The sequence below is a fragment of the Choloepus didactylus genome, chromosome 5, assembly GCF_015220235.1.
Source record: "Choloepus didactylus isolate mChoDid1 chromosome 5, mChoDid1.pri, whole genome shotgun sequence".
NCBI classification, from domain to species: domain Eukaryota; kingdom Metazoa; phylum Chordata; class Mammalia; order Pilosa; family Megalonychidae; genus Choloepus; species Choloepus didactylus.
Window position 1 is genome coordinate 96,939,419 of NC_051311.1, and position 72,089 is coordinate 97,011,507.

Consider the following 72,089-nt stretch of genomic DNA (forward strand, 5'->3'; position numbering starts at 1 on the left):
GATGGGATAAGGCTCTTGTAAAGTCTTTTTCCCTGTAAGATAGGTCTTCATTATGAATAAAGCTCTGGTATATTTCATAATAATTAATTGTCCCATTCTCCCACCAAAGCTACCAGGGGATCGTTCTTGGTTCTTCAACAGGGGAACTTAATTGGGTTCCTGAAGGTAAAACCCATGAAAATGTAGAAGACTCCTAGGAATACATCTCCCAGAAATTTCTCACTCTCATTCTAGTCCCAATTTAGCCGCCAGAAATTTATCAAAATTACCATTTAAATGCTCCTACCAATATATAGCTCCATCAGTTTCTGTCCCAGGTAAGCAGATCTTGGCTGAAACTCTCTGGATTTGCCTATCTCCCCAGAGAGTAGTGTAATTTTTTGCCTTGCAACCTCACCTCTCTGATGGGTCCAAGAAAAGTAGTTCTTTTTCAGTTTGTGAAGCTTCTTCTTGTCATGAGGAAGGGAGTGATAACTTCCAAACTCTTTACATGTCTGAGCTGAAACTAAAGGTGCCCATGAGGTTTGTATTTCTCCTCAACATAGAAGGTCCTGAAGAAAATTAACAAGCATTTTATTAAATGTCTACTATGTGCAGCATACTCTTCTAGGTTCTGGCTCTGAAGTATTGAAAGAAACTGGATTAAATTCAGGTACAGCATCTCTATAACTTTCACTAATTGGTCCTGATTGCTACACAGAGCTTTAAAAAAGAAAAATCATATATTGTACATAACTTAATAACTGTTTCTAAATGGGGCCTCCTTAGAGTTTAAGGGCAGGATGTAATGGAGAGAGTGTGGAGTGCCTTTATTCTGTACCAGTAGTATTTGGATTTAAGCCCATACATAATTTCTGCATTTCACACACTGCCTACACCTATTTCCATTTCCACTTCTGCTTTCAATCATGAGTCATCCCAAAGGAGATATACAACTATTTGCATCAGAAGATGAATTATATTAGCAGATAAGGAGTGAAAACTTCTGCCAAAGTTTCACATATATGGAAATCTGTAATAATAATCTTTTAGGACAGCAGATATTTTGCTTTCCCATTGAATTGTTTACTCATCCGCCCCTTAAACACTTGTAAATAACAGCTTTTTGTCAAGGTCTGTTTTAGTTACAGCAATGAATAAAACATATTCCTTATTGTAAAGGAGTTCAAATTCTATTGGTTGAGATGTACATATAAACAAATAAATATAATACATGATTCTAAGTTGGATCTAAGTGAATTCTTAGTTGGATTCATGCATCAAAAGAGCAAGCATTTGCAAGAATTACATACAATAATCAAATATTAATATTTAAATTTAATTTAAACCAAATTGTCCATTTGTATTATTATGAAAGTTCACTAATAAAAATATTTCCAATGTTTTAAAAAATACATATTTTCACTTGATTCTTTCCAATTTTACTTAAATGTTTACTAAAACATAACCTCAGTAAGCACAAACTAACATTATTTCTGAAAGTCATGTCAGCCCTTGAGGGATGAAAAGAAGATAGGAAAATTTATTTAATTATGTTCATGAATGATATCCTACATTGTAATTTATTCAACTACCTGGCTAATTCTAATGCTAGAAAGAGCCAATATTCTGGGACTCATAAACAGAGTTATTTTTTTCCAGATGGCAACAATGTATGTAACTAATGTGTGTTTATGAGCTTGCATATGGACATGTTGGGGGGAATAAAAATTGGCAAATGAAGAGAAGAAAGTAGATGTCATTTCCATGAGTCAAATTTCTATTCCTTTGTTGATTCTGTGTTTTCAAACATTGTGTCTTGTCTTTGATGATATTAATGAAAAGAAAAAAAGAGAGACTTGTAGCAAAATAAAGTTGCATATGTTTAAAATCTCAACATACATCTGGAAATTTTAATTATGTATTAATAACTTACTGTTTTGCTCTAAAAAGCATGAAATGATATACTTTGAAAAAAACTAAGTATTTTTAGTGGCTCACAAATAAAAAAAAGATACAAATAAATACCATAATGTAGGTCAAACATTTGCAATTTGGTTCAGATATTTGTTGTCCAGAATATTATTTTGCTATTATGTAAAATAACATGAGAAAAAGAGTTCCGTGTTTAGTTGGTTTCAAAAAAGAAAATGCCAAAAATATAAAAATAAATATATGCTATTGTAGGGGCTGAGGGATGAAAATCATTATGGCAAGAAAGTTTGGAAAACCTTTAACAATTTCACAGGGAAGAGATAATGAGAATCAGAATTATAGTAGCGATAATGGAACTTGAGTGAGTGACACATTGCACTTGGAGTCACATATGGAATAGAGTGAAATGAAAAATAATCTTAATAATGGTGTGATGGTTTGAAGTTGTGTGTACCCCAGAAAAACAAGTTCTTAAACCTAATCCATTCCTGTGGCATGAACCCATTGTAAGTAAGACCTTCTGATGAGGCTACTTCTGTTAAGTTATGGCCCACGCCAATCAGGATGGGTCTTAATTCTATTACTGGAGTCCTTTATAAATGGAATGAAATTCAGGCATAGGGAGAGAAAGCCACAGGAAGCAAGAAACGGCACATCAACAGACTCTGGAAGTGAAGGAAAAGTCCAGGAGACACCACCATGTGCCTTGCCATGTGACAAGCTAAGGACCAAGGATCACTAAAAACCAGCCCCCAAAGCACCAGTTTCAGGAAGAAAACTGGCCTTGATGACACATTGACTTGAAATTTTTCCCAGCTTCAAACCATGAGTGAATAAATTTTAGTTATTTAACTAGACCCATTTCATGGTTTTTGCTTGAGCAGTCAAGGAAACGAAAACAAATAGCTGCTGTTGAGCATATACATGCCAGGCATTGTGCTAAAATATTTTCAAACATAATTTTAATTAATGCTAACAAAAAACAATGAAATAAATGTTATCATTTTTTTTTTATTTTTGAAAATTTTTATTTCCCATTCTAACCACTTTCATGTTAAAATTCCATGATTTTTAAAAGATATGGATATTGATTATAAACATTAACTGATTTGCTCAAGATTGAACAGCTCTCAAGTGTGAAGCAGTATTGCTGGGTCTAACTCTACAGATTCACAAATAATGGTTGTCCCTATTGCTATTGCTCTATGTCAAGCCTAGATGACAGTAACGCTACTAACTTAGGCAAGTGGTAAAGGAGGAATAGCATGTCTAGAGGGGTTGATAGTAAGTTTTGTCCTATGCACATTTGAGCTTGAGAAGCCTATAGGATGGATACTTAGTTGGAAAATTTTCATAAATGATTAGAAATCCTATGTGTTCTAATAGGAGGGTTGTTTCTACAATGCAAATTAGCTTGTACTCTATTGCTTAAATAAGGTATAAGCCATTATAATGTGGAATTTGCTTTGGTTCATAAGCAGATTTTCCCAGCACATTAAGTTACGCCACCACAAAGGAAATGCAACTGAATATAACATGCACTGCTAAATACAGTACTGTACATGGTGCACATTCACTCCATGCTTCTTTTGACTACATGTTCTTTCTTAGAAGTGATTATATGTAGAGTTCTTTCCTGTCTTTGCATATTTTGTCATGTCTTTGTAATTCAACAGACTCAATCCTTTCTTACACTAGCATAAAATCACCTTTATAGTTTTTAAGGCCAAAATCTATATTACCTGTAATATTTCTTTATTTATCGGGAATTTTACATCTCTTTTAAACTGCTAGCTATTTTTATTGGAATTATTCTTGTTTTGTTAGAGTTCTGGTACAAAGTAACATAGGCTTTAAGTGGTCCACACAAATTACAGTTTCCCCTAAGTCATGTTATTTTTAGTTCATTGTATTGTGGAATAGGAAGTTTGTTCAGTAACACATATATTTTGTTATAGCTGAAACATACAAATGAGTTAGACATGTAAGAGAAATGTCAAGATTAATACATAAATTTGGGAGAAATTACCATGTTAGAGGGAGATGAAGTAATGGAAATAAATGAAATCATTCATGGAAAGAACTAGGAGAAAAGATCTGACGATAGAACCCTTGATACCCTTTTCAGGAGGGAGTGAAGACAGGGATCAGTGAGAGAGAACTGGCTCTTCTGGTTTCCATTGCTTCTTGTGTTTTTTTTAGTCATTTGTTCAATAAATATTTACTGTGCTAGACTCTCTGGGAAGAAAATATTGTGAAAATGATCTAATTTATGCCTGAAGCAGTTTTAACTTTAAAAATAAAAATATATTGCATAAAGACTAACATTAAATCATAGTATTCTGAGTTTTTCACCATCCCTTGTGAAGTCCATCTCTTACTTAAGAGGAACCAGAAGCCCTGCCTTTGATATCCTGTAGGAATTGGAAGGGAAGTTTGCCTGGCTCCAAGTTGGCCTGAATTTTATTAGTTGCATGGGCAGAAACTGGTATACTTTTCTTGGCTGATTCAGTTTCCAGTCTGTGTTTACCAGGTATAAACACCTTAAGGTGAGTCATCAGTCATTCTTGAATTAGCCAAGAGACACAACAGGGCAGCAGTAGCCACTTAATTCCATTTCCTTCCTGATTTTGTTTAAGGTAGCAACAAATCATTAAAGCAAACGTGTTTCACTCCCATTGGTTTTGAGCTTGATATGGTTGTATTGTTCAGCAACTGTATATTTGTTTGTATTACTTTTTTAGTCAACCATTTATAGTTCTTAACATTGTTTCCAACCATTACCAATGTAGTTCTGTAACAGGGAAGATCCCCGCTTCAGTCAGGCTGGTTTCTGCACATAGATTTGTCAGGATATGCGGCTTCTACTTTAAGGTTATCATGTATCTTCTTTAATTTTAATTTTTAACTAAAGATATTGGAGGGTAGTGATGACAGATGCAAGTACACAAAGTTAATTGGTGATAAAGATATGCTATTTGAAAGTTCTTAATTTTGGTTTTGAATTTATAGTGTCAATATGTTATTTTTTTTTTCTATATTTTTATCCTCAAATCACCCCTCTCTCAACACCCATCTATTATAAATCTGGTATAAGTTCATTCCCAGTGGTAGCATTGAAACTGATTTCTTGGAATTATTAATAGCAAAAACAAAAACAAAAAACAACAACAAAAATACTCACAAGTACTAATAGTGTAAGGGAAATAACTTAGTCAACCTAAAAGAGCTTCATTTGATTTATCACAGAATAAGTAAAAAGAAAATTGCACCAATTGATGAGAAATATACAGTTATATATAAAGAGGAAGATTTACCTAATTGAAAGATGTACTTATTTGCTGTATCTTATCAATCATCAAAACTAAGAACTTAAATAGAATAAAAAATTGCACGGATTATATGACTGTGAAAGTAGTATTATCCATGCCTAATACATTCAGAAGATTTTGCATTTGATTTACATTAAATCACAATGCTCAACTTTGTATTGAGTATCACTGATGACAGTCTTTGTTAGTACAAACACCATCCTCCACACTGCCCCCCCCCCCCACCATGGGGTTCCAGGTCTTTTAATTTTCCCTGCTTGTTTTTTTTTTTTTTTTTTTTTTTTTTAAATAATCAAATTGGCAGAAAAATGGCTGGGGCTGTTGGGCATTGGGGGTCCACTGAAAAATCCCCAAAATTCATGCTGAGGTTTCAGGTCATGGTTGCTGAGGCGGCAGGTGAGATTAAGGTTCATGGAGATTTCCCACCTAGAACTTTTTTTACAAATGGTTCAGGAAGAGGTCACAATAGATCCCCATTACTGTAGCTGAGGTGAAGAGACATTTCCCCTCCCTTCTCCACCCCTGGAGTTCTTCAGAGATGTGGGGATAGAAGGCTGTGGTTTCTAATTGCCTACAATCTTCTCCTAAAAATATAAAACACATGCATTTGGCTTTGGTACCCAAAACAAAACATTCTGGTCCCTGTGGGTTTTTTCCTCCCCTCTCCCCACCAACAAACCAGGAAATCTCTAGATTTCCTAGAGAAACTGTAATCTGTAAGAATGACATTTCATTTAGTTTGAAATTAGTCCACTTAGTGAGTGATTTTGTTTACATTCACATATCAAGGAATAAATTTCAACTTTACTCTAGCCTTATTCAAATAGACAACTCTACAAGAATGGTCATGTCTAATAACATCTGTACTAAATTTGTCATTAAAAAATTGTGTGAGAAAAATACTGAAATATTTCATAGACAGAATCCAGTGAAGTGTGGTTTCCTTTATAATAAGCAAAATCAGGATATAGAAAATAGCTGAGTCGTTTCACGTTTTCCTTAGTAAAAACTAATGGGTGCTACCTTTAAGTCAGGAACCGCAAAGAAAATCTATTGTCATGTTCTATATCACAGTTAACTTCTTAAAGGATTTTTAAAACTCAAGAATAATTTAACTTTTTAAAACACTGAGGGCTCCATATTCAGAGACCATAGCAATTAGAGATTTTAAAAAGATTTACTAAATAATTGAAGCCCTGTTCATCAGAGAGAAAAGAAGCTGTCACTGCTTATTATCTCTTTTGCATAAAAGAGCAAAGCAACTTTCTATGTGGTTAATTTGTCTAGGTATCCTAAATAAATTTTCACCAACATATTAGTAAAGCAGAAATAAATTTATAAATAAGTTTATAAGTATATATTATCATGCTTATAAAAACAATGTGATTGAGTAATTGCAATATTTAATGGAGCGGGTTTAGAGTTGAATTGTGTAAAAAATGAAATAAGTATGGTTAATGTTGCAGCATATATTCGAATAAAGTAAAGTTAGTCACAGAATTGGGGCAGTGATATAAAATTGGGAGGCATTTCAATATATACACCATTTATGGACTTAATCAGCATGTTATTAACTTAATTATTTGGATTTCAGATATTAAACATATAAAAATGTACTTGCATGCAGTGTTTTATGCTAAATAAAAATATATGGAGAAATCAAATAGTGAAATTACACTCCTTTTGGGTACTAGGCTGATATGCTTAAATACCTTGAATGCTACTAGTTAAAAGAAAATTGTTAGATTTATAACAGCTATAGGAATACATATTGGAGTGATTTGATGTTGGGTATAGACTATCATCACACTTTCCCCCTAACTTTTTCACCTACTCATGTGGTGTGCACATGTGGAGAAAAAGCAATATCTTTAGATCCCATTCAAATGGATATTTGTGTCTGATCCAATATTAAACATACTATGTAACTTATTTCTTCTGTATAATGCCACAGTTTGACATACAGTAGCTCTTTCACTGCTGTTCACATAACTTCTGCAGTTATTTTTATTATGATATGCAGCTAATATCAAAATGGGCTTCAACATTTCATTTTTTGAAATAAATGGTTTAAAAAATGTAAAATGTTCATCAGAAATATAAGTAAAAATTATTTAGAATATTTTAAAGCATTCAAATGTATCGACACTGTAAAATATAAACTATTTTCACATATATATGTTAAAAATGGCATCATTTAATTTCATTGTTTCTTATTAATAAACTTTATGATATATCAGTTTTAACTAAGCAGGCTATTAAGTAAAAATTTCAAGTGTGAAATCATGAAAGACAACATTTTTACTTTTTTCTGTACATATATTTATATTTTTCCTTTACTTAACATACAGATTATTATAAAATAAAAATATTCAGACATGGGGAATCATTCTACACTCAAGCCATGTTTCTTATTTGTCATTTATGAGTGTGCTCTTGGGGATAATAAGTATAGAAGAACTAATATTTTTATTAAGTATCATTGTGATATTAAGTCTCCTTATTGTGTGATAGTTCATATTATATCCAGATGTTAACAAACAATTCCTTTCTTGCAATCTTTTCTTAGTCAGTAATATTAAATTGCCTAGGTGCTCATAACATTTGATGTAGTAAATAGTCATTCTCAATAAGGTGCATCACCTACTTCAGAGGCTTTTTAAAACATATGGGTTGTTTCGGGTGGATAATGTGAACAGGGGAATTAACATGTACTGAAAGATAGGATAGGCCAGGTTTGTTAATCTTCCAAAATGCTTGGCTCAGTCCCAGCCAACTGTCATTATAATATTTAGGTTAGAAAAACACCTATTTATAACTATATGAGCCTAGATCCTTTTTTCCCCTTTTAAACATAAAATATGTTTGGCATAGCTTGAATAAACACTGAAATTTCCAGAAATATAAGTACCATGTAAAATGAAAGAAAGATTGTTTTGTTGGGAACTTTTCCAGAATTTACCGTTTCAGAAATCACAGTCCTAGAGGCCAAGTCACTTCTGGTATTTGCCTGTTGGCACAAATAAATCAGTTTGCATTGATAGTTTCTGCATTTATGGTGACTAGAGTTAAACATTAAAGCATGTGACTACTCTGTTATGTCTTCTAGTCAATTATCCCCAAATATTAATATTTTGAAATATGGTAGTTTAGTTTTTTTTAAGTTAGAATTAGGTTGGTATTTTTCTGAGTTTTGGGTTTTAGCCATATTATCTATGAATTTCATTACAAGATAGTAATTTTTTGTTATAAAAAGTGGATGTTGTTTTTGATAAGGTTGTGGGTAACAGTGGAATGTTATAATATAGTTTACATTTGAAGTCCTTTTGGTAAATTCAGAATTGGGTTATAATATAGTGTCTTAGTTTTTAGGCTGCTATGACAAATAACACACAAGTTGGCTTAAATGGGAATTTATTATCTCACAGCTGTGAAGGCTAGAAGGCTTTCTTCCTCCTGGAGCTGGTAGCATTCTGGCTGGTCAGCAATCCTGGGGTTCCTCAGCTTTCTTTTCATGTAGCAATGTCCTCTTCTTTCTCTTCCAGGTCTCAGTTGACTTCCTGCTTCTGGATCCTACCCATGGCTTTCTCTTTCTCTGTCTGATTTATTTTGATTATAAAGGACTCCAATAATCTCTATTAATACTCAACCTCATTCAGCTGGGCCACACCTTACTAAAAATACCCAGAAGAATGTGGATCAAGACCAAGAACATGTTTAAACTAGTGTATATAACTCAATCCAACACATATATATATATATATACAGTAATGTATACAAATCCTAAGTGTGTAGCTTGATGTATTTTTACATATGTATACATCTGTGTAATCAATTGTTAGACTAAGACATATTTAGGACTTATTTAATTAAAACATAAGAATATTTCCAGCTCCCAAGCAGTATAACCTCTTAAAAGATAACTCTTTTTCTTAATTCCATCACAACTGATTAGTACTGCCTGTTCTTGAACTTCTTAGAAATGGACTCATATAGTATATGTGTTGATGTGGCTTCTTTAACTTACCATATGTTGTGAGATTCACCCACAATATTTATTACTGTTTAGTAATCCATTGTGTGAATGAACTATTCATTGATCCACTCAACTATTAAAGGGCATTTAGATTACTTGGTGGTTTTGGCTATTGGAATAAAAGATGATATGAGCATTTCTATACACGTACTTTTGTAGGCATATGTAGTTATTTATAGTGGAATAAACTGAGGAGTGCAATTTCAGGGTCATAGGGTATGTATATGTTCAGCTGTCGTAGGTACAACCAGTTTTCCAAAGCAGCTGTACCATTTTACATTATTGCCAGCAATGTATGAGCTTTCACGTTGTTACACATCCTCAGCAACACTTGGTATTGTCATTTCTTTAAGTTTTATCCATTCTGTTTGCTATGCAATGGTATTGCATGATGATTTTTAATGTGTATATTTCTGATGAGGAGCACATGTTCACATATTGATTGGATATTTGGATATCCTTTTTTTCTGAAGTTTCTGTATGAGGATTTTGCCCATTTTTAAATTTTAACCAAGTGGACTTTAGCAATCAATTATTTTATTGTTAGTTCTTTTTGTCCTGTTTAAGAATTGATTGCCTACCCCAACATCATGAAATTAACTTCCTATATTTTCTTCACTAATTCTTATGGTTTTAACTTTCACTTTAAGGAAAAATAGCATTGATCCGGAATGCTATTGCAAGATCTTGTGAAGGTGTATATGTTCTGTAGCACCTGACTTTTTCTGTACTATCTCATTTGATAAATGTTAATTGGATACCCTGTTGTACAAAATGTAGGAGAAATTAAAAATTCACTCAGTCTCTTCCTATTCTCAAGGAGCATGTGACATAATGTGAAATGTAGAAGTGAGACTGAAACAATATAATGTAAGGTAAAATAAAATGACTCCTTAATTCAATTAACTTCTTGAATATAGAGGAAGGAATAATAAATGTTGATTCTAAGAACAGTGAAAGCTTCAAAGAGGTGAGGTATTAGAGCTGGGAATTGAAGGATGATACCTAATGGCAAAAAGGCTTAATAATTAAATATACTTAAAGCCAGGGAGTTGTTTTGGCATGCTTTGGGAAATGTAAGTTGTAGGAGGACATGGGGGAATTAAGATCAAAAGATAATTTGAACAATCCACAAAGCCCATGTAAAAATCTTTGGCATTTATTCTCTCTGGGAGTAACAGAAGTTTTGCATGCTAGAGAGAGAAATGATTTGACCTATGTTTTAAAAAATGTAACACAAGGGTGAGAATGGAAGTATAACTATGGAAGTCATTTACTTTACAAGCTTGTTGAGTTATCTGAACCATGACAGAAGCAATTGGAATGGAAAGCAGAGACAGAGGAACCTTGATTCAACCCACAAATATTGTTTAAGTAAAAGTTGAACTTCCCTGACTTTGGGAATGAACTTTGGACTGTAGTAAGAAAGATAATTATTTGGGGAGTATTTTCCAAAAATGAAATATATGTTTTAAATTAAAGAGGTAAAAAGATGGTTTGCTCTGACAAATTAAAGCAAAGCAAAAATAAAGAGGTAAAAAGATGGTTTGCTCTGACAAATTAAAGCAAAGCAATGAAAAGTATTTTAATGTAAATCAGAAACAAAGTCAGATATATTGAGTTCAAAACTCAAGGTTGGTGCTATTGGTAATAATAACTTTATTTATAAACAGCCTGTTTTATTATAAACAGCCTGCTTTGTGCTTGACACAAATCTCTTTTAGACCTCTCAAAATATTAGAAAGAGATTACTATTCATATTTGATGGATAAGAAAGCTGTGTCTTGAAGAAGTTATGTACAGAAGTTACCTAGTTAATAAGTTACAGAATTAGGAGTCAATCCCTTTTCTCTCTGATTCTACATTCCATGCTTTTTCTGCTATTTACTTTCTATTCTCAAAGTGACTGGCAATTGCTAAATGAATGTCCAACTTAACTGATACTTCACTATATCAATGAAAGGGGAAGGAATGAAGAGTAGCTTAAATAACCACCATAACCCACTCACTACATTTCTTCCAGTTAAGACTGCAGAACTGTGGAAAGACCACAGATTCCTTTCATTTCCCACATCTAGGGCCACGGGAACCCCCGATGGACTTTGCCTACCGTTGTCCTCACTACTGGGTAACTTCAGTACTTCAGGTAACATGAATGAAATCCATCATGCCTTCAGTTCAACCCTGAGCTTAGACCTCACTTCTAGGAACAGGGTTTTGAGACTGATTTTCCTGTGATGTGGTGCCTTCCTATATATAAAATGAGGGTCTTAGCCTCCTTCTCTGCATACATCAATTCTTTACTTCCTGGCTTAGCAACTGACTCTTCCCCCTAGTTCATCTAAAATTGGAGCCGTGACTTATTTTCCCAGAGCTTTAAAGGTCTGAAATTCCAGTTTTGCCTCCTGTTCCTCACGATGGATACTGACTACTTTCTGTTTTGTCACATATGATCTCCTCTTGGACTTTCTATTACTAGTCACAGTCCATCTGCAAAGAAATCCAAATATTACTATGCTCTGAGAAAGTTTTCTACCTGACTAGACCACCACATATCATAGGTCCCACTTTTCCATCTGCTTATTTTGATCTTCCTTCCGTCATCTTTGGGTACATAGAACATATGTTCCGTATATATTTTTTAGTTTTCTATTTTTCCATATAAAGTACTAGGCATGTATTTTGTTCAGAACTATTTGATACTTTGATTTGTATAATTTTGCCTGATGGTAGGAAAATGATAATAACTATCCCAATCTCCCACTCAAATCCTAAGTGGGTCAAATTGAATTACCTAGTCTACTTAATATAGGACTGAAACGCCATTTTGCAAGCCAAGCACAAAATACATACTGAGAGTGAATTCACTTAGTTTATTCAATGAACAATTACAAAAAATCAAATGTTAATTTTCTCATCTGTATTATTGGAAAAATTAGTCCCTACCACACAGTGTTATTTGAAAGTTACATGAGATAAAACTGTACCAAAACACTACCTGGTAAATATTGAATGTTCAATAAAGGTCACCTCTATTAATTACTGTGATTCAAATGTGGATAACAAGTCTTGCACAGCACTGGACACATTGTAGATATTCAATGAAAAATTTTAGTCAACCATTTTAAAAACAAAATTAACTTCAGTTTCTACTTTTTATTGAATATTTAAATCATTATTTTAAAAGTCCTAATAAAAGAAAAGTAGTTCTGACTCATTTTTTTTTATATTGGAACTGTGTATATGCCACGAGATATATAAGGAAAATTTCAAGTCAAAGAGTTTAAATAGAAACAGTATTTGCATATTTATTATATATATTATGTATAATGTTTTCTCTAGATTTAAAAGAAGGTTTATTTTTTTGTCATTTAATGCCAGTATTCTAACATCAACCTATAAAGCATTATTATGATAAATGGTAATAAATTCCACCGTGGTTTATAGTGCACAAAGTGAAGTAATAGCAAATCTTTGACATTCTATTTTGTACACCACAAATTTAATGTTCCTTTTACTTTATTTTCAATTTTATAGGAATATGGCTTTTTATAATTCTTCACTTAGATAGTTTAAATAAATTATAATAAAAGAATATTTGATTTTGCCCTGTAAAATGTTTTTCAATGGTTAAGAGTAGTGAAATCCTATATCAAGGCTTTCTATTTATATGGAATATAAAAACTCAGTAAAGTAGCTAATGCATTTGTATTTTATATATCATTATAAAATTGGGAATACATGCAAGACGTTTTAAATTTTCTCCTCAAAGGATTTGGTCAGACCTTAAAGTTTTGATTTTTAAGGCATTTTTTTTTTTCTCCTTTAGCTTAGGTAGTCTAGAACTTGAAATAGATCTATAATAATCATGACAGAATCTGGAAGACATTTTTTACGAACATGCCAAAAGTCAATGGAATGTAACATGGATAAAATATTATAACTTTAGCTAAGTGGTTAGGTGTTTAAGTGCCCTTTGGCTGTTGATGCCTTTCTTTTGATATATGACATTAGAATGTTAATGCTTATTCTGTACTGATGGAAACATCAGTACAGTTAACATGTTTTGAAATCTATCATCTAATGTCATTACTTTGCCTAACACCTCAACTAAACTGTATTAGCAGTTCCTTCATTTGCTTTAAATTTTATTATCTTTCACCAATTAAAACTCTTGAATAGCCACAAATTATATGGTATTAGTTAAAGAGTTGTGGGTAAAAAATTCAGGAAATATATTTATTATATGTTATGAAAGTTAAATTCAGAGTATCAGAGTAAATTCAAAGCACCAGACCATGAGGAAATAAGGAAATGCAAATACTCTGCTCCACTCTGCCTTTTGAATATGTGAAACATTCTCAGGCTGCCCCGGGAGGCAATGGGGAGGTAAAGAAAGGGATACGATGTAACACTAGGAACCCCATTTCTTGTATAACTCTGAAACACCTAATCTTTGGTCTTTTATTTAATTTTCGTTTGAGATTTTAAAGTCCCATCACAGTCCTCTCCTCTTACATCTCTTTTTAACTTTTTGATTTTTCTACCTTCTCTCTGTGTATACGTGTGTTCATACATATGTATAATCTATCATCTATCTATCTATCTATCTATCTATCTATCTATCTATCTATATCTTTCTATCTGGGCTGTGTACGTAAAACACATTGAAATGGAATATGAAACAACCAGACTACACATAATTATAAGAAGAGTTCTATGTTTCTGAAGGGAAAATAAAATCCTTATTTTAACTTTTCCCTCCTCACTAAAACAATCAATTCTAAGAAATTGTTTAAGTTTCTATTTAACTTTGCTCACCTCAGAAATGCTTTTTCTCTTCTGTTCCATCCTTTCCCTCCTTCTCCTTCAACTTCAGTCTTAGTGTTCTATCAATATGGCTGAGCTCTTCCAGACAGGGCCTTCAGACAGCCTTATAGCTTAAGAATATCATGAAGGCTAAGAATAACTAGACTCTTGCCTTTCATTATCCTTCATTTCTAAAGTTCTGAACAATACTGTGAACCCAGCAGTGGATCATTTTAGATCTCTTCATTGGACCACTGTGTAGCATACACAGCATAACACTCAATTCTTAGTTTAGGAAATATTTCTCAATCCTCTGGTTCTTACCTCCAGCTCTGGTAATGTGCCAAGAGCATGACTGTAATCATATAGCAGATTTTCTCTCACTTGACTTTCATGATCTTTCAAATACAGACAGACTGATCTTTTGAATGATGTTGTAAATGATGAGACTGATCTATTCTTTTTCTTTTGTCTACATTTTATAGTGGTTTTCAACAATATGCCTTTTCTTCATCCCTAAGTTAATGAAAATTGGCTTGGTGAGTTTTGAATGATTATACTTTTTGAAGTATAATCATTCAAAAACCATGGATGATATTACTGTAGAGAATATACAAAAAGTGTTTTCATCTAAGTTAGGTAAAATGAGGGCCCACTGTATTTTGCCTATAGTTTCATATTTTTTCTTACTTTTTGTTAAAACTATTAATTGCCCATTTTTTCAATTTGTCTGCAAATTTGGCATGATTACTTTCAAAAGCCTGGCATCTTAGAAGTAAAAAATTGATCAACTTATTAATATATGGAGAACATGCAATTAGTACTTTTGAAAGTTATTTAAGAATAGGTAGGGCCTATTGCATTCTGACAATGTTTTGTATCTTAATTACTAACTATTCAAAATATTAATTTTCTAATTCTTTTAAACTTGTCTAAAACTTGGATAATGACCCCCCAAAAAGGAAAGCTGTCACCTAAAAAGTAATAACATAATTAACAATATTTTAGAATAAGCAATGAATGTTAAGCTACACTCGGCTGAAACAATGCATTAAAAATCATATATTAATATAGTCTACATTTGTTCTACATTTCAGATTTCAGACATTTCTTTGCGGTGTGATTTGGAATGCATTTCTGAGGAATTTTAATTTTAAAAATAATTACAATTTCATTTTGCTCAGAAGGGCCATATTTAAATTAAATTTGACACTTACTAAAATTGCTTCACATTTTTTACCTTTAAAAGAACAATTTCAATTTGGTGTGAAGTTTCCTGCTTCTATCGCCTTTAGATGTAGAGCAGTATCTTAAGCCAAAGATTGTTTCTGTGGTATAGGATCACAATTTTTAATGGCATTCTTGATGTACATATTACTTCCAGGTAGCATCTAAAATGTATTGCGTTAGAGAAACAATAGCATTGTGAAAGGAATTACAATATTATATGGTTAATATCTGGTGGACATTTTTATGAATTTCTGTAATGAAATAGAAAACCTTACATGGGCTTCTCTTTTTGATTTGCTAAGAGCTAAAGCTACAGTAACACTATTCCAAGAAACTTAGTTTCATTTAAATAAAAATGTATATGAGAAAACAGAATGTGACTTCCTTTTTGGTCAGTGTAATAGAATAGAAACCCTCTCCTGAAAACAGCTAAAACCCTGGATAAAATACTTTTAAAGCATAAACTGAAGGAAAAGAAAGGAATACTCAAAAGCCTGCACCTAATTGCTAAGGGCAATTGTACATGTTCCTGAACTTTTTTTAAGCCTCCCAAGTTTGCTGACATTGAGCTTGTGTTTTCCAAAACCACCATGTTAGGACATAGGGGAAAAGAGACAAATCCTAGGTAAAGAATCATATACGAGAACTTCTTCCATGAGGATTAGAGTATAAAAGGTTATATAACCTCTTTGTAAAGAAAAACGAGAACTACATATACCCCACCCTACTCCCTACCTACTACGAAGGTAATAAGGAGGATTATATTATCAAATATTTCTGTTGCTTGGAAAGACAATAAAATATCCATGGAGAATTTGTGACCGTGAGCAAATCTTCACCTACTATTTCAGTCAGAATTGGCAGAAAATCTTTAAGCCAATAATTTAGTTTAAATCACTCCCAGTCTGATAATTTTCCCAGACGCTAGGCAGAAGAAGAAGCAATTCTTTGAAAGAATTCATCCTCAATCCAGAAATATTTGTGTAGAGAAAGTTCTATGTTTAAGAATATTTTTAAAGGGATTAAAATATCATTAAAGTGTGAGAGACCATAAAATATGAAAAAATATAGATATTAAAATTTTAAAAATAAAAACTAGTATTTAGTATTAACAATCAAAATCCATGATTAGCAGAAGATTAGACAAAGCTGAAGAGATAATTTAGTGAGCTGAAATAAAGCTGGGAAGGAATTCTCCAGATAGAAACATACAGAGATGAAGTAGGGTGGGTAATGTATTAGATTTCTATTATTGACTAAAACAAATTTAGTGGCATAAACTGAAGCCCATTTTAAAGCTCAGAGTTCTGTAAGTCAGAAGTCTAGTGTTGCATATCAGGGTGCTTTGCTCAGGGTCTTGCTAGGCTGAAATCAAAGTGTTGGCTGGCTGCTTTCTCATCTGAAGCTCAGGTTCCTCTTTCAAGCTCATTAGGATGCTGGTAAATTCAGTTCCTTATGGTTGTAGGATTGAAGTCCCCATTTTCTTGCTGGCTTTTGGCCTTGGGTTTTTCTCGGGTGCTAGAGGTCACCTGCATACCTTGTTATGTGGCCCCCATCTTCTTTAAAGACAGCAGCAAAGAATCTCTCTTGAATTCTATCCCTCTCAAGCTTCCTATCTCTTCCTCAGGTACAGTACAGTTCCTTTCAAAGGCTTATCTGATTAAATCAGATGCACCCAGGACAATCACTCTTTCATAAAGTTAATTGTGTCAAATAGCATAACCTAACCATGGAGTGACTATTTTATGGGATTATATAAAATGTATATAATTCCTTGACGGCAAAGAGCTTGGTGGGGTGTATCATGGAGTCATAGGTTTCTGCCTACCAGAGGTAATAGGAAAGAGAAATTAACATACATGGAGAATAGAGTTAAGGTTTTAAATATCTAATCAGATCCCTGTAACTAGAGAGATGGAATGATGGAGAGTCAACATTTAAGGAGGTATTTTGATAATTTCAAGGAATTAATCAAAGACTTCAATGTTCTGATACAAGAAGCCAAATAACACCCAAGCAGAATAATCATACCACATATATAAACATCTGTAGGTAAAACATAGTATTTTACAAAATCCCAAAGGAAAAGATAATACCTTAAGATTTTAAACCACCAATGAGAAGAGATTTATTGGATAAAAAAAGTGTATGAATGGAAATTATTAATTTCTCAACAACAATGGAACATAGAAATGGGGGAAAATCTTACAAATGATAAAATATAATATCCATTATCTAGCATTGATTACATTGTAAAATTCAATTTCCAGATGAAGGAAAAAATTATTTCAGGAAAACAAACCAAAAAGAGGTTGCCACCATCAGGCCTTCAATAAAGGAAATACTAAAGGCTAAAATTTCAAAAGAAGGAAAAGAATCTCAGTTGGAAGATATGAGGTAAAAGATGCCGAGGAAACAATGAGCATGGAAAGGGGTAAGCATGGAGGCATACATAGATAATATTTTCTATATAAAACAACTTTACAAGTTTTATAAGATTAAAAAGCAGGAAAGAACTAAAATTCTTGAGAAAAATAGAATGTGGTTTGAAGTGGGATGATCATAGTTTCATGTGTTCTAATGTTCTTATAGTGATGTGATGAAGGATAAAATTGATTAATTTTAAACATTGATGAGTGAAGGATGCAGGTTAAATTTTTTAGGATAACCAAGAAATTGATAGAAATAGAGTGCCTAACATCTAAACTAGAAGAGGGAAAAGTAAAATGAGAATAATTATTTAATCAAACACAAAGAAACTAGGGGACAATAGAGAAAAGAAACAGAAAAGGGGGGCAAATATAAAAAGTACACCAGACTTTTCAAGTAAATGCAAATAAATGTGTATTAGTATCGATCCAGAGATCCAGAAAAACAAATATTTTAGCCTGGAATTAAAAAGAACAAAAAAACCAATGCTGTATGGTGCTTATAAGAAATATATCTATGAAAGTAAACTAAGTTTTAGAGTAAAATAATTATACATACACATACATAGAAATACACATAGAAACATGCATGCATACACACATAGATACATATATTCAATAATTACCAGGTAACACTAACCATAAAAGAGATGGGGTGGCTATATTATTTGTAGACAAATTTCAGACTTTAAATCAGGAAATAAAAATAAAGAGGGCCTCTGTACTGCTAAAAGCTTCAATTCACCAATGAAATGAGTCTCTTAAGGTCTCTTAAGCTTGACTGGTGGTTCCTTGGCAGTACAGCTCCCAAAAACTTAGTAAATTTATCTCTCTGATTCTTGTCAGATTCACGTGCAGTAACCATATCCATGATTCTTTTCATAAAATAACTCTTGAATCTGCTATATATATTTCTCTTCTTCCTCAGGTCTCCTGTCTCTGTATTTAAGATTGTACCTATCAGGCTTTAGGAAGGGTTGACTTTTAGTCCTCTCTGCCCCCGAAGTCATTTTGTCCAGTGGGAAAGCTTCTACTGGGTACCACCTTGATCCATTCAGATATTTTAACAAGGAGTGTGGTTCTTTTTACACATGAGGAAGTAAAAAGTTTAAGTAATTTGCCTAGGTCATAATGATAAGTGATAGATTGAGACAGTAGTTCCAGAGCCTGTACCATTAAACACTGTGCTCCATGGCTTCCTTAATATTGATGTGATCATTTGCTTTTCCTAGAGCAGGACAGATCTGAGCTATGTGGATGTCTTTACACTAGGTACAGTTAAGCACCACAATCTATCAAGGAGATTACTCAAAAGCTTTTCCTTGAGCTCATTATATTGTAAATTATTTCAGTTATGCTTCTGCTGGAAGGTAACTGTCATTTTTCATCTTATTTTTTTTTCAAATCCAAGGAATAAAATTTAGTTAAAAAAAAGGTTAACTCTGTACAAGCTAGGGTTTAAAAATGCTTAGTCAAGACACGAAAATGATCTTCTTTCACTGGATTGCCATAAAGATCAAAGAAAGTGCAAGTTGATTAAGAAAAAGCAGTTTTGTTTCTGATCTGTTCACAAGGTGATAAAAGATGTGTTCAAGTGTTAAACTATATTTGAGGACACCATAACCCCTACATGCAAACTTTTGGATGTGAACATTTAAGACTATACTTCTGCTTTCCCACTTGTCTGCAAAAGCATCTGCCATCACAGAAGAAATATTTTGTTACTAACAAAAATTACACTATCATGCAAGCAGCTTGTTTCTGATGTTCAGCACTGGCCTTCCCTTAGATGGACAATTCCAGGTGCTTGTCATCTAATCCTCCAAAATAATAAGTCAATTATACTTCATTTTGTTCTTCTACTCAGCACTATGCATTAGTCTTATTTTCTAGCTTTGTTCTCTTCTAGGTTATAATTAGGAAATGTATTATTAATTTATCCATACCTAATGGGTAATAATGGCTAAATATGTTCAAGTGTTCTATTTTAACAGGGATATTCTAATTTTATAGGGTTTCTAATACCACAATCCAAGGCAGGGAGATTAAAGCAGTAAGAGTTTCAGTCAGTCTTCAAGATAATAGGACAAATAATTTCAGAAAATTAGACTGTTATCCAAATCATCCAATACATGGAGACTTCAATTCAAAATATTCAGTCATTATTAGGTTTAATTAGGTAGTTCTAGAACTCCATCAGCTTAAATATATTTGATAGAATAAACTAATGTAGCCTTTAAACAAATAAAGGATATCATATGTGCCAGTTTGAATGTATTATGTCCCCCAAAATGCCATTATCTTTGTTGCAATCTTGTGTGGGCAGAGGTATTGGTGTTGATTAGATTGTAATTCTTTGATTGGTTCCATGGAGATGCGACCGACCCAACTGTAGGTGACAACTCTGATTAGATAATTTCCATGGAGGTGTGGCCCTGCCCATTCAGCTTGGGCCTTGATTATTTTGCTCGAACACTATATAAGCTCAGACAGAGGAGCAAGCTTGCTACAGTCAAGAGGGACACTTTGAAGAATGCACAGGAGTTGAGAGAGGAGCTGCAGCTTACAGAGACATTTTGGAGATGGCCTTTGAAAGCAGACTTTTCCTCTGGAGAAGCTAAGAGAGGACAAATGCCCCAAGAGCAACTAAGAGTGACATTTTTGAGGAGCTACAGCCTAGAGTGGAATGTCCTGGGAGACAGCCATTTTGAAACCAGAACTCTGGAGCAGACACCAGCCACATGCCTTCACAGCTAACAGAGGTTTTCTGGATACCATTGGCCATTCTTCAGTGAAGGTACCCTATGGTTGATGCCTTACCTTGGACACTTTATGGCCTTAAGACTGTAACTTTGTAACCAAACAAACCCCCTTTATAAAAGCCAATCCATTTTTGGTATTTTGCTTAATGGCAGCATTAGCAAACCAGAACACCATACATGTATAAAAGGTTGAAATAAATTCATCATTAATTTGTGACTCACTTTCTATTTTCTTTAAACTTTAATGAGGATATTCAATTTCATTGAATGACTAACTTTTGCTTTCTACTCTTTTCAAGAGTACCTGTGCAATATATGTATCATGAAATAAAGCAGATATTTAGAATTTAAAAAAAACAAGCTTTGGGGGGCTGTGTGGGTGTGGGTGTGATTGAGATATTGTGAGAATTTGGGTTAACAGGAAAATATCCTGAAGATGTTATTATTGAAATTTGATTTATCAAAATAAGGAAGAGAGTGTGTCTGCTGGCAAGATGGAAGTCACAATCTTATACAACCTGATAAAGAAGTGAGACCTCATCAACTGTACTGGTTTGTATATATTATGTCCTCCCAGAAAAAGCCATGTTCTTCGATCCAGTCTTGTGGGGGTGGACATATTAGTGTTGATTAGGTTGAACCTATTGGTTCAGTGTTTTCTTGGAGATGAGGCTCAATCAACTGTGTGAAAGACCTTCCACTGGATTGCTTCTATGGGGGTGTTGCCCCACCCATTCAGGGTGGGTCTTTATTGGATCACTGAAGTACTTTTAAAAGAGACACATAGGCCCACACAGAAAAGCTAAGAGTGACATTTTGGAGAGCAACTGAGAGGAACTGCAGCTAACAGAGGACAAAACACCCCAAGAGCAACATTTTGGAGAACGCCATTTTGAAACGCAACCTGGGAGCAAGCAGATGCCAGCCACATGCGTTCCAAGCTAACAGAGGTTTGCAGGACACCATTGGCCATCCTTCAGTGAAGGTACCCTATTTTTGATGTCTTACCTTGGACACTTTATGGCCTTAAGACTGTAACTTTGTAACCAAATAACCCCCCTTTATAAAAGCCAAATCATTTCTAGTGTTTTGCCAAAAAGGCAGCATTAGCAAACTGGAACATCAACTTTGCTGTATTCTATTCATTAGAAGTGAGTTACTAGGCTCAGTCCACACTCAAGGTGAGGAGATTACACAAGGGGATAAATACCAGGAGGTGGGGATCAAAGGAGGCCATCTTAAAGTCTGCTTACCATACCTGACTCACAGAGTATTTAAGGTAAATTAGTTATATACATATATATGCAGGTATTAACAGACACATATACACATACACATACAAATTTATTAAAGGCAATCAATGTTTTATATTTTTACACATAAAGCTTTTTATTAGAAACTGCTTTTTTTTACTCTCTCCTCCATCTCTCTTCTCACTCTCCCATGAGACCCACAAAGTTTTGGGAGGGGACTGTGTCCTGAAATGGAGCAGAGTGGCTATCAATCCATGAAGTACATATCACAAGCTAGTAATCCACTGAGATTGTTGGAGTTCTTTGTTACTACAGCATAAACTTGCCTATGCTGTCTGATACAGGTTAGTAACTCCTTTAAAAAAAACATTTTTATTGATGTATAAGATAGAGAGATAGATAAATAGATAGCTATAGAGTTGTCAGCATTGCCATCTTTCAGTCATTATGTTCCTTCCTCAAAATTAATCACTTATCTGAATTCTATCACTATAGATTATTTTCACCTCTTTTTCTTTTTTGTGTGAGTGAAATCGTATAGTAAGGATTTGTATTTATAGTTTCTTTTATTCAATATTTTTTCTATTGTGGTTTTCTGTCCAGCAGTAACCACGGTGATGCAATAAATTACTTGAGACAAAAGTCAAGAGAGGCAAGAGTGAGAACAACTCAAGGGAGAGTGTCCTACCCAGCAATTCTCATCTCGGTTTTTATTGAGATTTTCAGGGTAGGGAGACGTGCTGGCACTCAAGGCTGTTTAGGGAGACAAGAGGGGAGGCAGGACGTTTTGACTTTTATGACAAAAGATAGACAGGCAAGTAGATAACAGATAAGCCTGGCCGTGAGAGTGGAATAGACTACGTGCAAGAACATAGCAGAGCAGAGCAAGACATTTTAGTTTACAATATTTTATCAACAAAATTCCCACATTCTATGAGATCAATGTACATTTTGTGTATAGCATCAATGTAATCTTTTTCATTGTTGTGGAGTATTTTACTCGATGAATATATCATGATTTATTAATCTATTATATTGTGTCTCAATTAAAGAATAAATGTTATAATGAAACATCTTACATCATAAGCTTTTTTGTTAACAAATCAATAATTTTCAATTTTATTTTGTTACCAAGTAACTCTTTACAAAACTACCAAAGTATAACAACAACCAAAGGTTCTCTAGTACTGAATATGGAAAGTAGCATCTATTTTTAAATTGTTTTATCTTTTAAATGCAGTTTCATTGAGATACATTTATACATCATAGAAACTATCTGACGTATACAATCACTGGATCACAGTATCATTGCATAGTTGGGCAGACATTCCTGTGATCAAATTTAGGACATTTCCACTATTCCAGAAAAGAAATAAAAATAAAAAAGAAAACCCTAGTCCTCCCATACTCCTCCCCCTATTATTGACTCATACTATTGGTGTGGTACATTTGTTACTGTTGATGGAAGAGTATGGAAGAGTATTAAAATATTACAGTTAACTATATTCCACAGTTTGCAATAGGTACATTTTTCCCATATACCCCTCTATTATTAACTCCTTATTAGTGTCACACATTTGCTCTAATTGATAAAATAACTTTTTTATATTTGTACAGTTAATCATGGACATTTTCCTCCACAAGACTTACTGTGTATACATTCCCAGGCTTCACCTCCAACTTTCCTTCTGGGGACATGCATGACTCTAAACTTCCCCTTTCCACCACTCTCACACTCCATTCAGAACTGTTAATTATAACATGCCACTGTCACTTCTGTCCATGTCTAAACATTTAAGTTCAACTTAAACATTCTGCACATATTAAGCAACAACTCACCATTATTTAGCCTCATTCTATATCCTGGTAAACTATATTCTATATTTTATGTCTATGAGCTTACATATTCTAATTATATCAGTGAGATCATATAATATTTGTCCTTTTGTGTCTGACTTACTTCACTTAACATAATATCCTCAATGTTCATCCATGTTGTTGCGTGCTTCAGGACTTCATTCTTCCTATTGTTGAATAATATTTGATTGTATTGATTTACCGCATTTTGTTTATCCACTCATCTGTTGATGGACACTTGGATTGTTTCCATCTTTTGGCAATTGTGAATAATGCCACTATGAACATCAGTTTGCAAATGTCTGTTCACCTCCCTGCTTTCAGATCTTCTGGGTATACCCTGAGTAACGGGATTGCTGGGTTGAAAGGCAACTCTATACTTCTTAAGGAACCGCCACACCATTATCCACAGCAGCTGTACCATTTTACATTCCAACCAGCAGTGAATAAGTGTTCCAATTTCTCCACATCCTCTCCAAACTTGTAGTTTCCTGTTTGTTTAATAGCGGCCATTTTAGTAGGTCAGAGCTGATCTCTCATTGTGGTTTCGATTTGCATTTCCCTAATAGCTAGTGAAGCTGAGCATCTTTTTATGTGCTTTTTAGCCATCTGTATTTCCTCTTTGGAAAATGTCTACTCATGTCTTTTGCCCATTTTTTTAATTGGGTTGTCTTTTAATTGTTGAGTTGTAGGATTTCTTTATATATACTGGATATCAAACTATTATTAGATATGTGGTTTCCAAATATTTTATCCCATTGAGTCAGTTACATTTTCATCTTTTTGACAAAGTATTTTGAAGCACTGAAGTATTTGATTTTGAGGAGTTTCCATTTATCTATTTTTTTTTTCTTCTCTTGCTTGTGCTTTGGGTATAAAGTCTAAGAGAATACCACCTATCACTAGATCTTGAAGCTATTTCCCTACTCTTCTTTTTTTTTTTTAGGAGTTTTATGGTACTGGTTCTTAAATTTAGGTCTTTGTTCCATTTTTAGTTAACTTTTGAACAGGGTGTGATATAGGGGTCCTCCTTCATTCTTCAGGTTATGGGTTTCCAGTTCTCACAGTGCCATTTATTGAAGAGACTGTTCTGTCCAAGTTGAGTGGACTTGGGAGCTTTATCAAAAATCAACAGACCATGGATGTGAGGATCTATTTCTGAACTCTAAATTCAATTCCATTCATCCATATGTCTATATTTATGCCAGTAGCATGCTCTTTTGACCACTGTGGCTTTATAATATGCTTAAAAGTCAGGAAGCATGATACCTCCTACTTCATTCTTCTTTTTCAAGATGTTTTTGGCTATTTGAGAGTCCTTACTTCCAAATAAAATTGATAACTAGCTTTTCCAGTTCTGCAATGTAGTCTGTTGGAATTTTGATTAGTATTGCAGTGAAACTGTAGATCATTTTGGGTAGAATTGTCATCTTAATGATATTTAGCCTTCCAATCCATTAACATGGAATGTCTTTCCATTTATTCAGGTATTCTTTGATTTCTTTTAGCAATGTTTTGTACTTTTCTGTGTACAAGTCCTTTACAACCTTGGTTAGGTTTATTCCTAGATATTTATTCTTTCAGGTGCTATTGTAAACAGAATTCTTTTTCTAGATTACTTCCTTGGATAGCTCATTACTAGTGCATAGAAACACTACTGATTTTTGTGCATTGATCTTGTATCCTGCCACTTTGCTGAAAGTGATTACTAGTTTAAGTAGCCTTGCTCTCTTTTTCTGGATTTTCTAAAAATAGGATCATGCCATTTGCAAATAGTGAAAATTTCATTTCTTCCTTTCCAAATTCAATGCCTTTTATTTCTTTTTCTTGCCTTATTGCTCTAGCTAGAACTTCTAGCACAAAGTTGAATAGCAGTGGTGGCAGTGGGCATCCTTGTCTTGTTCCTAATCTTAGAGTGAAAGCTTTCAGTCTCTCACCACTGAATACAATGTGAGCTGTGGGTTTTTAAGATGCATCCTTTATCATGATGAGGGAGTTTCCTTCAATTACTACATTTTAAAGTGTTTTATAATGAAAGGATGGTGAATTTTGACAAATTCCTTTTCTGCATCAATTGAGATAACCATTTGCTTTCTCCCTTTAATTTGTTAATCTGGTGTGCAGTTTTGGAGCTGTTATATTGCAGAAAATGCCATGTTCTTTTAATCCATTCTTGTGGGTGCATACCTACTGTGGGTGGGACCTTTTGAATAGGTTGTTTCTATTGAGATGTGACACAGCCCACTCAAGGTTGGTCTTAATCCTTTCCTGGAGCCCTTTATGAAAGGATAAAAAACAGAGACATTTGGAGAGAGTGGAGAGAGAGAAATGCCCTGAAGATGCTAACAGAGGACCCATAGATGCTTAGAGAGAAAGCCACTGGAATCGGAAGCTGAAAGCAAGGGAATCTATGAGCGAAGGTCTAGCAGATGCCAGCCATGTGCCTTCTCATGTGACAGAGGAATACGATACCAGCAGCTTTTCTTCAAGAAGTTATCCTCTTATTGATTCTTTAATTTGGACCTTTTCATGGCCTAAAAACTGTAAATTGTAACTTAATAAAGCTCTATTGTAAAAGCCAATCCATTTCTGGTATATTGCATTCTGGCAGCTTTAGCAAACTGAAACATAGTGTATTACATGAATTGATTTTCTTGTGTTGAACCATCCTTGCATACCTGGGATAAAACCCACTTTGTCATGGTGAATAATTCTTTTAATGTGTTGTTGTTGGATTCAATTTGCAAGCATTTTCTGGAGGATTTTTGCATGTACCTTCATTAGAGAGATTGGTCTGAAGTTTTATTTTTTGATAGTACCTTTATCCAGTTTTGGTAATAAGGTAATGTTGGCTTCATAGAATGAGTTAGGCAATTTTTTGGAAGAGTTTGAGCAGGAATAGTATTATTTTTTCTTGGAATGCTTGGTAAAACTCACCTGTGAAGTTGTCTGCTCCTGAGCTTTTCTTTCATGGTAACTTTTTGGTGACTGACTTGATCCATTTACTTATGATTGGTTTTTTGAAGGCTTCTATTTCTTCTCTAGTCAGTGTAGGTTGTTTGTGTTTTTCTAGGAAGTTGTCCATTTCATCTAAGTTTTATTCATCTAAGTTAGCTTGTTGGCATAGAATTGTTCATAGTAATCACATATGATCTTTTTTATTTCTTTGGGGTCTGTGGTAAAGTCCTCTCATTTCTGATTTTATTTATTTGCAATATCTCTCTTTTTGCCTTTGTCAGTGTAGCTAAGGGTTTGTTGATTTTACTGATCTTCTCAAAGAATCAATTTTTGGTTTTATTAATTCTCTCTAATGTTTTTTTATTCTCCATTTCATTAATTTCTTCTCTAATATTTGTTATTTCTTTCCTTATGCTTGCTTTGGGGTTAGTTTGCTGTTCTTTCTCCAGTTTCTCCACTTCAGTTAGGTCATTGATTTTAGCTCTTTCTTTCTTTTTAATATAGGCATTCAGGGTGATAAATTTCCCTTTCAGCAGTGCTTTCACTGCACCCCATAAATTTTGATATGTTGTATGCTCATTTTCATTCATCCTGAGATATTTGCTGATTTCTCTTGCAGTTTCTTCTTTGACCCACTGATTGTTTAAGAGCATGTTGTTTAACCTCCATATATTTGTGTATTTTCTGGTCCTCAATTTGTTATTGATTTCCAGCTTCATTCCATTATTATCAGAGAAAGTGCTTTGTGTAATTTCAGTCTTGTAAAAATTTACTAAGACCTTTTTCGGTAGCCCAGCATATGGTCTGTCCTGGAGAATGTTCCATGAGCACTTGAAAAGAATGCATTCCTGCTCTTGGGGGTGCAATGTACTATATATGTCTGTTAGCTCTAGTTCATTTATCTTATTATTTAGGTTCTCTGTTTATTGATTCTCTGTTTAGGTGTTCTATCTGCTGGAGAGAGTGGTGTGTTGAAATCCTCTACTATTACAATAGACTTATCTATTACTCCCTTCAGTTTTGCTAGTGTTTGCCTCACTTACTTTGGGGCACCTTGATTAAGAGTGTAGATATTTATGATTGTTATTTCTTCTTGGTGAATTGCACCCTTTTATTAATATATAGTGCCCTTCTTTATCTCTTATAACATTTTTGCATTTAAAGTCTATTTCATCTGATATTTGTATAGCTACCCTGGCTTTCTTTTGGTTACTACTTGCATGGAATATTTTTTTCTATCCTTTCACTTTCAACCTATTTGTATCTTTGGGTCTAAGATGAGTCTCTTGTAAACAGCATTTAGGTGGATCATATTCTTTAATTCATTCTACCAATCTGCATCTTTTGATTGGGGAGTTTAATCCATTAACATTCAAAGTTTTTACTGTAAAGGCAGTTCTTGATTCAACCATCTTATCCTTTGCTTTATAGTCATCAGATCTATTTTTTCTCTCTTTTTATCCTTTAATTTACCTTTATTAATATTCTTCAATTCTGTACTCTCCTCCAGCCTCTCTTCTCTGTCTTATTTTCATCTAGTGGGACTTCCTTTAGCAGTTCTCATAGAGCTTGTCTCTTATTAATGAACTCTCTCAGCTTATGTTTATCTGTGAATATTTTAAACTCATCCTCATTTCTCAAGTACAGCTCTGCTGGATAGGGAATTTTGGGCTGGCAATTTTTCTCTTTCATTATCTTAAATATATCATACCACTGCCTTCTTGTCTTCATGGTGCCTGAAAAGGAATAAGCACTTAGTCTTATTTGACTTCCTTTGTGTGTTTGAATAACTTTTCACTTGCTGCTATCATAATTTTCTCCTCTTTGGCATTTGAGAGTATGATTAGTATGCATCTTAGAGTGGGTCTATTTGGATTTATCCTGTTTGGAATATGCTGGGCTGCTTGGATTTGCATATTTATGTCTTTTGTAAGGGTTGGGAAATTTTCAACCATTATTTCTTTGAATATTTTTCCTGGTCCTTTTCCCTTCTTTTCCCCTTCTGAGACACCTGTCATGCATATATTTGTGCACTTTGTGTTGTTAATTATTTCCCTGAGACTCTTCTCAAATTTTTCCATTTTTTCTCCATTTGTTCTTCTGTCTGTTCAAATTCAGTTGATCTGTCTTCTAGCTCACTGATTTTCTTCTGCCTCTTTAAATATGATGTTGTATGTCTCTAGTATATTTCAATTTCATCTACAGTGTCTTTTATTTCCATAACGCCTATAATTTTTTATGTATTCTTTCAAATTCTTCTTTATGCTCTTCTAATGTCTTCTTAATATCCTTTATCTCTTTGTACTCATTTCCTTCATTTCTTTGAATTGATTCATGATGTTTGTTTGCACATTTTTGATTAGTTGTTCCAGACTCTGTATCTCCTCTGATTTTTTGATATGTTCCTTTGAGTGGACCATTTCTTCTTGAGTTTTAGTATGCCTTGTGAGTTTTTGCTAATATCTGGTCATTTAATTATCTTGATGGGTCTATTCTGAATGTTGATTTCTGTCTCCTGTTTAAAATTTAATTGTTTCCTGGGCTTGTATTAGGGCACTACTTTGACAGTTGGGTCATCCATATTTCTCAGTCAAAACAGGACTGGATACCCATGCAGGGGATGTAAACCAGCTCCAGTGGGCCTGGGATAGGGTCTGGAGAGGCTCTGAAAAGCCCTGCAGTTCCCCTGCACTTTATGTTCTGCCCAGCAGATGATGGTCTTCAGTGATTTAAATGTCCCCAGAAGCTGTTTACCTCCTGGAGCCTGGCAGTTTCTCTCTGGAAGGGGCTGAAACTCTGGGGTTCCTGTGCACTCATTTCATTGGCCAAAATCTGGTTTAATGTGGGCTGTGTTCTCCACAGTACATTTAGCAGAGGATTCCCTCAGCTGTACCAGTCTGCAACAATCCCCCAGGCAAGAATTGGGCTACTCACTGTTGTTTTCCTCAAGGTGGGGATTGGGCACCAGGACCCACAGCTGGGATTACAGTCTCTGTCCACATTTTCTCAGATTCTTTGCCTGTCACTGACCTGGGATTTGAGATGTCCTCTCCTATCCCTTTGGTTCCCAAATAGTTGATTTGGGCAGTTTCTGCCTGGCTATTTGCTGCTTTGGGGAAAGATTCTGCCATTTGGGAAAGATTCTCCTTAATGCTCCACTTTGGAAACTCTTCCTTATTGTCTTTTTATATGCCACCCTCCCCAGCAGCTTTAGTCCTGCCATGGGTCCTTGTGGGCTTGGGGGTCTGTGTCTGGGTATGTGGGTATTTGTCTCACTGCTGTGAGAGACTTTATAGTTTGTGTCCCCAGTGGGAGTTGGGAGGGATCCCAGCTGCTGCCTCTGTGCACTTCCTGAGCTGTGTGAGACTGAGTAGGGGGGAGGGGAGAGGACTAGGAGGGAAGTTTCCTAGCTAATATTTTTCTCTTTCTTCAATTCAGCATTTGTGGGATCCTTCTCCTCTCTTTACCTTCCTCCAGAGTTCTGAACAAGTGAGAAGTGTCCCTTTTTTTCTGAATCTCTGGGGAGAAGTTTCCACTAACTGTCTTATGTCACCATGTTGATGATGTCACCCATCATAAGCTTTCATATTTCAATTTCCTTTACTAAACCCTTTCCCCACTTCACTGCTCCTTCTCATGGCTCTTTCCTGTCTTCTAGTGCCCTGGCCTTACCTCAAAGAGGGAGATTCTTATACACTTATTCTCACATGGTGTCCCTGATTTAATGCTACCATCTTTACAGGTATGGCATTTCATTATCTCATTCTCTAAAGTGAAAATGGAATCTTTGGAATAATCTCTGATATTTCAACACAAGACACTTTCTAATTTAGTGATGGAGGGATCTATCTGACAAAACATGCCAAACAGGTAATACTCACTCATTCCATCCACATAAAGATAGGTTTAGACATTTAAGATTTTAGCATGCAGTAGTTACAGTTAAGAAACAATTTTTTTCACAGAATACTAAACAAATTGTGATTTGAAGTAACAATGTAATTTCAAGTCCTTATCAAAAACTTTCTTGAGAAATATGTCTATTCCCTAATACTATTGAGATGGTATTGAGATATGAAAGCAATGAAGCACAAGTACATACATTATGTTGGAAAGGAAATGTGCTTGCATCGTGGAGGGCATTGAGGGAAAAAAACAAATTACCTACAAATTTCCAGAGGGTTATTTGAAACATGTTCTAAAAAATTTTAGCCCTTTAATTAAATCCCTCCAAAGCTTATTAGCATTTAAAGATATTACTCACAGGAACTTCAAAATTATTTTTCTAAAAACCATGCATATTTTCCAAGTTCTCCCATTTAGGATTTGTAATTCTGAGTAAGACTAATTGCACCAACTTTCAGCATTTCTCATTCATGTTTGTGGGGCTATATCCACTTTAATTGTAAAACTCAGATGAATGTGTGCTTATTTAAAAAAAAAAAAAACTTGAGTATTCATTTGTGGGTGTGGTAACTTTCATATTTACACACTTGGAATTCCCCAAGTGTTGAAATCTTTGCTGTGTTTTTAGTTTTGGGTAAGTATCAAATCTTCTGAATAATCTTAAAAAACATGATGTGCTAAGGAGGGGAAGGAGGCACTCCCTTAAAGTTCTATGCCATGAGGAAACTTCAGCACTTTCACAATCAAGCTCATTTCAAGTAAACAAAAACTGGAATTGATTCATCCATCATAAATTCCTGCTGGGCTCTGCTGTGTTTTCCTGACTAATTTTTTTTACTAACCACAGCTTCACAGCCTATGACCTTAAAACAGCAGGCATTCTTTATAAAAACATGGGCTTACTGTTAGGGTTGTACCTTTCTTCATTCATGAACTCCCTAGTGACTTGTTAACTGTCCAAATGTAAACATCTTCAAATGCCTTATGGAAAATGTATTTTTAAGATTTTTTTTCAGAATCATGTAAGAAACCTCTATATTATAAAACCAAAGACTAAAGTAACAATAAAGAGTAAGTTGTTACTATAAGAACTGACTTCACAAATTTAATTTTTCTTCAAAGAAAGGGTAGTTCTAGTAGAGACACTGAAGTATTATCTTATCATTTCCTCACCCTTGAGTAGAGTGGCAAACCAACCCAGCTATCTCAGATTTTTAAGTGATTTACCCAACACTAACAGGGACTTTTGAAGTTGCTCCTAGAACCTGGCTCTTGTTCTACTCCATGTCTGTTTATTGGCTCCAGATCTTTTTGTCAGGGACACTTGTCTACCATTCTCTATCAGCTCCATTTTCTGTTAGCTCTACCAGGTATGAATGTTGCTTGAGTTTGTTCTTATATGAAATTATGATTGTTTCAGATGAAATATACTTATATAGATAACAATGAGGTTCCTAAAATAACCAGGGATATTTCCCACTGAGCTTCTCTGACTAAATATTTATTCCAAAAACAAAGCCTTCTCAAAGGCTGAGAATACCCTCAGGTGTTTGATTTTGCAAGTGGGTAACAGAATAGAACTTCAGTACTCATTTAATAAGTAATGAATATGAAAGTCTGAAGTATCTATACAGAGAGACAAATCAAGCAAGTGGCTTAAGTTCATTTGCTTCCTTGTCCCTTCTCTTTATCATTGATGGATAATATATATAATTACTGTTTTCAGCATTAGTATTCTTAGGGTTTGCCTGGCTCAAACTCCTTGGTGGGAGAAATGCACACCTATCCAGGGTCTCATTTTGCATCCAGGCTATTTTGTGGAATTTCTCCTTTTCCCAAACACAGTTAATTGAAGCATGGTTGAATAGGGATATCCAATCCCTTGACTTACTGGAGACAATCTTTCTGCTTTGACTGGGTGTTTGGCATAGGGATGACAATTTTTGGCATAGGGATGACAATTTCATGGCTAGTTGTGCCAGAGCTAAGACAAAGGTCACATAAGTCTAGCTAAGCATCATTCATCATATGAATGAAGAATCAGAGAAACATATTTGGATAAAGGGAAAGGGAGAGGGAGAAGAATTATGTGTAGAAAAAGAAGTCAGAATCCACAAATCTCAAAAAAGAGGAACAAACAAACAATATGAAAGGCTGGTTGCTAACAGACCCAGTCCTTCTGAGGATATAACTGCACTTCCTACCTTTGAATTCAGTGTGATAATCTTAACTTATTATGAATTTCCTTTTATTTAAGTTCAATCAAGCCAATTTATATTAAAGGAATGAAAAGAAATTTGGCACCTACTATATCTGGATGAGCTTCCATATTCTTAACACAGAATTATGTTTACTACAAACAAATCTGAGTTAGTTCTTGAGATAAAATTTGTCATTCTCACTATAACAGGAAACCACTAAGTTATATAAAAGGAAAATTACATAACTCCTTGCCCCACTTTTTATTTTTGTAAGTTTTGATTCTGTTCAACTATTATCTATTTGAAAAATTATCTCCCATTAGGAGTCTGAAATTTAAAATGCAACTACTTTCCTTTTGATGTTTATTTTTTCCCTCAGCATTTTCTTTTGGCATAGATGTTTTTTAATTAAGTGAATCACCCTTAGTGTTCCAACAGTCTCAACATATTGAATACTCTATTAAGCAGCAAAAAAGGCATATGAAAACATAGGCAGGCTTTCTAGGCTGCAACATGGAGGTGACTAGTAGAATTGATGATCTGTTGAGGTGCTGCGCTGAGGCCAGTCTGATATTGAGATAGCCTGGGCTGTGAGAGTAATGCAGCATGTTGAAGTCTAATACAAGCTGATTTTGTCAGTTGACCCACAATTTCTTAAACAGTCCACAACTCATGACCAAATCTACTCTGAATTCCAGGAAAATTTTTAGAAACTCAGGGTAGATGTTTTGAAGCCAGATGAGCTCAAGTCAGAATCTGCTAAAGAGAAGTAGAGGCCATTCTGCTTGAAGTTTGATGGGATTCTAGAATTCTTCAACTATGGTACTTTGCTGCAACTAGATAGCTCTCAGGGCCACACTGAAGAAAACAACATTTTTGCCCCCAGAGCACAATTTCTTGCCACTGAAATTGCTCAAAACCGGGAATGCTATAACAAAGCAATTTACACCAGTGTTCAGAACACCAAGAAGGAGAGAAAAGAGCAGAAAACAGAGGAACTAAAAGAGCTGACATAAAAGGAGAAAAAGAGAAAGCCAACAGAAGAGGAGGAAAAAGGAAGCTAACAAAGAAACCAACAAAGATGGTGAAACAACTGTGTTGGGTAGACGGGGACAGCACTCTAGAAGCTGTGATTCACCTGAGCCTACAAGAGCCGCAGACCCCTTGGGTTAAATGTATTTCTTCGTGCAATTGAAGAATGTGCAGAAGGACATCCTTCTAGCCTAATGATTAGGAGCTGTTCTGGTCATTCCCTTGTATGAACTGCCTTAAAGACTATTACTGGGGTTTCAGTTGATTGTTTCTTGGTATCTTGTTTCTTGGTTTTCATCACTGGTTAAGTAAAAAGTTTTATAAATACATTTCTTTTCAGTTCATACGATTATCTATGTCCGTTCTTGACAACAAAAGGTATTTAAAATTATTTGATACTTTTAGCCATGTATTATATAAAATGATTTATACCTGTTTTTTAATTCTTGTCTCTCTTTACTATAATGAAGTTCCCTTATACCTCATGTATCTGTTAGTTTCCTCCAGAGAAAAAGAACCAAAAGGATGTGTGTGTGTATGTGTGTGTGTGTGTGTGTGTGTGTGTGTATTAATAAGAGATTTATTTTAAGGAATTGGCTCATGTGATTGTGGAGGTTGTTAAGGCCAAATTCTGTAGGTTAGACTGGAGGCTGGAAATTCCAGGAAGAGTGATGCTGAAGTCTTGATTATGAAATCTGTATGGGAGGACACCTGGCTAGAGCTCAGAGAGGAATAAGGGTGTAGTTTTTTGTTTGTTTGTTTAAAGGGTGAAAATATTTTATTTTGTCATTACCAGTAACTAGTACATTACCAAGTACACAGTAGGTGTTCAATAAATATTTTTAAAATAAATAAATAAATAAACCATTCTAATTCCCTGTTTTGTTCCTGTGTAGCTTGGAGTATTCCAAAAATGTCTAGCCATGAATTAATCTTCTCATTAATAACTATTTTCCCACTGTGTTCCTATTGCTTATGTGTCTCTATTTCAGCATGCCATCATCTTATGCATTTTGCATTTTGTTTTGTTCTTTATGTCTGCCCTCTTGCACTGGAAAAGAAATTCTTGAGGGCAGGCCCCATGTTGCATTAATTTTCTATCCCATTCAGTGTCTAGAAAAGTGCCTAAAAATATTAGAGAACAGATTAAACAATTTTGCTGCTTTTGTTGAATTACATTTCTAGTCTCTTTTGCTCAGTTCATTTCCTTTCTCAGATGTATTTACACTGAACTTGTTGTAATTTAATTCCATTACATTTATTTTTGATCCTTTTCCAGAAAACCAATACTAATTTGAATTTTGAACCTTTTTTCTGCCAACAGTTGCTCATACCTCTGAAACATGAATATGTATTGTGTCAAATATATCATTGATTAAAATATGAAAAAGCCTCTGTGAAATATTATGTATGACCTCAGGTTGTGGCATTGATTTATTGGTATTTACATTTTGGTATGTCCCTATAGCATACTGTATACCAATCTAATTTTTATAGTTTACATATTGTTTATATAAGTTGAGGACTAAGATGCAATGTGAGATAAAATAAATATCTTTCTAAAGTCCAAGTGAAGCAGAAATAAAAAGCTGTAATCTACCATCTCAGTCTGTCTCATAAAAAAACATAAACATACTATATGAGTTGAGAAACATATTTACTTAAAAATCAACATATTTAGATGACGCTTTTAAGATTATTTACCCAAATGGATCCTTGGTAGGATAGTTATTTCATATGAAAATGAATTAGGAAATGAACCTTTTAATTCATTCAACAAATACTTAATGATCCTCTACTATGAGGCAAGTGATCTTCCAAGCTCTGGGCAAGAACATGCCCTCATAGAATTGCATAGTCTTGAGCAGGAAGAAAATGAATATATAAATATGGTGTTAATTGCTCTGAAGAAAAATTAAAGCAAAATGGAAGATGTAGCTTGTTAGTGCCATATGGTATGGCAATTTCAAATAGGGAGTTCGGAGAGGTCTCATGAAGAGGACAGGATCTATGTAACCACCTGTGGAATTGCATTCTAAGGTTCAGCAAATCAAGTAAAAAGCAGTAAAACCATGAGCCTGGAGAGTTGATAGTTCAATGAGTCCACAGGGGAGAGAGTTATGTAGATAACAGGCAAACCAGGAGGCAGGCTATTCTGAGATGATGGTTGTTCTAGTTTGCTAATGCTGCAGAGTGCAAAACACCAGAGAATGGACTGGCTTTTATAAAAAGGGGGTTTATTTGGCTATACAGTTACAGTCTTAAAGCCATAAAGTGTCCAAGGTAACACATCAGTAATCGGGTACCTTCACTGGAGGATGGCAAATGGCGTCCGGAAAACCTCTGTTAGCTGGGAAGGCACATGGCTGGCATCTGCTCCAAAGTTCTGGTTTCAAAATGGCTTTCTCCCCGGACATTCCTCTCTAGCAAGCTTGCTCTTCTTCAAAACGTCACTCACAGCTGCACTCCGTTCAGTCTCTTTGAGTCAGCATGTTTTATATGGCTCCACTGATCAAGGCCCACCCTGAATGGGTGGGGTCACACCTCCATGGGAGTATCCCACCAAAGTCACCACCCACAGCTGGGTGGGGCACATTCCAAGCAAATCTAACCAGCACCAAAACATCTGTCCCACAAGACCACAAAGATAATGGCATTTGGGGGACACAATACATTCAAACTGGCACAATGGTGTTTTGGATTAGGTATAGCTCACTAAGTATTTTGATTATCCATTGATTTTTTTGGAAATTCCAGCTAAAGATATCAGAGAAAAATAGTTAATATAACAAAATGGTTTATTCAGCATTGTATGATATTCTCCTTTTCTTCTCAAGGGATTTCATATTGGAGATGTTTGGTTTATCTCTTTCAACTTTGATGCTTTGAAATATTTTTCTTCATTAACTTTCCAAATTCTCAATTGAAATTTCCCTCTATTCTATAACATCCATTTATATTTTCCTAATTGTGCCATCATTTGTGGACTGAATTAGGGCAGGATTTTCAAGGTATGTCATTTACAACTAAACTAAGTATGATCACTATGGTAAGGCTGGCATTGCTGATTGAAATGTATTTATTGATCAGTACTTATATCAAACATCATACTCAATTCTCAATATTTAACCATTATTCATATCAGCATTTTGTGGGAGATAATACATTCTCTAATATAAAGTTTTGGAAATTGAATCAAAATTACTCAACACATCCTAAGCTATGTAGACATTAAACTATGAAATAATGGGAAGTCTAGGCTCTTAATATATGAAGCCCTTCGTGCCCTATTAACTATTTAGCTAGACATAGCCTATCCTCCAGAGTGGAAAATGAAAAAAAGATAGTAACTTTAATTGACATTTTTTTTTTAGGTTTTTTGGGCACAAGGTCTTTTTTATTTCCTCCTCAGATTGCTTTTTACTAGTGTATAGAAATGTTACTGATTTTTGTGCATTGATCTTCTATCCTGTCACTTTGCTGTATTCATTTATTAGTTCAAATAGCTTTACAGTAGATTTTCAAGATTTTCTACGTATAAGATCATGTCATCTGTAAACAGTGAAAGTTTCACTTCTTCCTTTCCAACTTTGATGCCTTTTATTTCTTTTTCTTGCCTAATTGCCCTAGCTAGAACTTCCAGCACAATATTTAATAACAATGGTGACAGTGGGCATCCTTGTATTATTCCTAATGCTAGAGGTAAAGCTTTCAGTCTTCCCGCATTGAGTATGCTGGTGATGGTGGGTTTTTCATATATTGCCTTTATCATGTTGAGAAAATTTCCTTATATTCCTATCCTTTGAATTGGTTTCATCAAGAAAGGAAGCTGAAGACCCATGGGGCAAGATGGCGGCTTAGGGAGATGTGGAATTTAATTAATCCTCTGGAAAAACTAGCATATAGCCAGGAACAGCTAATAAATAGTTTGGAATCACTGTTGGGGGACATCTGTGACTAGGCAAACATCTTTCACCAGTCTGGAATGGGTGGAACAACTGAGAGCACAGCACAAGAACTGTAAGTAAAGCTCCCCAAACTGTGGAGCTGGTGCTCCTCCCCCACTGGAAAGGAAGACTGAGTTGGATGACTTCTCTGGGGAAAAAGAAACAGTCTACTAGGAGGAAGGGAAGGTAGCTCCACCAAGCTCCAATTGTGGTTTCAATGAACAAATTTGGACTACTGAATAAAAGCTAAAAGCACAGATAAACCCAGAGCAAACAGGAAAGGATCCCAGAGGTTCCACCCAGCAGAGAGGAGTTGGGGCTAACAGAAAAAAAATACATAAATAAATAAAAACAGAGGCTTTTGGACTTGCATGAGCCCAGAATATTGGAAAATGGCTGTGTCCCAAGAAAAGGGGCACTTAGAACTGGGCACTAGCTCCAGTTCCTGACTGGTAAACTGGGGAGCTGGGGACTGGCTCTGAAAAGGGGATTTCTTTCTTTTTCCCTTTTTTTCTCTTAGTCTAAGTAACTCATTAGAGAAAACTTCAAGCCTTTTCAATTGTCAGTGATGACCCAGGCAAGGGTGGAGTTAAGATAGTCAGAGAGTCAAAGAAAGAAATGAAGTGTAAGAGATAAATCCCTACAAGGCTTACCTTCCATAAGAAAAGGGGGGAACATGGCCAAGTTCAAGTGGCTGCCCTCCCTGAGAGAACTCAAACCCCAGAGCTGTGCTGAGGGGTTGACAGAAACAGCCTAAGCTTGGCTTCTGACACTCTCAGTCCCTGGCAGGTATAGGGTCTACTGAGAATTAAAGGGAACACACATCTTTACACTGGTGGGGAGCTGTGGACTGACAAGTGCCACCTGCTGGGCAGGATGGGTAAAGCACAGCATGTAGAGGCTCACAGAAAAGTCTGACAACTTTTTGGGTCTCATCCTCAGGTACACCTGATACTAATTACACTCTCTTTCTGAGACCTAGGACCCATCTGCTATGGGGATCAGATTGGGTTAATCAAGGAAATCAGTTGCCTATACAACAAAAAAATTACAAATCACACTAGAGAAAAATGAAGACACTGGCCAGTCCAAGAAAAAACTTACACTTCAAATGAGATACAGGAGTTGAAATAACTAATTAAAGATCTCAAAACAAATATGCTATATCAATTCAAAAATCAAATCAATGAGTTGAGAGAAGATATGGCAAAAGAGATGAAGGGTGTAAATAAGACATTGGGTGAGCATAAGGAAGAACTTGAAAGTTTGAAGAAACAATTGGCAGAACTTATGGGAATGAAAAGCACAACAGAAGAGATGAAAAACACAATGGAAATATACAAGAGCATATTTGAAGAGGCAGAAGAAAGGATTCATGAGCTAGAGGACAGAACATCTGAAATCCTACACAAAAAAAAGAAGAAATAGGGAAAAGAATGGAAAAATATGAGCAGGGTCTCAGGGAATTGAATGACAACATGAAGCACATGAATATACCTGTCATGGGTGGCCCAGAGAAGAGAAATGAAAAGGGGCAGAAACAATAATGGAGAAAATAATCACTGAAAATTTCCCACCTCTTAGGAAAGACATAAAATTGCAGATCCAAGAAGCGCAGCATACTCCAAACAGAATAAATCTGAATAGACCTATTCCATGACACATAATACTCAGATTATCAAATATCAAGGAAAAGAGAGAGTTCTGAAAGCAGCAAGAGAAAAGCAATCCATCACATACCAGGGAAGCTTGAAAAGACTATGTGCAGATTTCTCAGTAGAAACCATGGAGGTGAGAAGGCAGTGGTATGATATATTTAAGATACTGAAAGAGGAAAATCTGCCAACCAAGAAATCTATATCCAGCAAAACTGTCCTTCAAAAATGAGGGATAGCTGAAAATATTTATAGATAAACAGACAATGAGAGAGTTCATGAACAAGAGACTTGATCTACAAGAAATAGTAAAGGGAGCACTAGAGGCAGATAGGAAAACAGAGGAGAGAAAGGTTTGAAGAAGAGAGTAGAAGTGAAGACTACCAGTAAGAGGGGAGATAGAGAGAGAGAGAGAGAGAGAGAGAGAGAGAGAGAGAATAAAAATTAGATATGACATATAAATTCCAAAAGACAAAATGGTACATAGTAGACATTACCCTGAGTGCAATTAGTCAGAAACAAAAGGACAGATACTCTATGGACTCACTAATATGAACTAACATTGATGAGTGAAATTTGACAGTTAAAGTTGAGAACACAGGTTGTCAGGAAATAGAAAGAAGTTAGAAAATGGGCATTTGATGCTGAAAGTGTACATAAGGTTGACAGGATTGATTGTATAGATCCAGAAATGAATAGCATAATACTGTGTGATGGTAGCACAATATTGTAAGTACTCTGAACAAAGATGAGTGTGAGTATGGTTGAAAGTGGAAGGCTAGGGTCATGTATGACCCCAGAAGGGAAGACAGAAGATAAAGACTTGGATTTTATAACTTAGAGAAACCTAGAGGGTCAATGATGATGATTAATGTACAAATATAAGAATATTTTTAAAAGAGAGAGAACAAATGAATGTCAACATTGCAAGGTGTTGAAAATTGGATGGTATGGGGAAAAAACAAAATCAATGCAAACTACAGTCCATAGTTAACGGTAGCATTGTAAGATGCGTCCATTAATTGTAACAAAGGCAATATACCAAAGCTAAATGTCTATAAGAGGGTAATACAAGGGAGTGATATTAGATTCTTAGTGGTGGTGGTGTTGTCTAACCTTTTCATTGCATTTTATTTTATTTTTATTTTTCTTCTATCTTTTATATTTTTGTTCATCATTTTTTTGCTCCTCTTCCTATTTGTTCATGGAAAAAAAGGAAATGTCTTCATATAGACTGTGGTGGTGAATGCATAATTATGTGATTATACTGGGAATCATTGATTGTTCACTTAGAATGGATTGTATGGTGTGTGAATAAAACTTTTCAAAAAATAGAGGGAATACAAGTGCTGGAGAAATTGTGGATAGAGCGATGTACCTATTCCCTGTTGGCAGGGAATTAGAATGAGGCAGCCCATTTGGAGGGCAGTGTGATGGTTCCACAGGAAGCCAACTATAGGGTTGCCATATGGTCCTGCAACCCCATTATTGGGTATATACTTGGAAGAACTGAGAGATGGGACATGAATGAACATTGCACACTGGTGTTTATGGTGGCAGTGTTCATGATTTGCAATGGATGGAGGTGACCTAAGGGTATATAGACCAATAAATGGAATGGTGAACTGTGGTGTATACATACAATGGAATATTGAGTGGCAGCAGGAAGAAATGAAGTCATGAGTTATTCACCTAGGTGAATGTACCTTGAGGGCAGTATGTTGAGTGAAATTATCCAGAGTTAAAAAGACAAACATTACAGCACCTCAATAGTATGGACTGACTATAATGTGCAAACTCTGAGAATTGAATCTGAGAGCATAGGTTATCAGAGGAAGGCATATGGTAAAGGTTCCCAAATTGTAAGCTCTTACAACAGTCACATCTACTTATGAGTTTTAATGGTTATTTCTAAATTTTGAGATGATGCACTGTTTGTATATAATCTGGTTGGTCCCTGGAACTTTGGATATCTGTGTGACACCTGAGACTCAGAGCCAGAGGTCAGTAGCTATTAGTGTCAACATTACCCATATAGTAAATGTTAAAGAAGCTGAAAAAGAGATCACATTTTAATTACAGATGTGAACAAAATGGACTTGGTTAGGTCTAAGGTAAACCAGACTAAAGGGAAAAGGAGGATATTGAATGTGCTTTAAACTTTGACTTCCATGTGAAACCAAAGGAAGAGATGTTTATTTTGTGGAAAATCTATATTTTATGTAGCATGCTATATAACATAACTTGTATGGTCAATTTACTCAAACACCATAATTACATGTAACCTTGAATAGGGGGTGAGATATGGCATGAAACTCTGACATATCCCAGAGTAATTTGGGCAGAGAATAAAAAGTATTTGCAAAGCTCCTTTGAGGGACTGGGGAAAAGTTGAAAATATTAAACTTCCCACTTGGGGAATTCCTGATATTCTCACAAGAATTGGGGACTACCATTGTAGAAGGCCAAGCCCTCAATCTTGGGGCCTGCCCTTATGAAGCTTTTTACTACAAAGAAGAGGCTGAGGCTACTTACAATTGTGCCTACGATTCACCCCCAGAGAACCTCTTTCATTGATCAGATGTGGTCTCTCTAAGCCAATACTGCAGGTAAACTCACTGCTCTCCCTTCTACACGGGACATGATTCCCAGGGTTGTAAATATCCCTGGCATCATGGGACATGTCTCCCAGGGATGAGCCTGGACCCAGCATCATGGGACTGAGAAGTCCTTCTTGACCAAAAGGGGGAAGAGAAATGAACCAAAATAAAGATTCAGTGGCTGAAAGATTTCAAATGGAGTCAGCAGCCCATTCTTGAGGTTATTCTTATGCATTATATAGATATCCCTTTTTAGTTTTTAGTGTATTAGAATAGCTAGAAGGAAATACCTGAAACTAATGAACCGCAATCCATTATACCTGATTCTTGAAGATGATCATATAACTATATAGCTTATATGGGATGACTGCAATTGTGAAAACCTTGTGGCCCATAATCCCTTTATCTGGTGTATGGAGAGATGAGTAGAAAAAAGGGGACAAAAAGTAGTGAATAATAGGGTGGGAAAAAGGAGTATGAGACATTTTGGGTGTTCTTTTTTACTTTTATTTTTATTTTTATTTCTTGGAGTAATGAAAATGTTCAGAAAATTGATTGTGGTGATGAATGAACAATTATATGATGATACAGTGTACAACTGATTGTACACTTGGGATGATTTTATGGTATCTAAATATATCTCAATAAAATTGCATTAGAAAAAGAAATGATGCTGAATTTTGTCAAATGCATTTTCTGCAACAATAGAGATGATCATGTTGTTTCCTCTTTAATTTATTATGTGCTGTATTATGTTAATTGATTTTCTTGTGTTGATCCACCCTTGAACACCTGGAATAAAACCCACTTAGTCATGGTGTATAAATCTTTTAATGTGCTGCTGGATTTGGTTTGCAAGTATCTTGTTGAGGATTTTTGTGTCTAAATTTATTAAAGAGAATGGTTTGTAATTTTCTTTTCTTGCAATTTTCTTTTCTTGTAGTATCTTTGTCTGGCTTTGGTATTAGGACAATGTTGGCTTCATAGAATGAATAAAGTAGATTTCCCTCCTCTTCAATGTTTCCGAAGAATTTGAGCAGGATTGATTGGTACTAATTTTTTCTTGAATGCTTGGTAGAATTCACATGTGAAGCCATCTGGTCCTGGTCTTTAATTTGGGGGAAGTTTTTTTTTTTTTTTTTTTTGACAACTGATTCAGTCTCTTTACTTGTGATTGGTTTGTTGGAGTCCTCTATTTCTTCTTGAGTCAAGGCTGGTTGTTCATGCGTTTTTCGGGAGTTGTCCATTTCATCTAAGTTGTCAAATTTGTTACCATTTAGTTGTTCATGGTCTTCTCATTATCTCCTTTATTTCTGCAGGGTCAGTAGCTATGTCCCCCCTTCCATTTCTGATTTTTTAATTTGTATCCTCTCTCTTTTTTTTTCTTTGTCAGCCTGGCTAAGGGCCTATTGATTTTATTGATTTTCTCAAAGAACCAACTTCTGGCTCTGTTGATTCTCTCTATTGTTTTCATGTTCTCAATTTCATTTATTTCTGCTCTAATTTTTGTGATTTCTTTTCTTCTGTTTCCTTTGGGGCTAGTTTGCTGTTCTTTCTCAAGTTCCTCCAGGTGAGAAGTTACATCTTTGTTACTCTTTCTTGTTTATTAATATATGCATTTAGGATGATAAATTTCCCTCTCAGCACTGCCTTTGCTGCATCCCATAAGTTTTGATTTGTTGTTCTCAGTTTCACTTGCCTCAAGGTATTTACTGATTTCTCTTGTAATTTCTTCCTTGACCCACTGGTTGCTTAAGAGTGTGTTGTTTAGCCTCTGTATATTTGTGATTTTTTTCTGCCTTCCAGCTGTTATTGATTTCTAACTTCGTATCATATGATCTCAAAGAGTGTTTTCTATAATTTTGATCTTAAATTTATTGAGACTTGTTTTGTGACACAACATGTGGTCTATCCTGGAGCATGATCCATGAGTACTTGAGAAAAATGTGTATCCTACTGTTGTTGGGTGCAATGTTCTGTAAATGTCTGTTAAATCTAGTTTATTTATCATTTTATTCAAAATCTGTTGCCTTATTGATTATCTGTCTAGATATTTTATCCATTGATCAGAGTGGTGTATTGAAGTCTCACTACTATTGTAGAAGTGTCTACTTCTCCCTTCAGTTTTGTCAGTGTTTGCCTCATGTATTTTGGGGCACTCTGGCTTGGTGCATAGATATTTTAGATTGTTATGTCTTTTTGATGGATTGTCCCTTTTATCAATACATATTCTCCTTCTTTGTCTGTTTTAATTGTTTTACATTTGAAGTCTACTTTGTCTGATATTAGTATAGCTAACTACCACTGTTTTCTGGTTGTTATTTGCATGAAATTTCCTTTTCCAACCTATCTCTTTCAACCTGTTTTTGTGCTTGGGTCATAAGTGAGTCTCTTGTAGACAGCATATAGACAGATCCTGTTTTGTTTTGTTTTTTTATCCACTCTGCCAATCTATGTCTTTTGATTGGGGAGTTTAATCTATTAACATTTAATGTGATTACTATAACAAGATTATGTTCTTCAACCACTTTTTCCTTTTGAATTTTATATGTCATATCTTATTTTTTTCTTTCTTTTTACCCTTTAGTTACCCTTACTGCTAATTTTCCTTTCTACACTCTTCACCAAACCACTCTCTCCTGTGTTTCTCTATCTGTCTGTAACACTCCCTTTAGTGTTTCTTGTGGAGAAGGCTTCCTGTTCATGAGATCTCTCAGTGTCTATTTATCTGTAAATATTTTAAACTCTCCCTCATTTTTGAAAGAGAGTTTTTCTGGATATAGAATTCCTGGTTGGCAGTTTCTCTCTTTCAGTATCTTGAATATATCATACCACTGTCTTATTGCCTCCATGGTTTCTGCTGAGAGACCCACACCTTTTCTTATAGAGTTTCCCTTGTATGTGATGGATCACTTTTCTCTTGCTGTTTTCAGAATTCTTTGCCTTTGACATTTGACAATCTTATTAGTGTCTTGGAGTAGGTCTATTTGGATCAATTCTGTTTAGAGTACACTGCACTTCTTGGACTTGTAATTTTATGTCCTTTCATAAGAGTTGGGAAATTTTCATTGATTATTTCCTCTATTATTCTTCCTGCCCCTTTTTTTCCTTCTGGGATACCTCTAGCACATTTATTAATGTGATTCATGTTGTCACTCTGTTCCCTGTGAACCTGCTCATATTTTTCCATTCTTTTCCCTATCTGTTCTTTTGTGTATAGGATTTCAGATGTGCTGTCCTTTAGTTCACTAATCCTTTCTTCTGCCTCTTCAAGTCTGCTGTTGTATTTCTCCATTGTGTTTTTCATCTTGTCTATTGTGCCACTCATTCCCATAGGTTCTGTCATATGTTTTTCAAGTTTCTGAGTTCTTCTGTATAGACACCCTGTGTCTTCTTTATATCCTTCATCTATTTGCCACAATTTCTTTCAATTCATTGATCTGATTTAGAAGAATTTTTCAAAATCTTTAGTTGTTTCAACTCCTGTATCTCATTTGAAGTGTTAGTTTTTTCCTTTGGCTGGTCATTTCTTCATGCTTCCTAGTATGACTTGTGATTTTTTTTTTTTTTTTCCTGTCTAGGCATCTGATTTTCTTCATTAGTTTATCCTGGAGTTCATTTTCCTCTTTTGCCTAGGGGTTTCTTATTGGCTGGCCTTGACCTTTATCTGTTCTTTGTCTCTCTCACCAGCCAGTTGTCAGATTATCTCTGCCCCCCCAACCTACCCCCAAATTAGGCACCCACAGAAGCCTGCCTCTGGGGGATAGGCACTGAGCACCACAGTAAGTTCTCTGTGTGTGGGTGAAACAAGTCTGCTGGTTCCCAGTGGTGCTTTGTTTTTCACTGGCCAGCAAGCCCTGGGGTTGTTTTAGAGCACTGCTTTAACCATTGGATTGTACATATTTCTCAGTTTAAACATGGCCACATTCCTTTGTAGGGGTGTAGCCCAACTCCAGTGGACCTGGGGTAAGGTCTGGAGAGGTTCTAAGAAGTCCCGCAATTCCCTTGCACTTTCCAGTCTTCCCAGCAGATGGCATTATTTGGTGACTAATCATCCTCAGAAGGTGTTTACCTTCTGGATCTGAGGCTGAGTCTGGCCAGGCAGGGCTGAATTACCTCTTAGAACCACTGTTGTGTCTGACAAGGTGGGGCTGAATTGCCTCCTGGGGCCCCATCTGACTGGGAAGAGCTGAAGCTGTGGGGTTCTTGTTCCCTCACTTTGCCAGGCAAAATCTAACTCAGCATGGGGCTATGTCTTCCACTCCACCCATGGCAGAAGAGGGCCCCAGGTGCCATTGCTCAGGTCAGGTTTGGTCTGCTGGCTACTTTTTCTCTGAAGGGTGGGAGAAGGGCTTTCCAACCCAGGGCTGAAAATGGTCTCTGCCCATGTTTTCTCACTGATCTGGGCCTCACTGATCTGGGCCTTGAAATGTACTCCCCTATCCCTTAGGTCTCCAAACAGTAAGGATTTCTCTCACTGCTGTGAGAGCATTTATATTCACTGACCCCGGTGGGAGGTGAGAGGAATCAGTCTGTGCTTCTGTCCTCCTTCTGTGCTGTGCAAGACCAAGAGGGGAAAGGGAGAGGATGAGCCAGTCTGTAACAGAGTTTTCCTATCTGATCTTTTTCTTTCTCTTCAATTCAGCATTTGTAGGATTTTTTTCCAGTCTATACCCTCCTCCAGAGTTTTATCCCCCTTTTTCACTGAAAATCTGGGGAGAAGTTTCAGTAACTCTTTACATCACCATGTTGATGACATCACTCTTGGTTAAAAGATACAAGAAAATTTTAGTATCCACACAGATCACTTTTGTCAACCAATATATAAATTATGTAATCTTCTGGCATGCTTCCATTTCTCAGATATGACTTAAAATTTATTGTAGTATAAACATTTATCATCAGGAGACCTGGGCTCAATCCCATTCTATAATTTGCTGATTTTGTGATTTTGGGCAAACTTTGTGTATTTTCAGAGTCTCATTTCCTCATTTGTAAAATGAAGGAAATCATATTTTTCCTGTTTCATGGTTTTGTCATGAGGTCAAATAAGACCTCATGACAAAAGCTTCTGGTAATATAGAAAGCCTTATTAAACTGTAAAATAGTATTATAATTTTTACATTGAAAGTTCCCTTGAGACTTAAAAGAGTCTATGAAGTTATGTTAACTTCTGATATCTCCAGTTTCTAGCACAATTCCAGTATACAACTTTGGCCTGATTTCCTTATCCAGGTACACCATTTCTATACTAGTTACTTAACTTTATAAGGGTTAAACATCCTAGAAAGGCATTGTGATGGTTAGGTTCATGTGTCAACTTGGCCAGGTGATGGTGTCCAGGTGTCTGGTCAGGCAAGCACTGGCCTAACCATTACTGCAAGGACATTTGTGGCTTGTTAATAAACCAGAAGACTGGTTTATTGAATCTTCAGTCAATTGGCTGCATCTGTAACTGATTACATCAATGAAAGGTATGTCTTCCACAATGAAAGAATTCAGTCAGCTGGATTTAATCCAATCAGTTGAAGACTTTTATGTGTGACAGATAGGGGAACTTCACTTCTTCTTCAGCTAGCCAGTGAAGTGTTTCCTGAGGAGTTCATTGGAGTTGCCAGTTCACTGCCTGAGGAGTTCATCGAACACCTTCATTGGAGTTGCCAGTCTGCTAACTGCCCTATGGAATTTGGACTCATGCATACCCACAGTTGCATGAGACACTTTAATAAATCTCATATTTATAGATATTTCTTCTTGATTATTTTTCCCTAGAGAACCCTAACTAATACAGGCATCTTTGCCTTAATGAGATTTGGCTCCCAAGTCTCTCAAACATCAATAATTTCCAGCCTGGAAATGACTCAAGAGCTAATTTCTACCAGGATTTACCTACCTGCAGCTTCCTCTATCTCTGTCTTCTCATCTTTGGATTTAGGAGAAGAAGGTCCAAGCTATTCATTCTACTTAAGAGTTAGGTGAATTCAAGTAGGTGGTTTTATCCCTCCAGAGTGCATTTCTTAACCACTACACGTAGTCACTAATACCAGCAATTCCCAAATTGTGTCAACACATATTTAGTATATCATGACTAGCTATGCAATATAGAGGAAGTGATTTATTACTAATATGATACTACTATGCTTGGAAACCACTTACTTTTATTTTTCAAATAAATTAACACATTTCCTATTTATTCTTTTCAATGAGAAAAAATATGGCTTCCAAATATGATATATAAATTATTTTATCTATATGTATGCATCTTGATGGAAAAATATTAACAATCACTTGTTTAGAACAAATGCTTTATAAATTCCATATCTTAAATTCTGATTCAGAATTAAAACTTTTCTGTGTTTACTTATGGGAACATATAAGGATATTTATGTAGAGTTAAGAAGGAGAGTTCACTGTGAAGGAGTGAGGAATATGAGAATGAGAACTAGAACCAACTTCCTCCCCTGCAGCCTAGGCCAATGCTAAAGTGAGTAGAACATATAATCAAAGGATGAGAATTGCTCAGAAAGCAGGGATCTTCAAGCTACATTTTCTGTTCCCTTTAACATCAAAATCCCTTGAAAGAATTATCTATTCTGATAGCTTCTCATTTTTCTCCTACTATTGTCCCCTGAACCTATTCTAATTCAGTCTTCAGATCCCCATCACTTTACCAAAACTGTCTTCCTGAAGAGACTAACGATTTCTATATTGCAAAATCCAGTTGTCAATTCTCTTTTATCATCTTATTTGATCTATAAGCAGCATTTGACAAATATTTGAAAATGTTTCTTTACTTGGCTTTTGGAACACAATAATATCCTGGTTTTTCTCTAACCACCCTTCACCACCACCCTAACTTCTTCATCTCTGTCTCCAAATGTTGGTCTACCACAAGATTATTCCTTGAAACACAACTCTTTTCTATTTTTATTTTCTCATGAGCTCATCTTAATTAGACTTATATCTTTAAATATCATCTATAGCCTGATAAGTCTCAAATGTTTAATGCTTAATATCTCTCCTGCATTATGGACTCACATACCCAATTGCTGACTTTACATCTTTATGTGTATGTCTGATTGACATCTCAAACTTATCACATCCCCAAATAAAAATGAACCTCTAGCCATTTCCCCAAACTTGTTCTTCCTGAATTTCTTCTTTATCTCAATAAATGGAAAATCTACTCCTCTCTTGAGTGCATAATTCAGAAACATTGGTATCAATCTTCACGTCTTCTTATGGCTTCAGACTTCACATATGAAACCATGAAATTCACAAGACAATAAATAGCACTTTAACACTATTGCTAAGAAATTTAGTTTTTCCCTATACAAAAGAACATGAAAAAATTCAGAAAGTATATGTCTCACATATTCTATCTGAAAAATATATTTTTCAAATTACTCTGAAAAACTAGAACTAGACCTAGAGGATTTTATGAGGGAGAAGAGCTTAGGAAAAGAGAAAAATCCTAGTCAACAATGAATCTTTCTATCTATCTATCTATCTAGCTAGCTATCTAGCTAGCTAGCTATTATCTGTCTACTCATCAACAATTATAGCTGAATGGATATACATAGGCTCAAGAAATGTCAATTAATCAGGTAAATAGCAGGACTTGCTTCAGAAACAATTTCTCATTTAGTGAAAACATTGAACTTCTGCACATTGTACTGCAATTTTCTCGAACACCTTAGTCTACATTTTATAGATATCCCATTTAAGATTCATAAAATAAGTATGTATTTGTTCTTAACTTCCATAGGTTATGCCACAGCTAGAATTTAATATCATTGACATGTTCTAAGCTTTTTTACAAATATTATTTCTTTCAGTCCTAATAATAAATATAACAATTGGTACTATAATTATTCCTATTTTTACAAATAAATAAGGCACAGAGAAGCTAACTTGCTCAAGTTGATAGAGAGTAAAGGAAGGCACTAGGATATTAACAGAGTCAGACTAGCCTTAGAGCCCAGATTCTTAACTCTCATATCCATGCTATTTTAAACATGCATACCTTGTAAGTAATAGATGTTCAAATAACACATGACACATATTAAATACACAGTGAATTTATTAAAGTTCCAATAAATACTAGTTCTCAAATATATCATTTATTCACTCAGAATATAAAAATTTAATTACAAGAAGCATTTTCTCAGGTAGCTCAGCACAATGTCCTTAGGGCTTAAAAAAGGCCCTAGAAAAATTGGTGCATTATGAATATCTGTTGAGTAAATGAAAATACACTGTACTGGGATATGAAAACACACAAATTTTATGCTAAGAGCTAGAGACTTTGTTAAATTGGATGTCAGAATGTTCAATGTTGGCATGACAAATCCTAAATTGATCACTGTCACTTGACTAAAACACTTATTATTCCTTCTCTTGTCACTATTTTGGTCAGCCCTGGTAACACTGATCTCATCCCCACTTACTTTGTAACTGCCTGCCCACCATCAGGACATTCATGGGGCATGATCCTGATCATTTCTCTTGGGCATCCTTTTGCTAGTAAACATCAGGGTCCACATGCTTACAGAAAGTACCAGACACAAATTTATCCAGGAATTATAATTTGTAGGCATTTATTTAAAACATTTGCAAACCAGAGTTAATAAAAAAAGATGCTTGTCAGAGAGGGAGAGAGAGCCTGTTATGTAGAAGGAAAGAGACACAAATAAAGAAATAGCTACTTACAGTAGAAACCTGGAAGTTCTATTCAAACTACATTTATCTTGCTTTCTTAGCAAAAAAAAAAAAAAAAAAAAAATCCAATGGGATGAGAAATGGGAAAGAAAAAGGGTTGTGGTGGTCCTTATTTCATTTCTGCTTATCAACTCATATTGTCACTCTTATCATAAAATTACATTCATACAACCCAAATACTCTCAACTGATGTCTTCTACCTGTCCACCTAGATCAGCTGCCATATAAAGCCTGAAGAAGCATTCAAGAAAATACATTTTGGTCTTTGCCATCATTCTGGAAGCTGCTTAGAACTTGAGAGTTAATAGTTTGATCATTTACATTTTTAACTTTTTTTCTGCTGAAACAAGTATACTAAAATGCACTGACACAGATTTATACAGTCTAATTCTTTGCATAACAATTTTCACTACAAATATCTTGTATACTTTAGTATGGGATTTATCTTGTGCTATATAGATACCCAAAAAGTCATCATGAGTCTACATATTTGATTTCCTTAAAGCTTATTTCTAAAAATGTGTACTGTATGTTCGTATTTTCTTCACTCATTAATACAACATGCCTTTCTTAAAGTTATGTGCCTTTTGTGTAACTCAATATTATAAATGAAATTTCTACCAGGCACCAGGATAAATAGGTGCTGCATGCCAGGAAAAAGTGCCAGATCAAAATACTTGACCTAGAACTGCAAAGTTCTAGAACTTAGTCCTTGAATTCTGGACTACTTCATGAGATCAGAGCATGCAGAAGAGAGTAATTTCATGGAAAGTGTTTTTCTGTGAGCTACATCCCTTCTCTCTCCTGAGGGGGAAAGTGCCAACTTGATCACATGAAGTCTACTTGGGGGAGAGGGGAGGTGAAGTTTAACTGGGCCACTCAAGAATTTAGCATGTGATCACTATATTTTGGGGATATTGTATTAGTTAGTGTTCTCTAGGGAAACAGAACCAACAGGATATCTCTGTAAATATGAGATTTTATAAAAGTGTCTTGTGCAACTGTGGGTATGCATGAGTCTAAATTCTGTAGGGTAGGCCGTGAGCCAGAAACTCCAATGAAAGTCTTCAATGAACTCCCCAGGAGAGGCTGGCTGGCCAAAGAAGAAAAGAGAGTTCTTTCTTCTCCCTTAAAATCTTTAAATGATTTAATTAAGTCCAACTCATTGGATTCTCTCATTGTAGAAGACACTCCCTTAGTTGATCATAAATGAAATCAGCCACAGATGCAATCAACTGACTGATGATTTAATAAACCAGCTGTGCCAGTTTGGATGTCTCATGTCCCCCAAAATGCCATGTTCTTTGATGCAATCTTGTGGGGGCAGATATATTCATGTTGATTAGATTGGAATTCTTTGATTGTTTCCATGGGGATGTGACTCAATCAACTGAGGGAAATGTTTGATTGGATAATTTCCATGGAGGTGTTAGCCCACCCATTCAGGGTGGATGTTAACTGGATCACTGGAGTCTATAAAGGAGTTCACAGACAGAAGGACCTCGGAGTAAGTAAGAGTGACATTTTGAAGAGGAGCTGTAGCTAAGAGAGGACAAAACACCCAAGAGCAACATTTTGGAGAACGCCATTTTGAAACGCAACCTGGGAGCAAGCAGACACCAGCCACATGCCTTCTCAGCTAACAAAGTCTTCCTGAATGCCAATGGCCTTTCTCCAGTGAAGGTACCCTATTGTTGATGCCTTACCTTGGACACTTTATGGCCTTAACACTATAACTTTGTAACTGAATAAACACCCTTTATAAAAGCCTATCTATTTCTGGTATTTGCATAATGGCAGCACTAGCAAACTAGAACACCAGCCTTCTGGTTTATTAATCAGCCATGAAATGTCATTTGCAGTAATGGTTAGGCCAGTGCTTACTTGACCAGACAACTGGGCACCATCACTTGTACAAGTTGACAAATGAACCTAACTATCAGAAAATCTTGAAGATAATGACAGATGATCACTGCTATGATTTCAGGGTCAGGGAAGAACATTCCCAATTCAGTCTCTCATTACCAAAACAGGACCAGGGACCCATGAAGGGGATAGAGACCAGTTCCAAAGTGTCTTGTGAGAGTGGTCAGGAAGGGCATCAAAAACTTTTAGAATGGTTCCCCAAAGCAGAACGTTCCTGGCCTGCCCAGCAAATGCAGCCCTTCAGCAAACTTTCCTCCACAGCTCTGAGGAAGGCATGCATCTTTAAATCCCTACTGCTTCTGCCCCTGACAAGGAAAGTTGAAACAATAGCTGTCCTCAGAGCTGGGACTCAGCGATCCAAATTCACTAATCAAAAACTGTAAACAGCGATTGGCCATGCACACTCCTGTCCTTGCAGAAGAGGATTTTAATTCTCTTCCTGTTAGCAGCAGCTAACCATGGGCTGGACCCCACAGCAGCCTGCCACAAGAATGGGGAGTGGGTGCCAGTAGCTGCCACGTGGAGAGAGCAATTTATAGTTCTTTACCGTAATGTATCAGTCTCTTCCTCCCACTCTTCCTTGAATGCTGTACAGTGTTCTACTCATCTCTGGAGTTTCAAAATAGTTGTTTCAGCAGCTCCTGCCTGTTTAATAGTTGTTTTTGTGGGAGGACTGAGTCCTGGATCTCCCTATTCAACTATCTTCCCTGAAAGTTGAAAAAAGTATAAGAATTTTTTTAAGCACAAAAATAACAGGGAATGTCCAGAGCTAAATAATGATCATTTAGTTTTAAGCTGTTTGCTTTATGTTATTCCAGATCATATTTTCAGATTTTTTTGAAGGTCACAGTCAGAGAGGATAATTATATATATATTATATATACACACATATATATAATTGTGCATAAATATCATAGAAGCATGATGCATGAGATACAAATTGTGATCAAAATGTAAGTTAATTTTTGTCTACCAATTTCATTTCAAAATTTATTCAACTGATAAACACCTCCTATGCCATTGGGTGAATTTGGGTAGGCTCATGAATGAGGCAGAAGAGATATGAAGCCTCTGTCTTTTCCTTGGCTTTTGCTTGTCAGTTGTTTTGTAGTTGCCTGTATACAGGAGTTTGGTTGTCCCCTCTATTTCCTAGGGGACAAACCTCTCTTTCTTGGGTATCTCAAGCCAATGAGCCTTTGTCCCAGACTGTCTGCCTGTATAGTTTGCTTGTTCTTTACACTTCTTTTGTTGTCTCAAGCTGCTTTTACCTATAGGGTTAATTCAGGGAGGAAACTTCCTCAACATGACAAAGGGCATATATGAAAAGCCCACAGCTACCACCCTACTTAGTGATGAAAGACTGAAAGTTTTCCCTCTAAGATCAGGAACAAGGCAAAAGATGCCCACTGTCTCCACTGTTACTGACTAGAACTTCTTGCCAGGACAGTTAAGCAAGAAAAAGAAGTAAAAGTTATCCAATTTGGAAAGGAAGATGCAAAACCTTCCCTATTTGCAGATGATATTATCCTATACTCAGAAAATCCTGAAAATTCCACAGCAAAGCACCTAGACTTAATAAATGAATTCAGCAAAGTGGCAGGGTACAAGATCAATACCCCCAAATCAGCAGTGTTTCTATACATAAGCAAATAATCAGAAGAACTTTAGTTTTTTCATCAGTAAAATAATAGGAAAAATAATATCAACCATTTAGAATTGCAGGTCCACAGATTATAATACAATACATACTAAATGAATAAATAAATGAATAATTTAAAGAAAATAAAATCTTCCGTATACTTAAGTATCCCATTTCCAAAGTATCAGTGACCTGGCCTTTTTATAACAAGCAAATTACAAGGTGGAATTCCTTCCTGTGTTACACAGGCTTCCTTTCCAGGCTTTTCTTGGCATATTAATCCTACTTAAATAGATTTATATTTAAGAATACTCATATGGTCATGACCAAGTATTTAGCTCTCTTTGCTCTTCCTCCACTATAAAATTATTTTTAACAACTGTGTCTCTCCTTTTTTCAACTGTAGCCATATAATATGGAAACATAGAGCCTATTGAATTATTTTGAGTTTATTCCACCTAGAAAAACCAGGGGCTGAATTTTAAAGTTGTTACTTAGTTTTTCTCATTTATGATCTTAAACTCAGGCTTTCTGACATTCATACTGCACATGGGCTAGATAGATAATAAAATCCTATTTCACTCCTGCAGATTCCCATTGGGGCAAGTTTCATCTGCTTCACATTACTGTGGATAGTTTATACTATGTTAACTATAAAAGGGGCTGAAATGGTGCTTTGCAGATACAAAGGTGAAAGGAATTGAATCATGACCTCCAATAAATAAGTGATCTCTTGATAATTGCACAGGTATTAGAAATATTGAATTATTTTAATTTATTCATTTAAAATTGCCTGTAGAGAGTCAAAACTGAATTTGATTTTTCAGAATGCTGTCTTCTAGGTGGATCAATAAAATCATTAACATTTCTGTGCTCACTCACTTAACAAATCTTGTTTATTAACTTTATGCACTATGGCATAATAGCCTCCATGAGATTTACAAAATGCACCGTCCAAATTTTACAACATATTTGGCTAATAGGATATGTATATAATAAATGATCATACAATGGGGAAAATTATTTCCAATTCAATAACTTAATGGAAGAGCTTATTTGACTTGTATCAACAATGAGTCTGCAACATTAAGCTTAGGGCATTAAAGGAAATTCCTTGTGTTTGGTGGGGAGGATTAGAGTATTGGATTACAGGAATGTAATTACTTAAATCAATAAAATATAGTATACATAATTAGAATTTATATTATTTATTTTTATGCATTATAGACTTTTTCAAACAAATGGCTAAAGCAGCCTAAAAGGCAGTATTTATTATAACAATTATAAGAGATTAAAGCTTTTGATTTGTATTATCATGACAATATGTTCATATAATACTGTTCATTTGTTAAGGTACCAAAAAACAACAAAATGATCCCCATGAAGAAAATAAGACTACGCATTCATACATACATACACACATACATACTTACATTCATACAGGAGCAACTCTTAATATATGTGTACAACTTTATAACAGATTGTTAACTAACAGTAATTATCTCTGTGTGGTAACATCATGGATAATTTTAATTTCTTCTTTATTGTATTTCCCCATTGTTTTAGTCAACCTCTATAGCATTTAATAAGAAAATAATACCAGCTATATTAAAGTGTGTTAAGTAAAGGAGTAGGTGAGGAAAAAGACAAGACACCGAACAAACCAAAATTATAGTCAATTAGTTTATGCCATGAAGCCTGAATACCTGAGCACTTTCATCACTGGTATTTTATGGATTCTTGGGTTCTATTTGCTAATATTACATACAATATAGCCTTGTTAGCTGGAAAATGTTGCAAGGCATTTTTAGGTTAAAGATTTAAATGAATCTATTTGTAGGCTTCTGCAAATACAAACACATCTATGAATCCTTTGCTGCTATCATTTCACATAGGGACTATTAAAGCAATGAGGGAGGCCCAACAGTTCTTTCAATACTGTTGCATTTACAAAGGTTGTTCTTCCTTTGCATCCGAGATTTAAAGAAGCTATGATTTGTGATTCTGCATTTTTGCTCCATGAGGTACTCCCATGTTTACCTCTGTTTCTGTTTTTTGCACCCCTAATTTGATCCACAGACTGCTTACACCCCATATTCCATAACTGGACTCAATTAAATAAAGTTAATGGTAATGTCTCCTTATACCATTCATTGCAACCAGTACCTGGAATCTTCATGCCCCCAAATTTTTGTCTACAAATATTTATTTAAGGATCCAATAGCAGGTCTGCCCATTTTACCATATCCTTGATTTCCTGCTTCATAGATTGGTTAGGTTATATGGCTACATTTGGGGTTACCCTTATTTTTGTATTTAATATTGATACATGACTCATAAATGGCTTGGTTTTGAAAAGACCTTTAGCACAATATATAAAAGGGTTATCTTGTATGACATAGTAACAAAAAGAAAAAGGGTTACATGGCATGACATAAACAAGATAAAATAATACTTGCTGAGATACAAAAGAAAGAAGAATTTGTGATAATACATCTTAACAGAAGGGCATACCAATCAGTGTTTTCAATTATACAAAATTCTTCCATCTGGTACAATTCTGGCAAGAAAATAAATAATAAGGTAGAGTACTGAATCTCACTTTACAGAGATAATAATAATAATAATAAAGTAGGGTGAAAAGTCATTCTTATGTGTTCATTTATTTTGCAACAGCATACAGCTGGGTTCTATCTTTCATTGTGTATATTATTTAAGAATTCTATTTCTTAAACACCGACCTATAGTTTTTTTTTTTACATCTGGTTCTATTTGGCACTTGTGATAGAAAGAGTCTAAAAAGTTAAGTGAACATTTATACTCATCTGTAATAAAAACATTGTGGATCTTTTATTCAATATGCATGTGTATTATTCGTATGCAATTTAGTGGTTATTTCTATTATCTTAATAAAAGTTTGTGAATATGATTTAAAATGGTGTAAACTGATCAAAGTTAAATGATGTTATTTTAGTTCTGAATCTCACTTTTGCTTTCTTTTTTCTTTCAATTTACTACTACATGTATTAAAAATATATAACATTTTTCATTCTTTTATTGGGTATTGTTTGAGAAACTGTAATTAGAGGTCAAGATTTGGGATTCTGTTTGACCCTGTGACCCTGTGCAAGCAAACAAACATCTCACTGGCCTGGTTAATCTGGCTGAAAAATGGGTTTACTCATAAAATTTACCTCATAGTATAATTATAAGGGTTTAAAGTGATAATGCACTTAAACCATTCAGAACGGCAGACCAATGGCACTTAAGTGCTCAAAAATGTTAATTGTTGTTACTTTATTTCAGGGATTGGATCATGTCCTCCTGAAATGACATGGTTGTGAACCCATTCATTGTAAATAAAATCCCTTCAAGATGTTAATTCAATTAAGGCATTGCCCAACTAAATCAGGTGGGGGCTTTAATCTGATTTACTGGAGTCCTTTATCAGCAGAGTGAAAATCAGATGGGGATTTTGAGAAGCCACAGGGAGCAGCCAGGAACTAGAACTGGGAAGAGAAAGGAGAAGACATTTGCACGTGATGGGATGGAAAAGTCAAGGAACCCCAAAGATTGTTGACAAACCAGAAGATACAACCCTGGGAGGAAGCAAGCCCTCTACCTCAGAAACCATGAATTAATTAATTCTTGTTTTAGGCCAACCCATTGTATGGTATTCGTTTTAGTGGCTAGGAAACTAAACCTTTACAATTACATTGCCTGTTAACCTGCTTGGAAGAGAGTATTTGCTGTCTCTAGAGAAAGTTATTTTAGGATACAGTGCATCTAAAAATTACTGTCACCAGAACTGTGTATGACATCAAGCAAAATTCATAAGCTTAGAGAATTCAGGAAGTTGCACAAATATATTATTCTTGTGCCAAAATAACTGTTCTAGTCTTTACTCATTAAAAGCGAATACATTTGGGGAAAAAAAAGTAAATTAGAAAAATAAAAGGAGAAAGGAGAATGCTATCTTTTTGTTAAAAAAGGGAAATAAAATTAGGCATATTGAATTTGTTTATTTTTGTACACACACACATAAACACACACAGGCACCTAGGAAAGGTAAACCAGAAAATGATATCTGGTGAAAATGTTTACCCATAGAAGGAATGTGGAAATCAGTTAGACAAGATGGGAACAGGAGCAAGAGTCTGAGAATACCTTTCTATCCAACTATCTATCATCTATGTATGTATGTATCTATCTGTCTATCTATCTATCAATCATTTATCTATATTACTTTAGAACCATGTAAATTTTACATATTTGAAATATAAAATTATATTAAAATGGTAAAATAATGAGACAAAAAATGACATAACCATGCAAGAGAACATTTCAGATGACTTTTTAACACAGTACCCTAATTGTATGTCTTAATGCAAATATTCTCCAGTGATACATATTGTATTGTTTGATATAACTGGCACTGAATAAATTAGAGATATATCCAATAATTTGATAACTGAATCTTTCAGTTCAGTGCCAAAATATTACTATATTTTTGATGTTGAGGAATAGTCACTTCATTTAATTCATTCTCAAAAATTAAATGAAGTATAAATAGCTCAATGTTACTCAACACTTGATTTTCTTCACTATTCAGGAAAACACTGATAATGTATACTGAATCATAAGTTAAAACCACATTAAATGTTACCCCACAAATTTATCATTATTATGAAAATATTATTTTTTCATTGTGAAGATACCAAAAGGAGATATGGATACCATACACAACTATTTCCTTTTGAATTTATTTGTCGATGTTGAATGTAAAATAGGGTTGGAAAGTTAGGGTGGTCACTACCTAGACATCCCAAAGATGGAGAAAGAGATTAAATGAGAGGAAGAGGTAGCAACAGAAAATAGAAGATTTAACAAAGAATTATGAATACTGAAACTTAAAATAAATGTATCCTATTTTTAGATGCTAGGGTATTAGAATATCTAGAAGGAAATAATTGATTTCCTTCTAGCTATTCTTTCTGGTAATATACATGACTCTAAGCTTACCCTTTCTACCACATTTGCACACCATTCAGCACTGTTATTCTCACAACATGCTACTGTCACCTCTGTCCATTTCTAAATGGTGGAACTGTAACCTATAACATTCTTTGAAATTTCCTCTATATTCTTTGAACTGTGCTTTGAATTTTTTCACTTTTCTGTATATACCCCATATTTCACAATAAGGAAAGAACTGAAACTGTGGAACTGTAACCCATAATTTTTTTTTCTTTTTTTTTATTGAGATTGTTCTCATGCCATACAATTATCCAAAGATCTAAAGTGTACGATCAATTGCCCACAGTACCACCATACAGCTGTGCATCCATCACCACAATTAATTTTTTTTGAACATTTAGAACATTTTCATTACTCCAGAAAAGAAATGAAGGCAAAAAAAGGAAACTCAAATCCTCCCATATCCCTAACCATCCATCCTCCATTATTGACTCATAGCATTGGCATAGCACATTTGCTACTATTGATGAAAGAATGTTAAAGTACTAACTGTAGTATATAGTTTGCAATAGGTATATTTTTCCCTATATGCCCCTCTATTATTAACTTTTAGTTATAGTGTCATACATTTGTTCTAGTTCATGAAAGAGATTTCTAATATTTGTACAGTTAATCATGGAGATTGTCCACCACAACATTATTGTTTTATACATTCCCATCTTTTAACCTCCAGCTTTCCTTCTGGTGACATACATGACTCTGAGCTTACCCTTTCCACCACATTTGCACACCATTCAGCACTGTTAGTTATTCTCACAACATGTACTGTCACCTCTGTCCATTTCCAAACACTTAAGTTCCACCTAGTAGAACATTCTGCTCATACTGAGCAACTGCTCCCTATTCCCCAGCCTCATTCCACATCCTGGCAACCTATATTTCATGTCTATGAGTTTACGTATTATAATTAGTTCATATCAGTGAGACCCTGCAATATTTGCCCTTATGATTCTGACTTATTTCACTCAATACAGTTCCCTCAGTGTTTCCGCATCAACACATTTTTCTTTCTTTTTAAGACAGTTTTGTTCACACACCACATGCTCCATCCTAAGTAAACAATCATGACAGTTCCCCGTATAGTCATGCATCTATGCATTCACCACCATCACCACTATCTATATAAGGACATCTCCATTTATTCTACAAAGGAGGAAGAGTCAAAGGAAAATAAAAAAGAAAGAGAAAAAAAATAAAAACAAAAACATGACAGCTAGGAAGCAGCAAAGGGAGAGATATCATTAAACTAAAGTAGAATAGTCAGACAGCATCACCAATGCCAGGAGTCCCATACTCTTCCCCTGTGCCCCTCTCCCATATGCATTTAGCTTTTGGTATATTGCCTTTGTTATATTAAAGGAAGCATAATACAATGTTTCTGTTAATTATAGTCTCTAGTTTGCATTGATTGTATTTTCCCCCAATCCCACACTATTTTTAACACCTTGCAATGTTGACATTCATCTGTTCTACCTCATGTAAAAACATATTTGTATATCTTATCACAATTGTTGAGCACTCTAGGTTTCACTGAGTTATACAGTCCCAGTCTTTATCTTTCCTCTTTCCTTCTTGTGTCCCACATGCTCCTAACCTTCCTCTTTCAACCATACTCACAGTCATCTTTGTTCAGTGTACTTACATTGCTGTGCTACCATCACCCAAAATTGTGTTCCAAACCTCACACTCCTATATTTTCTTTTCTGTCTGTAGTGCTCCCTTTAGTATTTCCTGTAGAGCAGGTTTCTTGTTCACAAACTCTGTCATTGTGTGTTTGTCAGAGAATATTTTAAACTCTCCCTCATATTTAAAGGATAGTTTTGCCAGATGTAGGATTTTTGGTTGGTGGTTTTTCTCTTTCACTATCTTAAATATATCACCCACTTCCTTCTTGCCTCCATGGTTCTACTGAGAAATCTGCACGTAGTCTTATTAAGCTTCCTTTCTATGTGATAGATCTCTTTCCTCTTGCTGGTTTCAGGATTCTCTCTTTGTCCTTGACATTTGATTATCTGATTATTAAAATGTCTTGGCATAGGCCTATTCAGATCTACTCTGTTTGAGTATACTGCGTTTCTTGGATCCATAATTTTATGTCTTTCATAAGAGATGAGAATTTTCATTGATTATTTTCTCTATTATTGTGTCTGTCCCTTTTCCCTTCAATTTCTACCTTACATTCTCCCATTGTTTTCATTATATGCTCCATCTCTTTAGTTGTTTCAATTTCTGTGTCTCAGTTGAAGTGTAAGATTGTTCCTTTGACTGGGATATAACTTCCTTTTTCTTAGTGTAAGTAGTAGTTTTCTGTTGTCTAGGCATCTGGTTTCCTTGGTTACCCCAATCAGGTTTTCTCAGACCAGAACAGACCTAGATCTCAGAAGGGGGCAATAGTCAGTATCAGGTTTCCCTGCAGGTGTGTCCTAGAAAATTGATGAACCCTGTGAGGCCTCTAGCACTTCACCCTTCCCAACTTGCCCAGCAGGTGGTGTTTGTCAGCCTGTCACTCCTGACTGGTGCAGGGTGGCATGGCCCACTTAATTTCTGTTTTGGCTGTTTTCCACCAGGCTCTGGGGTCTGGTTCTGAATGGGGAGCTGGTAGTAGACCTGGGCACCACCTTCTTCCTCTCAGGGAAGACACACCCTCCAGAGAGCTATCATCTGCATTTAAATAGGTTCTTTGTCTCTCTGACTCTGCTATCTCCACCCTTGTCTGGGTCAGAGAGCTATAAACTGAAAATGTCTGCGGCTTTCTCCACTGAGCCCCCGAGGTTGAGAGAGAGAAAAAGGGACAGAAAGCCCCCCTCCAGGGCCAGCCCATGGCCCCCACAGCTTTAGCCACTGGCCAGAGATAGCACCTGGTCCTCTGGGCTCCCCCACCCCAGGACAGAGAAGTCCTCTGGCTCTTTAAGGTCAGTCATCACTAAAAGCCTCTGTATGCTTGTTGGGAATTTTGTAGCTAGTATTGAGCAGTCCACATTTTTCAATCAAATCCCCAGTTGGAGCTGGACTGAGGTACATTCAACTGTTCAGAGAGCGGTGCCTTCTACCACAGCGAGGTCTTGCAACTCAGGCTGCTGTGGGGGGAGGAGGCTCCCAGCACAGTTTCACAGTTTTTACTTACAGATTTTATGCTGCAATCTCAGGCATTCCCCCTAATCCAGGTTGGTGTACAATGTGTGGACAGTCATGGTTGTCCCCCAGCAGTATTTCCAGATTACCTACTAATTATTCCTGATTGTTTATTAGTTGTTCCAGGGGAACTAACTAACTTCCACTCTTCTCTATGCTGCTATCTTCTTGATCTCCTCCCATAACAATTTTTGAAATTACATATATAACTGCTTCTTGAGCTGTACATCAAAAGTTAACACCTTTCTGTATATGTTATATTTTACAGTAATGGAAATAACTAAAATTGTGGAGCCATAACCCATAATATTCTTTGAAATTTGCTAAGTACTTGTTAAATTGTACTTTGAAAGTTATCACTGCTATGTATATATTTTAAAGTTCACAGTGAAAAAATAAAATAAGGTTGAAAATAGTATCAGTGGGAAGTCTTGAACTTCTAGGTCTTAAATCCCTAAATCCATAGCTATCTTGCATGCATTCCCAGGTAACTATATATTTGAGTTGAGATTTCCAAATTAGAAACTTTCTGGATTTTTGACCAAGCTGACATTTTAAGTTCATAGTTTATATGCCACTCTTGTTTCAAACACAAAGCAATAATAGTCAAAATATTGAAATGAAAAACAAGGATTACATATCCTTCCTTTAAAATATAAAAAGAAGACGACCATTCCATAGACAAATAATGAAATGGATAGCCTATTGAGTGGTATATTGAGAGTCTGAAAGTTGACACATATGATCTACAGATTTATTTTTGTGGATAATGTGGGTTAAAGTGACAGTGTGAGGCAAGGGCCAGAACCAGAGTCACTAGGTAAAAGTGGGGATAGATGATGGAGAGAAACCCTCTTCCACATGTGAAAATACTCTCTAAAAAGCAGAGACTCCTGCCTGGGGTCATGATTTATCTACAGAGGTGATGGCAGGCAGCAGGCCGAGTCCAAATGCAAGTCCCTGCCATGTCCCCAGTTGCTCGGTAATAGTTTCCACAATATTAACTACCAGGAACCTGAGTTTCCAATAAGGGACCTGTTCCTGTCAGTATGCCGTCTCTGACAAGTAGGTCATTTAAATAATGGTTAAAGACGGAAAGATCAGCACAGAGAGGTAAAATGTAATTTACTACTCAAGGTAAACTTACAAAAGAAATACAATACCAAAACACAAGAAAAAATTAAGGGTAATAGATAACTAAAACTATACAGGTGTGTTTGTTTCCAAACAAAATGAAAATTATAACATATCTCAAAATTTTACTAATACAGTTATGCTCAGGAGACTCCAAAGCAGAGAGGAACACAATCAATAAAGAGAAAATATTATGGAACAAAATTAGCAGACATAAAAATAAAGGGGAAATGAGAAAAAAAAATCAAAATCCTAGAAGTAACAAATATAAATATGGGGGGGGAGAGTTGAGGAAAATTTTCTTACAATGGATGAAGACAAAGACATAATTTATAAATTGGAAGATAGTACATAGAGATTCACTTCATTTCAAGCAAATAAATGTGAGCAAAAATTATCTCTAAAGCTACAAGACAGAAAAATTAACACATGAGAAGATTAAGGTCCTTAAAGCTTTTAAAAAGGTGATGAAAAGTAATTGTGACTTGGAATTTTAAGAGTAGCCAGAATTTTATTCAAATGTGAGAGCTTATCAAGGTGTTCAAAATAAGGTGTTTAGAATTTCTAATTTAGTAGGAGAAAAACATATGCTATAGATCACAAAATATTCTGATATGACAACTCACAAAGTCAACCACAATCATCACAAGTTTTTCTCTCTTAAGAATCTTTTTGCTTGCATGAATTTTCTGTAGAATATCTGTCCACAACTTAGTCTAAAGAGCATTGTCTTCATCTAAAAGAACTTTTTATTGCTGAGCCTGTTATGAGACAATTTCTAAAACAAATTTCTCAATGTATTATCAACTTAGAACCAAATTTATAATAATGGTTTACTTTTGATTTATAAGAAAATTAGTGGGGAGGTAATATTACTTACAATTTGAAAGAAATAATTCATAGTGTTTATATCTGTAAACAACAAAGGTTAGAATTTAATTATCTTCTTAACTTTTAAATATATTATAAATCTGTTTAAAAAGGAAGATAGATACTTCTTTTCTTTTGATTTGAAAAAATCCTATTATAAAAGTAACACATTCTCAGTACATAAATATGTGTTTTCTGATAGAAAGCAGAAAAAATTATTATTCATATTTCCTTTCAGTCTTGTGAAACTATATTATATAGTTATGATCATATATCATATACAGCATTTTATTCTACTTTGTCCCTTCAACATTATAGAATAATATCTCCATGTTAATATAAATTTGTTTAAATACAAATTTAGTTGTTGCATAATATTTTATAAGTATTATAAAGTACTATAAAATACTTAACAATTTTGTATTATTATATGTTTAGGGATTTCCAAATATATATCTAATGGATAATGTATAACTAGATTTCTATTCTAATATTTTAATTAAATTCATAACAATAGACTAACATAAGTGGAAATATTCAGTAAAATAGAACAAATACCTTTTTTTTTTTTAACAAATGTAGTAACAAAGTAGTCTTTAAATGTTGTTCTTCTAATTACCTAGGGATCACAGCTCAAATGCCAGTAAAGTATTTTGGAACCTTTTGCTCTCTTTCATATCTTTACAACTCTACCTTTATTGGCAGAGAAAAAAAAAAACCAATCCAACTGCAAATCCTACATCTACATATATTAATACAAAGAACCAGTTAGTGACTAGATCATGTTGTAAAGGGTTTTGGAAGGTAACTGCAGAAACTGGCTTGAGAAAACTATTTGATGTTATTTTCTTCACTTGAAAAGTGAAACAATTCCTCCTCCCACAGTACTATTCATTGGGTTAATTAATGTTAGACAAAAACACTCCTCTTTGAATGTTCTTTCCTTTTCATGTCTTTCTCAAAATAAGAGATGTAGGCTAGACTACCTGTTTATTAAACATAAACTACAAGTGTTATCTTTGTGAATGAATTGCTCGATAAGGTTTTCTATAGTAAGGACAAGGCTTCATAATCCATAATTTGTGCAGATATATAATTTCTGCACATAATTTGTGCAGAACTGGTGGTTTCAGATCTGAAACATGGACAATTGATTCCATTACCAATGTTTCCAGGCAGGATTCAGTGGATTCACTTGGTAGTGTTCACTTAGAGTCCTTTTAATGAATTGACTGGATAGTGAAATTGTTAACATGAAAATTGCTGAAAATGAAGATAAATTTACTTTCCCACAGTTTAAAATTGCTAAGGCAATTTTCTTTGTTTTGAAGGGAATTATATTTTCTCCAATTCAACACTATGTTTTCCTTGGATGGGAGTATTCATTTCTTTAAAAAAATTTACATATATTTTTTCATCTCAAAATAGCACATAGCATCAACTTGGTTGGGTATGATAGAAATGTTTTGGTAAAGTAAAGTGGTGATGGGAGCAAAACATTGTGAATGTAATGAACACCACTGAATTATATACTTGAAAGTGATTAAAATGAGAAATTTTATGTAGTGTATATTACCAGAAAAAGATAAAAAACAAACAACACAGAACTCTACAACACAAAGAATGGATGCTATGTAAACCATGAACTATTGTTAATGATATATACATATTGTTTCATCAGTTGTAACAAAGGTGCCTCACTAATGCAAAATGTTAATAAGTGGGAAAATTGAATGTGTGCATGTTTGTGGATAATATGAGAACTAAGTATTTTCTGCATGAATTTCTATAAACCTACAACTACTCTAATAAAAAAATTAAGTTAAAAATTAAACAGGAAAAAGCACAGTTATCTAGAAAAATTACTGAATCACCAAGTCAGTATGAGTGTAGCAAAAAATTGAGATAAATGCTAATTTTTGAATTAAATAAATGTGGAATTCTTTGTTCACACAATTTTATAATTGTTTTTTGGTACAAAGAGCGGTTATTGAGAAACAGAATCCTAAGGATGAGTTTTCTGAATTGATCCTGGGGTTTCGGGAATTGGTTAATTAGTCTGAGTAGATTTAAAGGCACTATCGAGTCTATTGCCAATATAAAGAAGGCAGTGATATTCAATGGCATGATGTGGTTTTGGGGGAGAGACACCCATTACCACCTCCGGGGGAGGAGTCCTACAGTAAGAAGGAGAGCAAAGAGATGACAATCCACTCCAATACAGGTGTTGGGGTCACCAGGAAAGATATAACTTACACAGGTATTCGATGGATCAATGTTTACTCACATAGAGGTCAGCTTCACTAGTGGGGGTTGGTCCGCCATGGCCATTGGGCTCATTCCATTGCCAACACAGAAATATGGTCTACATCAACCATTCTCTTTTGTGCTATTGGTGAGGGACCCCACTACCTCCTCACCACCAATAGATGTGGTAGTGGGGGGAGGGGGTGGACCAGGTGCCATAAAATGCATATACATCACCAAGTAGTATTAAGTGAATATTTACTATGCTCTAAACAAAAGGAGGAAGGAATACGCCAGCAGACCATACATTGTAAGGGATGTGTTTTATCTCCAGGTACTTCCAAGAAGGAAAACAGCCTGCAGTTTCATCCCATCCTAGAAGCCAAGCAAACACATCTAATCTCAAGCATGGTGTTGATTTGTAGGTCATAGAAAAAGGCGGCAGGCCATGCTTGGACTGTTCCCTACCACATGTGGAATAAAGATATTGAAAATATCAGCAATGGATTCTCTTACTCAAATACCTATAAGAGGCAAGGTGCTGGGTAACTGCATATTTGATACCTTAGAACATTTTTGTCTAGCTAACAAATACAATACAACTGGCTGGTTGTCCCTAAATACACTGGATAAAGTAGAGAAAGAAAAGGATAAATTTTGGGATTTAAATTCCCCACTCAAGTGAATGAGTCTAACTTGAATCACAAAAACAGTCACATCCCTTGAATCAATTCTCTGACATGCAACAATTACAGACCTAGAACCCCTTGAATGAAGGGAAGACTGTGTCTTCTTGAAGAAGGACCCTGCTACACTGCCAAAAATTTGGACTGTTAATCTTTTTCTCAGCCTTCCCCAAAGGGACCTACGATCTTTTTCTCTCCCCCAGTGCACAGGGTTACTGTGCACTGGGGGAGAGAAAATAAAACTGACACTAATTCCAAGAGACCCAAAATGTCACTGTGGTCCACCAATCAGAGTAGGGGTTATGTAGGTCAGGTGAACAATGGACTTTTAACTCAGGTCCATGTCACAGTGGGTCCAGTGACTCCACAAACACATTTTGTGGTTATTCCCCCATTCTGAAATAGTTAATTGGAATACACATTTTAAGTAAATGGTAGAATTCCCACATTGATACCCTGACTTGTGGAGTGAGGGCTATTATGGTAGGAAAGGCCAAGTGAAAACCCTAGAATTGCCTCTACCGAGGAAAATAATCAACTGAAAAAAAAATACTGAATGGCTGGAGGAATTGCAGAGATAGTTGCCATCATCAAGGGTGTGAAGGATGCCAGAGTGGTGAGTCTCACCATACCCCATTCAACTCTCCTATTTGACTTGTGAAGAAAACAGATGGAACTTGGAGGATGACAGTGGATTACTGTAAACTTAACCGGGTGATAACTCCAATTGCAGCTGCTGTTCCAGATGGGGTTTCATTGCTTGAGCAAATTAACATACCTCCTGGTATTTGGTGTTTAACTATTTAGCTGGAAAATGCTTTTTTCTCAATACCTGTTGGTCAAGACCACTAGAAACAGTTTGCTTTCATCTGGCATGGGCACAAATACACTTTCATAGTTCTACCTCAGGGGTATATTAACTCTTCAGACTTATTTCATGTTATATGGCCCAGGGGCCTTGATTTCCTTTCTCTTCCATAAGACTTCACACTGGTCCATTACATTGGTGAGATTATGCTGTTTAAATCTAGTGAGAAATAAAGTGTCAACTACTCTAGACTTATGGTAAATACTTGAATGTCAGAGTGTGGGAAATAAATTTTTAAAAATATTTCAGGGGCCTTCCACCTAGTGAAATTTCTAGATGTCCAGAAGTATGAGACATGTCAAAAACTCCTAGGGTGAAGGATTAGCTGCTGCATCTTTTCCCTCCATCAAACAAAAAAGAGGCCTGTTTCAGTTTGCTAAAGCTGCCAGAATGCAATATACTAAAAATGGGTTGGCTTTTACAATGGGGATTTATTAGCTTACAAATGTACTATTCTAAGGCCATAAAAATGTTCAAATTAAGGCATCAAGAAGAAGATACCTTCTCTGAACAAAGGCTACTGGCATCAGGATTTGTCAGGTAGCGAGGTACATGGCCTGTGTCTGCTGGTCTTTTGCTCCCAGGTTTCATTGCTTTCAGCTTCTGGTTCCAGTGGCTGCCTCTCTGAGATTCTGTGGATCCTCTCTGAGATTCTCTGGGGCTTTTCTCTCTAAGCTCTCTCAGCTCTTTCTGTTCTTTATTCTCTCATAAAGTGCTCCAGTAAAAGGATTAAGACCCACCCTGAATGTGGTGGGTCACATCTCATATTGAAATAACCAAAACAGAAGGTCCCACTCACAACAGGTCTGCACCCACAGGAGTGGATTAAAAGAACACAGCCTTTTCTGGGGGTATGTAACAGCTTCAAAGCACAAGGGCCAATGCCTGTTTGGCCCCTTTGGATTTTAGAGGTGACATATTCCTTATTTGGGTGTGCTATTTCAGCCCATTTACTGAGTGACCTAACCCCAAAACTTCTAGCTTTGAGTTAGGACAAGAACAATAGGAGGCTCTGAAACAGATCCAGCCCACCTTGCAAGCTGCTTTGTCACTTGGGACATATGATCCAGCAGATCAACTGGTGCTTGAAGTGACAACAGCAGATAGAGATGCTGTTTGGAACTCTTGCTAGGCCCCTGTAGGAGAATCACAGTTCAAACCCTTAGGATTTTGGAGCAAAGTCCTGCCATCCTCTGCAGATAATTACTCTCATTTTAAGACAGAGCCTTTGGCCTGCTAATGAGCTGCTCAGCATGAACTGGGTGTTAGCTGACTGGGTGTTATGAAGCCATAAATTTGGGCAAGGATAGCAGCACTCCATCATTAAATGGAAGTGAAATATATGGGATTGGGCTTGAGCAGGTCCGGAAGACAACTAAATTGCATGAGGAAGTGGCCCAAATGCCCATGGCCCCCACTTCTACTTCATTACCTCTCCCTTCCAGCTCACATGTACTGCCTCTTGGGCATTTCCCTATTATCAGCTGACTGTGGAGGAGAAAATAGGCTTGGTTTATAGGTGGTTCTGTCCAAAATGCAGGTATCACACAAAAGTGCATAGCTGCACCACTACAGCCCCTTTCTGGGGCATCTGTGAAGAACAGTGGTGAAGGGCAATCTACCAAGTGGGCACCTTGTTCATTTTGCTTGGAAGCAGGTGTGTTTTGTATACTGATTCATGGACTGTGGCCAATGGTTTGGCTGGAGGGTCAGGGAGGAACATGATTGGAAAATTCCTGAGAGGTCTAGTGGAGAGGTGCTTGGATTGACCTTTCTGAATGGGAAAAAAAACATGAAGATATTTGGGACCTGTGTAAATGCTCACCAGAGGCAGTCCTCAGCAGAGGATTTTAATAATCAAGTGGATAAGATGACCCTTCTGTGGATACCAGTCAGCCTCTTTCTTCAGCTACTCCTCTCACTGCCTAATGATCTCATGAACAAAGTGGTCGTAGGGATGGAGGTCATGCATGGGCTCAGCAACACGGATTTCTACTCATCAAGGCTAACCTGGCTACAGCCACTGCTAAGGTGCCCAATCTGCCAGGAGGAGATACCAACACTCAGTCCCTGATATGGCACCACTCCCCAAGTTAATCAGCCTTCTACCTCGTAGCAGGTTGATTACAATGGAACACCTCCATCATTGACCCTATTATTGGAAGAGACATGACTATTAAATTATAAATAAAATGAAAGAAAGCAGTTGACAATGGGAGGTCTGAAAGGAAAAAAGAAGTTTAGGAAAACGTAATTTTTAACACTATGATGTTTTGTGATAGCTTATGAAAAAAAGTGTATGTCCCACCACAAACTGGCTTAATTAACTGGAAATAATATGCTGGATTCCTTCAGCCCTACATAAATAGAAGCACTGATGCCATGTTTACAATATTTTCATTGTGTCTCCAGATGTCTACTATCTTACCATGAATTTCGGGAAATTTTCAGTTTTGTTATCTATTAAAAAAGAACTACAATCTTGCATCAAGACAGTCATCCCACATACTAGATAATCATTGGGCAACTGCTGATGAGTGGTCCTTACCCAAAGGCTATAAAACTACAAACACACTCAATGACTCCAGTGATGGATGGTACACACTTGATTGCTGAATACACAGTCTGAAGATCCTAGTAAATCTTTCTCAGGACTTTCTATCCTTGGGGGCAATAAAATTTACTTGGATTAAGATAAGAAAGGCTATTAATAATGATTCCACTTCTGTCCATGAGGTAGATTCAGGTGTGGTTTCCTAGTCCTACATCACACTAGCTCTTCTCTCATTATCTGTTTTTAATCTCAAGTCTGGAAATTTCTTCAAACCAAGATATCCAAATTCAGAAAATATTAAGATAAGATTAGTCAATTTCACAAAAATGCAAAATAAATATACCAAATAACTTTCTGTATGGCACACACACACAAAAAGTTACCCTAAATAAAATTTAAAAATTGACAAGAAACTTGGAAATATACTTACAACTCAATTAGTAGTTCATACACCAAAATCTCATAAAACTTAGTATAATGAAAGTAAATAATCCAATAGCATAAATAGGCAATGGAATGTGCAGTCACTCTATTAAAAAAAAGAATTCAAATGGCTAATATACAAATAAAGAAAATACTAAGTTCCACATTTAACTATACACAAATTAAAATAAGTTTCATCTTTTAAGCTTTTGACATTAAGTAATAACAAACTTATGAGAAAGTAGTTACTCTCACACCATGGGTCAGAAGGTGAGTTTGTGTAATCTTTCTTCAGGGCATTTTGACAATGTGCATCAAATTTTATAAAACATGTACCCTTCATCACAGCAATATCACAGCCAGGAATTGATATATTGACTATATTCCAGAAAGAAACATGTTCAAGAATAATCATTTCAGGATTGTTTATAATAGCAAAATACTAGGGAATAAAAATCAGAGTATTCAGCAATAGCATTATCAGTTAAATAAAACATATAGTATCCTCATGGTTAACTATTTTACTGCTGTTTAGCAAAAAAGGAAGATTTGCATTGCATCTTAAGGTATATTTTAAACTTAGAGAAAGCAATGTCCAGGAGAGTGTGGATAGTAAACTACCTTTTGTGTAGTGGTTGCTACCTTGTTTTCTTTCTGAGCACATAATACATTCCAAGTGCTTTGTCTACATCTTTGACATAAATAATCACTTTCTGTCACCTAATTCAATCTGATATCCTTGGCCTTCAATTGCCTTTTTGCAATGTGTCATTATGGGTCTAGTTCAAAATAAGAATTTGCTTATAGAGTTCATTTCTGTTCTCTCTTTGATTTATATCATTAATTTGTAACCACATTAATATTTTGCATTAAGCTCCAACTGACCAAAATAACATACATTGCATACATTTTTAACTACTCTTGTCCGCTT

General features: G+C 35.4%; 1 pseudogene; it reads left to right on the forward strand.

Annotated features, from left to right (window-relative positions):
* Positions 1-11,377: 11,377 nt before the first annotated feature.
* On the forward strand, positions 11,378-33,882 carry LOC119535389 (annotated as a pseudogene).
* Positions 33,883-72,089: the final 38,207 nt, after the last annotated feature.